The 72,089-nt window shown below is 29.0% G+C and overlaps 5 protein-coding genes across 6 annotated transcripts; 2 read left to right on the plus strand and 3 right to left on the minus strand.

Annotated features, from left to right (window-relative positions):
• Positions 1 to 27,579: 27,579 nt before the first annotated feature.
• Positions 27,580 to 34,962, plus strand: LOC113372831 (NPC intracellular cholesterol transporter 2 homolog a-like). Its single transcript, XM_026613169.1, has 4 exons — positions 27,580 to 27,788; positions 33,109 to 33,219; positions 34,548 to 34,723; positions 34,819 to 34,962. The coding sequence occupies exons 1-4, from the start codon at positions 27,713 to 27,715 to the stop codon at positions 34,900 to 34,902; spliced, it is 447 nt and encodes a 148-aa protein (XP_026468954.1). The 5' UTR covers positions 27,580 to 27,712; the 3' UTR covers positions 34,903 to 34,962.
• Positions 34,963 to 35,218: 256 nt separating this feature from the next.
• LOC113372830 (exocyst complex component 5) lies at positions 35,219 to 38,737 on the minus strand. The gene is made up of 12 exons (XM_026613168.1): positions 38,500 to 38,737; positions 38,209 to 38,442; positions 37,941 to 38,138; positions 37,621 to 37,869; positions 37,336 to 37,553; positions 37,006 to 37,212; positions 36,775 to 36,934; positions 36,410 to 36,642; positions 35,990 to 36,179; positions 35,763 to 35,919; positions 35,423 to 35,583; positions 35,219 to 35,344 (listed from the first exon to the last, which is right to left on the minus strand). Exons 1-12 carry the CDS (start codon positions 38,530 to 38,532, stop codon positions 35,246 to 35,248), a joined length of 2,139 nt encoding a protein of 712 aa, XP_026468953.1. The 5' UTR covers positions 38,533 to 38,737; the 3' UTR covers positions 35,219 to 35,245.
• Positions 38,738 to 39,012: 275 nt separating this feature from the next.
• Positions 39,013 to 45,111, plus strand: LOC113372828 (zinc finger matrin-type protein CG9776). Of its 2 annotated transcripts, none has more exons than XM_026613166.1 (11): positions 39,013 to 39,313; positions 39,372 to 39,549; positions 39,742 to 39,979; positions 40,064 to 40,292; positions 40,738 to 40,931; positions 41,786 to 41,961; positions 42,229 to 42,370; positions 42,445 to 42,657; positions 42,784 to 43,295; positions 43,465 to 43,731; positions 44,029 to 45,111. In XM_026613166.1, the coding sequence occupies exons 1-11, from the start codon at positions 39,247 to 39,249 to the stop codon at positions 45,011 to 45,013; spliced, it is 3,201 nt and encodes a 1,066-aa protein (XP_026468951.1). In that variant the 5' UTR covers positions 39,013 to 39,246; the 3' UTR covers positions 45,014 to 45,111. The 2 variants fall into 2 exon arrangements, with proteins under 2 accessions (XP_026468951.1, XP_026468952.1); XM_026613167.1 differs by having other exon boundaries at positions 40,741 to 40,931.
• A 2,810-nt stretch (positions 45,112 to 47,921) lies between these two features.
• On the minus strand, positions 47,922 to 58,603 carry LOC113373530. The gene is made up of 4 exons (XM_026613822.1): positions 58,594 to 58,603; positions 57,737 to 57,936; positions 50,407 to 50,695; positions 47,922 to 48,118 (listed from the first exon to the last, which is right to left on the minus strand). The coding sequence occupies exons 1-3, from the start codon at positions 58,601 to 58,603 to the stop codon at positions 50,414 to 50,416; spliced, it is 492 nt and encodes a 163-aa protein (XP_026469607.1). The 3' UTR covers positions 47,922 to 48,118; positions 50,407 to 50,413.
• Positions 58,604 to 59,158: 555 nt separating this feature from the next.
• LOC113373531 (ATP synthase subunit beta, mitochondrial-like) lies at positions 59,159 to 60,796 on the minus strand. The gene has a single exon (XM_026613823.1). The coding sequence runs from the start codon at positions 60,794 to 60,796 to the stop codon at positions 59,159 to 59,161; it is 1,638 nt and encodes a 545-aa protein (XP_026469608.1).
• Positions 60,797 to 72,089: the final 11,293 nt, after the last annotated feature.

Raw genomic sequence — 72,089 nt, forward strand, 5'->3', positions numbered from 1 at the left:
ATCATTATACGAATTAAGCTAAAATAATATTTAAAAAATCGCAATATTATTATAATTTTATTACTCAATTTAAGTTTTTAAATGTGAATTGAGTTTTTCATTACTATTCGTGTCCGTTATGATCCTACTACTTCAAATTTATCAAGTTATTCTTTAACAATTACATAGAAAAATTTTGGCATTTGAAGAAAAATATTCCAATAATCCAATGCTAACAGTTCATGAAGTTTCAGGCGATCAACAATTAGCTAAATTAATAATATGTTTAGTCTCTGCATATTGAAATCGTTGCTCGTCTTAATTATAGAATGTATTAACCTCATTAAGTTCACATCACATGCATCAGTTCGTAAAATAATATTTTGAAAATGAAGTTTCATGGTCATAAACAACCATTAACAATAATAATGGATGTGTTCTTTAGAAGTTCTCGATCTGCACAGCTGTATAAACAAATTGCGATGTAGGCGTATTAACAATTATTAATGATCATAATATAATTATAATTATAATAATATTGGAGAATATTATTATGATACCTTATAATGATATGCACCGACATCGTGTATTCATTTTCAAACGAAATATGTAGGTGATTATATGATGTAGGTACGTTAAACTATATAGTGTACCTGAGATCCCAATGTAAATCAAATAAATGCATGGTGCTTCATCTTAGCCATGTGTATAATATTATACCATATATAATACATCACGAAACTCACAAATTTGTCAAATTTAATATTTAATAGCTTTGATATAATAAGGCAAGGGATTCAAAAAAGGTTTATTATAATGCAAGAGTTCATCGTTTATTTCAATCTTAGCCTTTTTATATATTATCTACTCTTAAATTCTTTTGTGATCCGAATCTCTTTTAAATCTGAAATACATTTTTTCATCATATATAATAAAGACTCATAGAATTGATAAAAATATAAGGAATTTTCACTAGTACAAAGATGCCATTAATGTTATCAATACTTCTACTAAATGATATTTTAGGATATCAATCCATTTTAATATGGTATTTAACCACGTCAAGTATACTTGACGGCTGCAGAATGTCCCACACACTAGGGCGTCACGTTTAGTTGACGTTGCATGCCTGCTGTGATTAATTTTTTTTCGCTCATGAATTAATTTAACTTCATGTCATTGTTTATCTATTTTATTATTCTATAATTGTAGTTATAAAAACTAATGAAAATCATTTTTTTATTATTTTAAATTTATTTTCTGAAAAATTTTAATTTGAGAAAATGCGAGTATGTCATATTCACATGCATAGGATTTAGTACAAGTACGATTTTTTATTATGGCATGTGTCATAATAAACATGAATAATTAAATGGAGATCGCTTAAGTACTTTTTTAATATCTTTATTTACTTTTTCTTGTCTCATATAAACTTCTCCCTATCATACGTGCATTACACCACATATTTTTTTTTGGCTTCGCTTACAAGCATTTCTACAATTCTACTACATTCTTCAGTTTTTTCATACTATCCTCTTATTAACACAACGCCTATTGGTCTTATACTACATACTTCTTGAACTTATATTCCTCATCTAAATCCTATTATTCTTCAAAGTTTTTTTTTTTAACTTAACTTCATCTTCTTACTTCTTCTACAATTTATGTTCTTTTCAGTTCTAATTCATTTTCTATACATTGTGATAACTTACACATACCAATCATTTTTTTAACATTCTGATATTTTTCATATTCCTCATCACATTTGGAAACGCCAGGAACTATTACATGCTCATCTCAGTTCTAATTCATTTTCTACATATTCTGATATCTTATACATACCAATCTTTTTTTTTACATTCTGATATTTTTCATATCTCTTATTACATTTGGAAACGCCAGGATCTCCGGCATGTGAGTTCGACATGCTAACTCTGAGATAAGTATATAAAATTAACTATTACAGTTGATACTATTTTAAATATTATGAAGATAGTTAATAGGCTTTATTATTTTTTGAAAAATCTTCATCAATCAATCCTTAATACAATGTACCAACATGATATGGAATTTCCCGGAGCATTTTCTATTCTGAATTTCCCACGATCTGCGAGTTTAACACGCGGGACTCAATCTGCGCATGTCCCCGAGCTGTCTGCCTGTCACAACGAACGATAGGAGAAATCCCGCTTTTGATGGTTCGGTTTATCAAAATATTTACCCGGACAATTTAAATATCAAAGAAGGAAGATAACACAACATTTTTATATGTTCGAGTTGAAAATGAATGGACAGGGCATCTACCAGCTTTCATTTTATTTTTATATCGGTTTTAAAAATTTACACAATTTTATGGACTACCAATGAATGATATGTTAATAAATTTCACGTTTTCTTTTGATCTCTTTACCTAAATTAATTATCAAAATTTCGTATATATAATATAATGTAATTTATTGTTATTTTAAAAAATAGAATTATTGCAACATTTGTAAATTATAGGAAACTGGGTACGGTTGTGCCAGGGTACGTTAGTGAGAGTCGCCATAGCTAAACTATACCGGTCCAAAGGTTGAAAAATGAAGTATGTTTGTTTGAACAAGTTTCCCAAATGCATTGAGTCAGCACTCTACGTTACCACTGTCGATAGACCGCATTTCTTTTAAAGAGTCAAAATTTCTTTCTATGCCAAATATTACTTACTAGATATATACTGCTACTTATATAGATCATTTTGTTTGTTATTGTGCTGTAAGTTGAACATAAGTAGTTAATTAACAAAAATTAGTTTTGTTTTATGTGACATGTATATATGTTGTGACATGTATTTCTTATCCTTTTCGAACGAAGATCAAATAGGTAAAGAAAAATCCAACTTAACTAAGACAAAATACGAAAGAGAACGGAAAAGGAAAATTTAATGCGAGAGTTTAAATTAAATAAGATTCCTTGTTTAATCGTTTAAAGTAGTTTGGATTTTGTAAGTAATACGAGATTTTCTTTAAATCATTCTTATCGTTGTTGTTATTACTATTATTGAAATTTATTTATCATTGTAATTATTAATATGCATATGCATATGTTTATCATTATTTCGAAAATCCTCAAAATATTTTATAAATTTATTGATTTTTTTTGAGTATTTTAAAAAATTCGTGAAATGTCAAACAAAATTGGTTAAAGAATGTTCAAACAAATAAAGTTTAAAAATCCTTTGATAAACTTTTACGACGTACTTTAATATCAAATACCGATGCTAAAGAATGTGAATGAAAATTTTTAGTCATATTTAAATTGAATCCTTAAAATTAATAAACTTTGGAAGCCGTAAATATTTCCAAAAGTGCCTTTGGAAAATGGAAAAGTACGCTAATTAATTCGAGACCTGGCTAGACGAATGGTGCATAGAATATCTAATCAAATCCGCTTGCATGCATATAAATATTTATATTGATGAAAATCCAAATGGGAGTAAACTAATTATAGATTCTAACTTGGAATTATATATTGTTTTGAACAGATGTGCAGTCGAAGCAACTAAACAGGATTGCAGTCTGAGGTTTCATCAATATTAATAATAGCTTACAAAATTATAAACGAATTTTCCAATAAATTCCCTGAATCGGAACAACGCATGATTATCATAAATATAAAAATAGACTAAACTATATAGTTTTATGTGCAAAGTTAATCAGCATCATTATATGGATGATAGTGGAAGACTGAACAGAAAGAAAACCCATGAACCATCAGTTTTATATCAATTTTACGAGTGAAGCTTTAAAATGTAATCATTTGCTGCTTTGTGCGCAATATTTCAAATATATTCTTTGAGATCTCTTTGAGATTTTGTATAAATTCTGTATTATTCTTCTAAAAGCTTAAGTTAATATTCAATAATAAAATATGTAAAACCTTTCCAATAGCACTCTCACAGGACCAGTAGCATTATATAGCAATATACGTATAAAACATGGTAATAATGTTTTCATATATTTATCTAAGAAATGTGGGCATATAATAGCTCATTTTTCAATACTTTTTAACCTCTTAAACTTTTTATCAATTTTTATAATTTTATTATAATGGCAACTGAAAGAATACTTATTTCCAAATAATCTTCACAATTATTATAAGGTTTAATATAAACTTTTATGTTCACTCTTTGTTTATATTTGTTTCGTGAAGTTATAAATATATTTATTTAGGGTTTTTTGTAATCCTTTCGATTAACGATTTGATTATTATCTAAAATTATGTAGATCATTTCAAGATAAAAAATCACCACCAAACGTAGATTTGTTTCCTGAAGTAAATGATCATTTAATTACAAAGTATCACGAATACAGTAATTGGAATAAATTGCCATCCATTTCCGTTGACACGATGACATGATAATTCTCATTGAAGTCTAATGGTAATCTTTTAATTTGATAGATTCTTATTCAATGAGGCTTATCCAGATTAAAAACGTTCCATCTGAGGTATTAATTATATATTAATACCTCAGATGGTAAAATTTAAATAAATTATAAATTTAATTATTATTTTTGACATCGATCTGATTTTATTCTATTTTTGTAGATAGTGAGTGTATTTTATGAGTATAATCTTATTACATTTTACGTTGTTATTAATTATCTTTAATGCATACTCTCGTTTAAATTAATAATAATTTACATTCTAAATTTTCTTGCCTTATTTATTCGGAGCTTATTACTTATCACTGATTAAATAAAATGTTAATTCAAAGGTATATCGGTTAACTATTGAGTTTTCGTTTTAAAAATTATTGTTAAATATCAAACTAATTACTCGATGTCCTTCGAGAAAAAGGTTGTAATTTATATGGAAATTAAAAAAAAACATTTATATGAATTTAATTTTTTGATAAAGTATTTTTTATAATGCTATACATTTTATTCCTCATTAGTTCCTCAAATTGACATTAATTTAATTTCACACTATCCTTCTATACTATATTAATAATTTTATTCATATATTACCTTTGGTGTGTTTCTATGATAATTTGATGCTAAGGATATGGAGCAAATTCATATGTCCGTTTATTCAATCAGTATCTAATCAATCAATCAATCAATTTAAGAATACCAATGTATATTGTTACTTTATGATTTTATTGAAATTTTTCATTTTTACAATCATCACGTACTAATAATTTATTTAGATTAAATGGTTTTCGGTGAATTAGAAATTATATAAGGCTAAGGGACGCAAAGCCTAAAATTGAAATTTCTAAGCAATAATAATTTTGGATATTTCGCGTGATATCCATCATTACTATATGGCAAAAATAACCTGTACCTATTGCATTTAAATACAAATTACATGAATATCTCGATTACATTTTCTAATACTCTCTTTGAAGATCATATTTCACAATACATAAGTAGGGTATGGAATCCCGCATCTCAGAATACAATACTCGGGATCAAATTCAAAAAACCTTTTATCAACCCTCGGATTACACCCTCCTCGTCCTTTCATGTGCAACTTTCGAGACACATTCACTCTCGTGTAATCGAAAATTCTCTAAACTCACTTATTGAATATCACGACGAAGAAACATATAAGAAGAAATCAATTTATGATTTAGTGACTTCAAATTTTTACACAAAAACAAGAGATGCTGGCCATTATCTTAGAAGCATGATAAATAGATAATGAGATGCGATTTATCGTATTGCGTCTTAAGGGATTTAAGTAAGGTATATTAGTGCCATTTGTACGTATATGAAGTTCGAACAACTTGTGTCCGATCATATGTTGAATTTCATTTCAAGTTACTTGATTAAAAACAACAATTTTACTGATCAATCACTCTTCTGCATTTGCTCCATATATATTTTTGCTATTTCAACTTAGTTGGTAAATTGCATTTGATCATGAACGAAAACATTTTTTGGAAATAGAAGTCATTAAAAGGCAAATCAAATACTTGTCAACGGGTGCTTTGGCAATTATTTGCTCTATATTTATAATTGAATGCATTCAAATATTTCATTAAAACTTCTCGGTAAGTCGTTAGCAAAATCACACGTTTCCTCCTTTTCATAATATCGATAGAAACGGTTGCTTCTTTGAAGAATTTGGCATAATATTTAATTTAATTAAGCCGTCAGGAGCAAACCGCATGAAAAATATAATCATTAACAAACAGAAGAGAAGTATTCCAAGCCTTCATTAAAATTATGAGCTCGGTAAGAAATCTGATAATAAGTCTTCTTAGATACGAACAAAGAACGACGACTAAATAAATATTTACATTTCTGACCCTTTTGATAAATAAGAGATAAATATATATATATATATATATATATATATATATATATATGCTTCTCAATTTTAGCATTTTTTTAATATTTTCACATGATTTTCTGTATAAACAAACAACACAACCAAATAAATGAAGGTAAGTCTTTTTCTATATTTATAATTTTGAACTCGTGATTCATCAACTACCAACATAAGAGATGTTTGTTTTCACCAGAAAATCTTGCTAATTTTCTCGACATTTCAAGACAATCTACATCTCTGGAGACAAAGTTTGGAAAATTATGGGTGTGTATGTGAGTTTATTCTATCTCTTCCAAATTCTATCTTCACAATTTTTGAAGTTGGTAAAATTTCTTGGTTATGTCGAAATTCTACGCTAATTATAAATATTTTGCAAATTTCCACTTTTCCAACTTCCCAGAAAATGCCACGTCATGAGTCCAATACGATAACTTTAATTTCATAAATATATATTACATGTTAGGAATATTTGGTCATAAATTTATCAAATTATACTAAGGCTTTGTAAAATAAAATTGTACTATAAACATTGCCCTAAATATTTTAGAAATTAAAGATTATTTAATCGATAGAAGATATCGGGACAAAAGAACAACGATATGATACTAGTGTGTCTAAAAGATTCATAAGAAGAGTACCTTATTTACAAAGAGATTATGTAGCAATAAGTTTGAGCTGTTCACAAGATTGTAGAAAATGATCAAATCAAGAAAAGTTGATGATATTTATGAACACCGATAACATAAAATTACAGAACCTATAAATTTGCACCATCTGAACTTCTAATTGTTCCTATTCTTCACAAAATAATTTAAGTCTTTGTAATCCTTTGTAAATGTACTAGTTCAGTACTTGGAACATCAGGAGTCACGAGACCGGAGCAAATCTAATGTATCGTTAATACCGTTTGCATAATTGAACATTGAAACGCGCTTAAGTGGTAAAGTTTGATAAATAACATATGCAAATTTTAGATTACTGCAAATCGAATCAAGATCGACTGTTTAATGTTATTCCATGGTAATAGAGAAGATATACGTTAGATGATTTAAGTGAATCGTGTTATTCAAGTGGTAGTTAGTAATGCGCTAATCTATTAATATGGCAACTGATCAATTGCTGTTAAAATAATAAACTCATTTGAATGAGGCCAATTATGATCAGCAACTATAAATTTCTGTTATTCAAATCTTATTTTATACAAACTCATTTGAATGAGGCCAATTACGATCAGCCACTATAAATTTCTGTTATTCAAATCTATTGTTATAGCAAAATTGATAGATAATGGATAATTAATAATGCCTAACGGAGAGAAAGCAAAAGGTTGGTATTATTACTAATAGAACTAATCAAATAATCTTAGTTTCTAGGCACTACTGCAAAGATTACGATTATTAAAGATAATGATGCGATTGTTTGATTATAAAATCAAACATGTATGAATATGAAATATTTTCGGTAATAATCATCAAAAATATCGTATAGAACGTATTTAAATCATTTGCTTGATGGAAGTTATTTGCTCTTCAAAGATCTGTGTATGGCTACACAGATTATACAGAATTGCATTAGCTGAATTTTGAATTGGCAAATAGTACTTACTATTATTAAGTTATTATAGTATAGATGTTTTCTTTAAAGTACTTACAATTTCAGTTGAGCTTACACTATCTAATAATTTTTGCTTTAATTATTTGTTAAAGATGATCTACCTTGTACAAAAACCTTATCGTAATTTACTTCTATTGTTTTAGTGTTTTAATAGGTATTCAGTATTATATATCTTTAATAACATCTAATTTTTTTATTTATTTCAGTCATGCAAATTAGTACACTTCAACCGTTTTTCTCAAAAAAAATCTCTGAATTGCAGTGTTAATTCTTCTGAACCCTTATCCGACGAGCTGAAAACTCGCTGAATATCATTTCCTTCACACTTGACGTCATGTTTATATGCTCAATCTTCTTCAAATCCAACAAACGTTCAAATTCAATCACATTAATACATCAACTTCCAATGCGAATGCCTTCTTTTCGGCAGAGTACACATTTCTCGTCTCAATTCAATAATGGCGTTTTTCTTCCAGACGAGGGGTTGCGACTACAAAGAGTCTACTCGCCATCAAGTGCTAAGGGGTTTGCAATATATCTGAATTTAATAGCCTTCCATCAACCCAAACAAATATAAAAATGAGGTTAATGTCTATGTATAATACTACATTGACCTTTTTGTTTTTGCACATGTCGTACGAAAATTCTGGCATGCGTTGAGCAAAAAACCGACTGGACTATGTGGTTTTTGGAGGAAATTATCTAGCTTTTTTATAAAAGATTATTGTTTTGCATAAACTTTGTTTCTGGTCAAGTTTGTGTATTTGAAAATGAATGTTTATTTTATTATTAAATTTGAGAAAAAATATCAACAGCTATTCACATTAATCTTCATTGATTATTTTGAGATCACATGATTAATTTCAACAAACAAAAATGTTTCTCTCAATTAATAAGTATAGTGCTTTGTGAAGGCAAGTTGTAGAAGCAAAAATTTAATCTAGATATTGTCGGAGATAAATATTATTTACCTACAATTTTTAATTAAACCACAAAGAATGTTCATATTGCCTCTCATATGCATGAATATTGTATTATTTTTCATGGTATGTTATTTCTAGTATTTGCAAACATAAAGTTTCATAAGCAAGTTTCATAAAACTTTAATATACATGTCAATATTCAGAAAAGGGTAACTAATTAACGTTTGGTCGCCTAAGGTCTTTCGAACTTTAAAGGGAAAATTATGCTAAACTTTCATGTATACGTGAACATGGGTTTACTCGTATATATAAGGAATCTTCATGAAAATTTTAGTAATTTTGTGTATCTGGAATTGACGCCTCAATAAAGCACCGAAGTTCATTTTCTTGATGTTTGTTTTCTTATATATTTTCTCAAGTAGAGCAAATACACAAAGAGTGGCAAAACAATTTTTCTTAAGAATATTTAATAATAATATATGCATTTTTCTTTGTCCTTGGCCTTTTAGCATTTGACGTTGAATCCTTGTACTCTATTTGCAATATAAGGAGTTGCACAGTCGCAGCCAGTAATTTTCTTGTTTTTGCGACTTTACACAGTATTTCATCTGTGACTCTTATTATGATATTTGAACTTTTTTTTCTCAAACAAAATTTTTTAAAATAATATTTATTATATATAGTGCTCATGGCTTCAATAAAACGTCGGTTCATGCTCGATTCTTATTAATATACCCCATCATTTTTCTTCAACATCCAATTTGATAATAATTCTAGTCGCGTACGTGCCTAGATTATTCTCCAATTATATTAAAGTGATTCAAAAAATTTCCATAATTACTGGTGCTTCGCATTCGTATCCATCCAGTTCGAGTTTTGTTCTGCGCAATATGTTCGGTACTGAATATATATGCGGATTTGGGTCGTTGTTATCCTCCGTTTATTAAATCCTAATCCTACGGCCGAGTATGTCATATACGTGATCTGTTTTACTGCTTTCCAATATAATAATATAACATAAGAGGCCATATTCGGATTTATTAAGGATACTTTATTAAATTAGGGAGAGAAAGAGATATTTGATGGTTTCTTATAGAGACGATATAGATTTACTAGCATTATAGCGCCTACGACATCTTATAAGAATTTGCACTATTTTTCTATACCTAGGGATAGAATGAAATGTTGTCGATTCGTTGTCCGACATCGTTACATTTATTACTGCTATTTTTCTTTTAAACTAGACAATGTTCGTAAATAAACCTATAGTTGCATTGTAATAAATAACTCGTAATTTAAACACAGGAATTAGCAATGAATTTAATATTATACTAAAAATGCCATTTGTTTCTCAAAATTAAGCTAAACTGGGTACAGAAATTAATATGCAAACTACCAAATTCTATTGCATTGTGCCAAATACATCAGACGAAATTTTGATATTTTAGGTAATTCAATTCTTGTCATTGCATAGATTAATTTTATTATTATTTTAGTCGTTTTTCTGAAGATTTGAAATAATTCAATATGCAATGCATATTTAACGTATCTAAACTAGAACAGAGGCAGAGTTAAATGTCAAGGAAATCGACCCAATAAATAGCTTCTCAAACAAAGTAGTATAAAATTAGTATATACACTATGATGTCTGCCAAAAAAAAACTTACTTAAGCTGCTTAACTAATGCTGAATATTATCGATCTAAAAACAACTAATATAATCATAGATAGCTACTGTAAATTGTTGAAAAACTATTTTGAATTATTTAGAGCATCTAGTACTAATGCGTGATGTGCTTTTTGTTTATTTAAGAATTGAACAAATTATTTTTGGTTATACTGGTACTAATTATATTAATTATTTATAATACTATTTACTTACAAAATGTTTAATTTTTTTTCAATAATTTTTTGAACAAAACCTGCCTTTTTAAATACTCATATCTATGAAATGTGCATTAGAAACTTTTGAGCAATTATTTAAATTTCGAAAGTAACGCTTTGGTCATAACTAGTCATACCTATAAAGAAACAAGTATATGGTCAAAACTTACTAATGTTATATATTGTTGATGCCTTATTAGGTTTTGATAGATTCTTTAGCATTTAACACAGAAACAACTTGAGTACCATTTGTGTTTCTGAATTTTCAATATCAATAAAGACACAGAATCCATAAATTGCAAAAAACTTACAAGATAGTTACTTAACCACAAGATTTTTTTTATTATTTCATCATATCAGTGATTATGAACAACATGTTTTGATTGCTCTTCAATAATGTAAAAAAATCAAATTCAAGTTTCAATGTACACTCTTTTGACAAAGAAACTTCTTGGGCATCATTCTTAAATCAATTTTGATTTTTAAAGAACACATAGGATATACGAATTTCAAATAGTTTACGAGTTGCATAGTTGATAATATAGAAATTCAAATTGTTTTATTATAAATATCATTTATAGATATTATTATTTTACTAATATATTTATAATATATTTATCAATATATTATATTTATTATAAATTAGGTAATTGGGGTATGGCTAAGCATAAAGTCCAGTTTGACTTTAAGCAATTATATTGCAAAAACCAAATCAATTATATCATCAAAAACACATACCAAGCAAACAACTATCTGACTATGTTTAGTTAAACTTATAAATAATTCATCATTGCTGAAATATTTTTTGCATTTGGACCATTTTTTCTTCTTTTTTACCCCATAAGCTGTGTAAAAAGGGACAGCCATCGGGCAAACAGATACAATGTCTTATTTTTAATTTTAAAATGACAGAATAATAACTACATTATGCAACCAATATAAATAACATGGGTGCATTTTTTACAGAGAACGCTGTATACAACCTTGATCTAGTATTTTGTCAGAAATAATCATCAGCATAGTTGGAATAAGTATTTATTTAGCTTATTTCTTGTAAATTTTCTTTTGTTAACTTAATTTACCCGTTTTATTTACTGGCACAGTTGAAAGTGAAATACTTTTCTTACACACAGGCAGATAGCCAAAACAAGAGCGAGATTACTTTTAGATCATTTATGTACAGAAGTCAAAATATATAAGATATTCATAAATATCTTACCTTATGTGAATTATCTTTTGTTTATCTTTAGCTCACAGTTTCACTTTTGTTGCACCGAACTTTATTTTTTAACTCACAATTAGCAGTTAAGTAAAAAAACGTTCACGCAATTCTCAACATCAATATACGCAATATAAGACAAAATTTTATCGATCTAACTATTGAATCTGGCGAAGACGAAATGTTCACATTGCTTTTTGGTTCTTTGGTCAAATCTTTAATGTATATTTACAAGTGGTCCGCGAAAATAGCACAGAATCTAATGCTTTGCTGATGGCCTCACTTCACTGACTGGCACGCTTTGCTCAACGTCCATATTGCACGGCGTACCCCTACCAGCGCACTCGATTTTCCCGTAGCGGTGTGAGGAAATGTGTTGTTATTCGGCACACGTAATGAATATCTTTATTATGAAGTGCTTTTACATTTTTCAGTATTTTTTATTCAAAGAACTGGAAGGGTTGTATACATAATTTATTTTTGAGTTTAATTCCCTGTTAACTGTTTCATTAACTTATTAAACGCTTTCCGGAACCTTCCTCAGGCACTGGCACGCGATTCTTGTGTATCTTTTTATTAACCGATTTACGAAAAAGTTTACATATTTGGATTTCTAATTAATTTGTTTATTTGTTGTTTATTGGTGTATTTGTTTAACTAGTAGAAATAGAAAATTTGATATTTTAGTTATTTTGATGCCCTAGGGTAGAGCGGGACTTAAAGGTCATTATGTAAAAAAGTCTACCACCATTGTCTCAAAAACAAGTAAAGTTAAAAATTCCTTGAATACAATATTTGAAAGTAGAAGGCAAAGGGTGTGTAACCAGCCATTGCCTCAAATCGGACAACTTTACTACCATAAACGGCCACATTGTCAATTTTATAACAAAAGTTTTTTGTTGCTGTTACTCTTTTTGTTTTTATGCATGGTCGTTTAGTTTAGCATACCTAAGTATAATTTTTACGTAAACACTTAAATGTATTCTTATTTTTAATTTAGTAGTATAGCTTACATGTGGTTGGGGCAAAAAGGACCACCTAAATCCTTACACTGGCAAGGTGTAAACTGTAAGAAACTTGTAAATAAAAATGAAAAATATATTAAAAATGCAATTTTATAAAACATCATTTGCATCGTCATAATCTTAATATTCATTTGTGATCATTTGTGACGACATGTCCACATAGAAAGTTTGTTATGTATTACTATTTTCTTAATATAAAAATATATTAAAAATGCAATTTCATAAAACCTAATTTTAATACATAGTTATTCCAACTTTGATGATGAATTCTTCAGACTAAGCTCTTTATGAGGGTTGTATCCAGTGCAATATTTATCAAAAATTGTATTCAATTTATTTCTAATAAGTGTATTTTAATGTACAAATGGTCTGATTATGATGAATTAAACAGAAATATCAACCATAGTTAGATTACCTAAAAACTAAACTGCATGGCATTGGATCAAATAAATCAGCTATTATTCTATAAAACTATTTCTAGATTAGAAGTATTAGGTTTTTTTCTGTCCACTGACTGACTCTTTTCACCTCGCGAATAGAATAAAAAGAGCCAAGTGATAAATTTCTGAAAAATAGTAAAATATTCAAACAACATAGTTCTACAATGATGAATTATCTGGGAATTATATTGAACATAGCAAGATGATTGTTTGTTTGATTTGTGTAATTTGTTTTGATGTAGTTGATTTGGTTCTCATTATATAATTGCTAAAAGTCCAGTTGAACCTTTGTGCCCGTCCTGCCCTATATCAATAATTCCAATTTGAGAGATTATATAATACTGCAATGCATCTACTGGATGCCCGAAAGCTCATGTTACGTTGAAATTTTTACTAGATAATTGCTAAAAGCCCAGCTTTTGTGCCCCGCCCTAATATTAATAATTCCAATTCGAAAAATTATATAATACTGCAATGCATCTACTGGATGCTCCGAAAGCTCACGTTACTTTGAAATTTTTTACTGGATAATTGCTAAAAGTCCAGTTGGACCTTCGTGCCCCGCCCTACTCTATATCAATATTTCCAATTTGAGACATTATATAATACTGCAATGCATCCACTGGATGCTCCAAAAGCTCATGTTACGATGAAATTATATCTCGTTGTAAACCAATTACATGTTTCGTTTAGGGAATTTCAACCAAGATTATTAACGCGTTCTCGAAATTTCTTGCCGGAACATGTTAAAATCACATCATCGTTATGGAGCCAAGAAATAAGTAGTAAATAATGTTTGAAAATTATTAATCAATCATTTTATTCACAATTTTTAGTGAATAATATCGAAACTGAATTCATTACCTTTATGTTACCTGGTTTACTCTATTTATTTATTCAGCAAGACTAGTTTCTAGATTTGTCAGAGAGAACTCATGATTTCAATCTCTGACATAGTGTTATGTTGCATTTCAAGTATATGTCAGCTTGAGAAAGGCAAGCTGAACGGCACGAGGATTTGAAGTTTACACATTTACACTCGATATTTGAAATGCATGTAAGATGCAAAGCTCAGCAAATACTTTTGCTGATTATAATTTACAACTAGCATACGTTTGGTTTTACACTATAAGATATTTTAACTATCTTTGACCCTAAATTAAATGAGAATTTGAGTTATGTATTGAACAACATATGTATCTATGTATAAAAAAGCCCGTTGAGGACACAACTTTGGAAGTGGTCAAAAAAAATGAATATCAAGAAGGGTGCCACGTTTGCTAATAGTCGACAAAGTTTTCTTTAAAATGCAATATACGAGTATACTGATAATTTGGCGCTATATAGGCATAATCTATACTTGAGTAAATAAAACCACTACATTCCTGAGAAGAAACAACAGTATAAATAGTGGGTTGAACAAGGTGAATCATCTCCAAAGGAAAATCAGGTTTATAGGCAAACATAATATGATAGAATAATTATATAAAATTGTCACAGGTCAGTACTATGCAGTAGAAGTTGTAAATCAACTGACTTAATTTGGCAAGTAAAAAAAAATATCATAATGATGTATGCATTTATTGAGTATTACGATTCAGAGCAAATTTAGATTCACTCAGGGACTATTAACTATTTCCTAATTTTAGAAAACTGTGATGCAATAAAAGATTTGTTAGCGAAGCAATGGAGAACTGTTTGAAGCTGTAAATTGGAAATTTGTGGAGATTGAACTTTTGTTTAAAATTAGTATAACATTATTGTGAGAAATGTATCACTCTCAATGGCGACTGGAGAAATTGAGTAAAAAATATTCTTGGTCAGACCGGAAACTTTTCATCCCCCGCCCTCGAATATATCATTTCATAGAAGTATATCTTATATACACTTCGAAAAATTTTTGAATTTTTTAAGCATACTTAATAATATAAGGTTACCGCGTTGTTCCCATATGCGCATGCAATTACACTCATTTGCATCGTCATAATCTTAATATTCATTTGTGATCATTTGTGACCACGTGGAAAGTTTGTTATGTATTACTATTTTCTTAAGAAATATTTTTGTACGTAGTTCTTTTAATTGCAAAGTTCTCATAATAAGGTCAGCAATTTTAAGTTCTATTAATGCCGGACAATTTACATGCATCTTTGTAGCACCTTTAACTCTTGCATCAAATTTCTCTTCTTCGTGTATTACATTGCGTGTTTATAATATGTTCCTTTAGTAAATTGATCATGTTTAAAATATTTAAGTATACAATCTACTGATGTATTATCAAATTCTTTATTATATATTTCAAAAATAAACAACTCATTTTAAAATTTTGCGGATTATGATAATTTCGGATAATTTCATTCTATATGAATTTTTTACATTTTTCAAAACCGTTGTTAGCTCTTCAGAATAGCTTTTCAATTCTCTTTTATGCTCAATATAAATGATATATTCGTTCGTACCGCAAACATAACATTGTTTGTCGTACCAACAGCCAAGAAGTACTAACGACGATCATTGTTTGTTCTTCTTGATACAATTTTCTTACTTATTGCACGCGTCGAACGAAGTTTGAAAAGTTTGAATTTAATATGGATATTATACACATTCTGTATTTTCTTTAATGCTATTAAAAAAAAATGCGAAAAAATTATAGATAAACTATGGTTTATGTCTACATGAACACGAGATTCCTTTCCTTTAGATTCCTTTTTATTAGGCATTAGTTTTTCTCAAAACTGGACACTTTCTTCAATATCTTAAAAAAAGATTAATTTCATTTTATTTAAAATGTAAAGATTTCATGGTAAAAAACAACATTCATATCATTAACTATTTTCAAAATGCATGCAATTATTTTATTCATTTGATAGTTTATTACTATTAAAATATAAATGAATTAGAACACAATGTATAAATATTTTTGGAAAAATCAAATATAGTTTCATATTATTTTTAATCATCTGTTATTAGGTCATGTAAATCATGACATTAAATTAAAACTACTAGTGATTGGCATCGTGCTTTAAGGCAATTTTCTGGAACCGTAACAAATCTGTATATATATCTATATAATATATATATATGTAGAAAAGCGAATAAATAAAACAAAATCAATCGAATTTAAAATAAAGGGCTATGTCTAATATTTATAAGTAAAAATTTTCAGTTTCGATTTTTAGACGATTACAATCAGTTACCACTTACTATGGTAAGTGATATTTTATTATTTAAGGATCTAAGGATTATAGGATTATATAATATCTGTTATAATAGATTCATTAAAAAACTAAATAGTGAATAAACAAATGCCAAAGCTTTTTACCTGCTATAAATGCTTATTTTTGTCACTTTTCTAGATAAATTTTTAACACCATATTCAATATTATCACATAAAATCAAGTAAAATCAAAGAGCTTTCATTAAGGTACATTTAATATTAAATATGCCTAATTTACATTCAATACAAAAATTTGTATTGTTACCTTATTCATATCATACCTAATGTTTATTTTATAAACAATTAAAATAATTTCATATATGTATAAAAAATTTAATTTTGTGTAGTGGTGTTTAATATAAAGTGTTAAATATATTTAATATTGGTCATTATTATTAATTATAGAGAATATTTATATTCATTTTATTGCGTTGGCCCTGATGTAATTTTTTGCATCGTTTCGCAATATGAATAAACATTAAAAATATTTAAAATTTAATCACTCAATTATGATGTAATAGTGAAATTCACATATAAGGAAGATATTAAAGTAAAAGATATATTTTATGAATTTTCGAATACTAAATGGTGCGCTTTCTGTGTTTCTCATAGTAAAACGGAATGGTTTGATTCTTATATATAGAGAACATTTTAGTTTTGCTTGTAAATCAGGCATATATATTATACATTCAGTACGAACCTCAGTCTTCCTAGGTATGTTAGCCAATTTAAAATAATTTAAATTTTTATGTTTGTTTATTTATTTGTAAAAATCAGTATAAGTCTGTTGGCGTACAAAGATAATATTAATTATTCCAGACTGTTTTAAATTAGCAATAAGCAAAAATATTATTCTTATGAAAATATTTAGAGCAAATCACTAGCTGGAAATAACAACTTTATTTCATGGCAAATATTCAAGAAAGAAATAAAATGAAAATTGCTGGGCTATTATCGAAAATCTCGATCTCTCATAAATAGAGTAATTTAAATGATGATGGTTCCGGTCAATCGCTCTTAAATTAGATCAAACATTTCAATTATCATTATTATTTTTATTCTATGACTCTATGATTATAGTTTTGCAAATTACAAGATCAATATTGCATTTAAACAACTAGTTATAACATTGCGTCAAATGAATGTGCAACTTTCGCTTTTTTGCTTCATGAACCGGTCAGACTACATACACTATAAGCTTTATCAGTGTCATTTTTTTCAATGTTTTCAATTTTTTCATCGTCTTGCAAATGATATATTTGTTTACATAAATTGATGACACAGTGATACAATATCTATTAAAAAAAATGGTACAATATTTTTTAGTATCTAACATATAGTAGGTTTTGGCTTTTTTCAGTAATGGATACATAATTAGGACTCAGAAATTAATAAATAATTTAAGATTTAAATTTGATTTTCATAAATTTGAACGTTTATACATTCACAGCAATGATGGAAGAAGATAATTACATTATGAATTCATTTATTTTAAAGAGATGCAATAAAAGTAGTGGGTATTATTTTATGAAATAACATTATTTCGATTATACGTGTCGGTAATAATATTCTATAGTACTAAAACTACTTCAAAGATTTTCCTGCATTTTTCTAGTTCCTCATATCTTCTTGAGATATTTGCAAATTATAATTACTAAAATAATGAATATTAAAAATATTGTTTATGTACATTATTGTTGTTTCAGCAATTGTTTGACATTAATGTGCAGATTTTCATATGCATCGAATGCACAAGTAATTAACCAATGAAAATTCTTAGACATCATGTTACACATTCAATAACAATTTTATTAGCGCGTGCGTGCTCGGTCGAATAGATTATATAATTGCGATTCATCAAATAGATAACTTTGCAATTGTAAATCGTGGTGCTTTAGAGAATTTTACATGATCACCGTAATAAAAAATAATTGTAATTTTATGCTTGATCGTCATGCTTGATGCTTTATCCTGTACTTGGTGTCTATAAACTTTAATAAGTGTTTCAAAATTATCTGTAAAAAAACTCTTCGTAAAACCTCAAAATGATCTTTAAAAATATATTTTATTATAAATTTAATATATATAAATATTTTAAAATTATCTGTAAAAAAGTCTTCGTAAAACTTCAAAATGATCTTTAAAAATGTATTTAATTATTATGATCGTATTATTATCTAAAATCTGTAATATATTCAATATATATATATATATATATATATATATATATATATATATATTCAATATGTAGAAACGTACATACCTTTTCATTCATATTGGCATGATCTTGGATTTGCAAAAAATACACTGAACTCAAACGTTAAAAGTTAAACCTTAAAACGTTATGATAATAAATATCGAAGATCATTCTGCTATTTCCTGTTCACTTCGCGCTGCCCGATAGTATACAGATAGTTTTCTTTGATTTATTAAGTGTAACCTTCATCTTTATTTTTCCATTGATATGTCCATATGGATATGGGTAAAAGGTTATTTAAAAAGTTTCAGCAACTGTCTTTGATAAATATAGAGTAGTGCCTAGAATTCTTAAAAAGTTAAAAGTACAACCAAACATGATAATAGTTTGAACAAAAGAACATTAAAATTCTATATACATCTAATATCTAAGATTTATTTAGAATAAGTTGCCAAATCTTTACACAAGTTACAAAATGATGTATAATAATAATAATGAGTAGTACTACCCTAATTGTAAGATAGGTCTGTGTGTTGAGTTAAACTCCAACTCGATTCAGGGAAAAAGGAAGTGTGATAGTTTTTCCTATTTCCTGTTCACTTCGCGCTGCCCGATAGTATACAGATAGTTTTCTTTGATTTATTAAGTGTAACCTTCATCTTTATTTTGCCATTGATATGTCCATATGGATATGGGTAAAAGGTTATTTAAAAAGTTTCAGCAATTGTCTTTGAAAAATATAGAGTAGTGCCTAGAATTCTTAAAAAGTTGCCAAACAAATATGATACCAATCTGAATATTCAGAAAAGAACATTAAAATTCTATTTACATCTAAAGTGCTCATTTGCTATTTTGCTTATTCGAATACACGCGTTAAATCGCCTAAATTGATTTGTTTATATAAAGTTTCATATATTTGATAGAACAATGTCATCACAAATTTGCCTAATGCTTTTTTGCATGTGTGGCGCGTCATTCTAGCGCGTCATTCTAGCGCGTTCTAAAACTTGTGTCGACTCTTCAATATGAAATACTACATCCACGTGTTCTTGGCGAATCGACAATTGTATTTGAAGAGGCGGAAATAGCTGATTTACAATTGAACATAAGAAAGAATTGGAGTTCCTCTTCAAATGACACCCATTGTTAGGGCGATAGAGGCGGCCGAGCGGGCAACGAACGCGGATCGCGGATCGCGGATCCTCGAGTCAATCAGACGCGCGCTTCTCCGCTTCCTCTTTGATGTTTTGACATTGCACGGAATCGTTCGTGCTACGAATGAAAATTATCTTCAGAGAACAAATATTGAATCGCAATTTAATTACGGGTTTGTCTTATGCAAATTATTTGAAATATGCGTTTTAGTTGATTAGTCGACAATTTGACGATTCATCTGTATGTTAATATAATTAATCACACTGATTTCATTACAATTAAATTACATAATTTTAACAGTTAATATAATTTATTTTATTAACTAGATTTTTCTAGTTTCTATACATACATACATATATAGATACATATTTGTTATTAACTTCCCGTAGGGTAAGTTATAGTAATCGCAAAAAAATCGAAAATGAAAATGTTTATATATCTTTACGTTTCAGAGGTTTCTGAACATTTTGGCATACCTTAGAAAAAATGGATGTATGTGTGTGTGTGTGTGTGTGTGTGTGTGTGTGTATGTATGTATGTATGTATGTATGTATGTATGTATGTATGTATGTGCGTGTGTGTATGTATGTGCGGATACAAATTTTCGTCGACGATTTCGGGAACACGGATCAACCGATTTGAATAATTCAAAAAACATTCGATTCGTATTAATAAGGAGACGTGCTGATTAGTTTTTGGCGAAAGCAGGTCTAGCCGTTCCAAAGATACGGGGCAAAAAGTGCCGAAAACGGTAACTCAGTTTTTAAGAGAACGGAGCGTCCGATTTGAATAATTCAAAAAACATTTTACTTGTATTGACAAGATAAAGAATTGATCAAATTTTCATGAAGGCAGGTCTAACGGTTTCGGAGATCTGATGAAAAAAGTAAAAAAAAATGCCATTTGGCGGTCAAAAATGATCATTAGACATATGCACATCAAATTATCAAATATTTTATAGAGATTTTAACAATAAGTATAAATTTTTTTTACATTCCTATGGGTTCCGTACCAATGTTTACGCGTTAGACGGCGACGCGGCGCTTACGGGCTTTGATATTTCGTCTTTATGCAGTTAAAGCAGTACGATTGCTCTGAAAAAAAGTTTAGATCTTCCAAAATATGTCAAAATAAAATAAAACATTTTTTTTTTTTTAAAAAAAAATAAAAAAAAATTTTTTTTTTTCAAAAAAAAGTAATTTTTGTCCAATATATAGTTTCTCAAAAATCTTATTTTTTCAAAGTAAATTTTTTTCAAAAATCTTAATCGTTTTTAAAAAAAAAATTTTGGTACGGGAAGTTCCAGCAATTTGCCTTAAGGCACGATGCCTTAATTGCCTTAAGACAGAATTCCACTTACAGCTAGTTTTTTTTATATTCATTAGGGGACGTCCATTAATCACATGAGCCTTAACTCCCGAATTTCGTAGTTAAAGGAGGTCTATCAAAATATTTACGAGATATCAGATGGGGGAAGGAGGGTCTTCTAAGATATCACGTGTATTTATTTTTTACCACAATTTAAGAAAAAACTAAAACTTTTCATTTTTTTAAAAAAAAACACGATTTGTTCTAGGTAGTAAAAATGCACGTGAAAGTATGGTATAATTTTAAATATCACCAGGTTTCACCAAGGGTAAGGGAGATCCAAAAATCCTCAAAAATGATTAATGGACGATCCCCTTAGGCATTTTACCTGCATTTTAACCATCAATTTCTTGTATTAAAAATTCAATTAAATATTATATTATATTATATAGTATTCCATAGTGTAATGGTTAAGCTCACGGATTTGTTCCCAGCTTTGGACAACCTGACATCGCGCAGCAGCATTTTCACTTAAAAATATAGAAAAAAATATGTGTCCAGTTGAAACTAAGTCTAAGGGATATCTCTCAAACTATAATATTATTCTCTGAATCGAGTTAAAGCTTAACTCAGCTCATGGACCTGTCCTGCATTCTCATTATTCATTCACTATAACTTACCATACGATTTGTATTTTCAATAAATAAACGTTTTCAATTACATCGCCAACATATTGCAGATTCTATAATCTATCAAATGAAAATATTAATATTATGTTCGTTATATTGATTTTGATTTTGATTTTTTCATGAGATCTTGTATAAGTAAACTAGTAGTAGGCATTTTGCTTGAAAGCAAGCTGCATGAACATTCCAATACGTGTAAAAAATCGATATAATCACAAAATTTGGCTAAATTAAAAATATATAGATAGATATTAAAAATATATTTTGCACAAAATATTTTGTTCTGTTTTCTTTATTACCATTTATATGGTCTTAATTGGATATTTGCAGTTGCGGGTAAATGTTGGCGAAATAGTTGATAAAATTTGAATCTAAGATTGCTCTGATTTATTTAAATTTATATTAATTTTACGATTATTTGATTAAGAATTACTTCTAAAATATTGGATACCATTATAACTAATACAATCAAGTTTATTCAGAATTGAATTAGTTATTGCATTTCCTGCATAATAAAATGTATACGTGATTCAATGTTTGTAATATGCATGCATAATTATTAGATTTAAATACATTTTTATTGAGAATAATGATCAAGCATTTTATTTTATTTTCCAGTTTTATTATCGCTAATTTGTAGCATCTGAAATTATAACTTTTTTGTTATAAAAAATACATAACAAATTTTCCATGAGACTGAATATATTTATATTTATTTTAACTTTGAATTACAAGTTAACACATTAACAATATGCATATTTTATGTTATTATATTGATACTAATGATCATTTTGATTGAATTATTTATATTATTAAGCGTAGTGAAATTATTTCCTTGTTTGATCTTATAAAATAATTCCATGAACTTGGAATTTTTAATCTGCATATCAACAACAGATAACTTCAACAATTATCAACTTTTTGCTTTATATAAATTTGGTCACTAGGTAAGACCTTTGGATATAAATGCGATATATATTTTTTGTCTTATTCACATTTTAATTATGTAAGCAAGTTTTTTTCAACTAAACATGGAAACAGCAATTAAGAGGACTAGTTTTATTAGCCTTATATTCGTGTTCGAGCGACCTTGATAACTACTCTGTGATATAAAACTGTTTATATAATACATAATAAAATGTGGTAATACAGTAATACTGTCAAAATAAACACCTTATACGCAAAGTATAATTACAGTAAAATGACTGTCCGATTCTTAAGCTTTTTTATATTTCCAGCAGCATCAATTATCTGCATGTACTGTTTCCTAAATATTAGGATTCCTTAGCTTCCACCACTTATCACTCTCTAAACTTTAGATGAATTTGGAAGTTATTCTAATATAAAGAATGGACGAAAAAGCTAAAGAGCAGAACAGCAAATACTAAATTTTACGACTAATCCTTTAGATTTTAGATATCTGAAAAATGGATAAAACCTAACTTTTTTGTCATAGAATTTGGTATTTGCTGTTTTGTTTTTCCAGTTTTTTCGGCCTGTCTTTATATTGGTGGATAAGAAAAAATCAACAAATTAACATGCGAAATGCTTAATATATCGGTGTCATGTTACGAAAATAACGATTTCAAAGCAAAATTTTGCATATGAAACAAATAATATTGAATATTCGCGACTTCGCGTGTCTGCTTTGCGAAAGTGAAAGTACTCAGCACGTTTTTATTGCTGGTAGAGATTTTCTTCTATACTTTCCCGCTTAGAGACATTGATTTTTCTTTTCGTCCTTCTTTAGATATTTTGGCATTGAATTTTTTAGTAATATTATTAAACTATTATCTTAACCATCAAATCATGTATTATGTAACAATGTGACTTTAGATAAATTATTTCCAAATTATCTAAAATCATATTTTTTCCATGACTATGTTAAAACATCTATTAAACAGAAAATATCTAAAGTTAACTGGCAAACCAAGAAACTGTTATATTTATATCAAAGTTATTGGACCAATTCTCGACTAAAATAGCTATATTATGTTACCTGTCTCTTTTGTGGAGTAGTCGAAATAATCATGGGGTTGCAACAAAAATGCTTCACCCTCTTCTACTGTTTTCCGTGAAACAGATGATCTACTGTTTCTTTAATTTTTTTTTTATTATATATTTTTGTGAATGCATATTTGTGATTTAATTGAATTTATGCCATTTGGAAGTTACGTTTTAGCGTGGAAAAAAACATAGCTTTTTGTAAGTTTTGGGTCTACCAACTCATGCGACTATACTCAACATAATAAACCGGTAGCATAACTTTTCAATTTTATCCGAGAATTGGCATATATATGATGATGGCCAATCTATTAGGTCTTGAGACAGGAATTAATAGAACAATTCCTAATATTCGGATAGTTGCATAATTATGCCAATAAATTTAATGTATATATTTAATAAATAACGTTTTGAAATTTATTTTAAGGTGATTTTAGTCACCTGTAACTATTTAAAACTAATTATTGTTTACTCTATATAAGCTAATGAATAGAGTCAAATATTACATGTCCCCATAAAAACATTTACTTACATACGCAATATTTATAACATCAAACCACACCTCAACATTGCCGAACAAAGAATTTATATGGAATCGCGAAATCAGTCGTTTTTACACTTACGTACACAAATATTTGCAGTGGCGAATGTAACAATATTTCTTTATCTATTCACGTTTTTTATTGTTTTTAACAAGCGCTAAACGATTTCGTGTGAGTGTGACATGAAATATGTTAATAAGCAATTTTATACAAAAAGTGTTGTTGTTTGATAACACAAAAAATACTTAATTTTTTTTACCGACCCATGTATTATTATGACGCAAAATAAATCAAGCGTCTGTATTCAAATTAAGTTAGAATTTTAACGCTTATCCTTTCTAGCGTTCATGATTCGGTTGTAAGAGATTCAATACATTTTTTATAGAAATCTAATTTTAATATCAAGTTTCGCTTATTATTTTTGTGAATGGGTTATTTAATGCACATAATCCAGTACCCATTAATAATATTTTTAATTAATTTAAATGACTCTACGAAATTCAAGTTAATATGAATGAATTACACGTGGTTAATCACGATCTAAGATCAGAACTGTTGAATTCTCATGCATGCTAATTAATTTCATCTGCAATATGGCTAATGGGTCTCCTTGCGTGTGTCAATAATATTCTGTTGACTTTTCCAGTAAATTTAACAAAAGTTGTGTATATGATCTGCCTTGACTCAATTGGCCTCGTCTTCAAAATATGTTTATCGATATTGTTGTGGCCTTGATCTCTGAAAAAAACGATTATTTATTTTTGTAAATCCACATTTGATCGGGCAGTTACAACTGCGAAGTTTTGACCTTGATTTTTAATTCATTTTTTGGTATTAGGCTTTTACTATTTGTCTCTATCAGTTATTTTCCTAAACTGAAAAAAAGCAGTTCACGCATTTTCAGATATACGAGTATTTAGATGAATGAAACCCTATCTACAACTGAATTGAAAAATAGGTAGAATATTTAATTTCCCGTAGGGTGAGTTTTAGTAACAGTATAATGATTGAATATAATTTTTTTGCATATCTTTACGTTCCGAAGGTTTTTGAACATATTGGCTTTAGAAAAAAAAAACTGGATGTGTGTAAGTATGTGTGTACTATTTATGTATTTTCGAGAGCATAGATTCGACTTCTACAGATAGGAAGACGTTTTGATTTGTTTTTGGGGAAGCTTTTATAAATTTTAAATTACGATACGGGAAGTTCAAGCATTTTGTATTAAGGTACGTTGCCATGCACTACTAGTTAACTTCCCGCAGGGTAAGTTATAGTAATCGCAAAAAAATAGAAAATCAAAACTTTTATATATCTTTACGTTTCAAAGGTTTCTGAATATTTTGGCATACCTTAGAAAAAAATGCATGTGTTTGTGTGTGTGTGCGGATACATAATTTCGTCGACGATTTCGGGAATACCGATCGACCGATTTGAATAATTCAAAAAACATTCGATTCGTATTGATCAGGAAACGTGCTCATTAGTTTTTGGCGGAGACAGGTTTAACCGTTCCGAAGATACGGGGCAAAAAGTGCCAAAAACGGTAACTCGGTTTTTAAGAGAACGGAGTAAGTCAAAAAAGATTTTATTTGTACTGATTAAAGAACTGATTGAATTTTTGGGAAGGCTGGGCCAGCGGTTATAGACTCTCAATAAAAATAAGTTAAACTAGTGGGGTGTATGGCATCGTGCCTTAAGGCAAATTGCTGGAACTTCCCGTACCGTAACGAAATGTTCGAGGAATATAGAATGTTTTCAAATAGATTATTATAAATATTGTAATATTGTCTAATATTTATAAGAATTATATAAACTGAATTGCAAATTTAAAATTATTTGTTTAAAGTATATTAGAACTTTAGTCAAAATTATTTTCGATATACAAAAAAAATGATACAATTTTTTTCCAAAATTAATTATTTTGTTAAAGCAAGCTGAAAGTTCTTTGAATCATTTGGTACGTTTAGTTCTCTCAAAAACTGCCATTTTTTGCACATTTAGCTCTGTATCTTCGAAATGGCTGGGCCTACCATTGCTAAAAACTAATAATCAATTTTCCCAATCGTTACTAATTGAATGTTTTTTAGATCATTCAAATCGGATGCTCCGTTCACTCAAAAACTCGATTTCTAATTTCTGCACTCTTTGCTCCGTATCGCCGAAACGACTGGACCTGCCTTTGCCAAAAACTAATCAGCTCTTCTCCCTATCAATAGAAATTGAATGTTTTCTGAACCATTCAAATCGGTTGATCCGTGCGCCCGAAAACGTGACTGGAAATTTGTATCCATACATACATACATACACACACACACATTCATTTTTTCTGAGGTATGCCAAAATGTTCAGAATCTTTCAAAAAGTCGAGAAATATAAAAAAATTTAATTTAGATTTTGGGCCATTACAATAACTTACCCTACGGGAAGTTAAAAAATGACTGTTTATTGGACATATGTACATCAAATTGCCAGATATTGTATAGAGATTTTAATAATGTGTACACATTCTATATAATTTTTTTTGGGTTCAGTGCCAAGATTTTTAATTACGGTACGGGAAGTACCAGCAATTTGCTTTAAGGCATGATGCCATAGTTACGGAACGTATCCACCGCGAAGGAGGAGGTTTTACTGTATATCCATTAAAATTACAGTTTTGGAAATATTCATAGTTAACATATGCAAAATGAAGACGAATTAAATATGCATATGAATAATTCAGTATCAAATAAAAGGTAATAAAATGCAAATGAGTCACACCGTCGAACTTTGTTATCAAACAATGAAAGCTCTGTTTCGTTGTGCATGTTATCGATAATCTTCAACTGTTGTTTATTCATCGAATAACCAAATGGTGAATGCAGGCATGACACATCTAGTCTCTTGTCTTGTCACACAAAAGAATAACAACTTGATGAATATGTGTCAGTTGGAAGCACAAACGATGACGTCACCGTTGGTCGGACGTCGGACGTCGTCTGTCCGGCCGTTCGCTCTGTTCGTCCGTAGTCCGTAGTATATTTTGCAGAATCGACCGCTCTTGGGCGATCAGTCTGAGCCTGGACTTCGCCAGTGAGAGTAACACGCGAGTGCCGAGCAGACCTCGTGATTCTTATTTCTCTCAAACTTGTCACGCTATCAGTGCTGACCTAAAATCTGTTCTAGTTTTGTAAATATCAAACTAAATTCGTTCGGAAATATGTGGTCGACGACAGCCACCGTTTTGGCAGTGTGCCTCGTCGCTGGTCTAGCCAGTGCAGCGATTGAAGATTGTGGTGAGTTGTTTTTTATAGACTATCCTTTGTTTTTTGTGTCGAGTCATTGAGGTATTTAATTTGCTCTTGTTTTGAATTTTAGACTAAAATAATTATGATACGACTATTTTAAATACGTCTAATTTGTGTAATTTAAATAATGTAATGAATTTTTTTAACTTCCCGTAAGGTAAGTTATAGTAATCGCAAAAAATTCGAAAATGAAAATTTTTATATATCTTTACGTTTCAGAGGTTTCTGAATATTTTGGCATACCTTAGAAAAAATGGATGTATGTGTGTGTGTGTGTGTGCGTGTATGTATGTGTGTGCGGATACAAATTTTCGTCGACGATTTCGGGAACACGGATGAAGCAATTTAAATAATTTAAAAAGCATTCGATTCGTATTGATAACGAGACCTGCTGATTAGTTTTTGGCGGAGGCAGGTCTAGCCGTTCCGAAGATATGGGGCAAAAAGTGCCAACAACGGTACCTCAGTTTTTAAGAGAACGGAGCGTCCGATTTTAATAATTCAAAAAACATTTTACTTATATTGACAAGATGAAGAATTGATCATAAGGGCAGGTCTAACGGTTTCGGGGATCCAACGAATAAAGTAAATAAAAATGCCATTTGGCGGTCAAAAATGATCATTAGACATATGCACATCAAATTATCAGATATTTTATAGAGTATAAATTTAGCAATGAGTATAAATTTAGTTTACATTCCAATGGGTTCCGTACCAATGTTTATTCGTTAAACAGCGACGCGGCGCTTAGTCGATTTATATTTTTAATTATAAAATTTATTTAATTTTTTTTTTCAAAAAAATGTAATTTTTTGTCCAATTTATAGTTTCTCAAAAATCTTATTTTTTCGAAGTAAATTTTTTTCAAAAATGTTAATCGTTTTTTAAAAAATAATAATTTTTGGTACGGGAAGTTCCAGCAATTTGCCTTAAGGCACGATGCCTTAATTGCCTTAAGACAGAATTCCACTTACAGCTAGTTTTATTTGTTGTTCAATTCTACCATTTTCAGTTAATAAACTGACTCATTTTAACATGAACTTTATTGAAATAAAATCGGTTGAATATTTGATAATAGCGGTAAATATCTCAATCGTTATCACCAAAAACATGTTGTACTTATATCTCTGACAATGAGTTACAAATCAGGAAGTTCTTGGGAATCGTTTCTACAGGATAACTTTCATCTTATCATTGCCATTTTTATCTGCTTCTCCACATAAGTTTGTTATTTAAAGAAGATCGTTACAAAACCTTGACCTATCGAATATTTAAAAAAATTGATAACAGAAACTGTATACTTTTTATCAAAAATTTCGAATATGTAATGTATAATATAAGGAAAATACATAAAAATTGAGCTAATGAAAAAAAAAACAATCGCGCATTAATTAGATTAATTTTTTTTCAATTGCGTTTTTAGACAATCTTTAATCATTCTAGTTGATTTTTTTATTCTTCGGTGTAAAACAGGCATATCTCTAATACTTACAATAGTGAGCAATGTTTACAACAAATAATTTTTAGGTAAAAAAACATGTGGTAACGATGTCGCGTTTGCTTCACAATATAGCGATTTTTAACCTTCTAAGGGCCTACGTAACTTTCAGGTCACATTCCAAATTTTCCAAATTTTTTTTCAAATAATGGCTTTCTTCGAATAATATAAATATTCATGACCATTGCTTCTCTCAGAATCTCCAACCAATTTATGCACAGAAGAACATTATAGTCCTCTGTGCCTTGAAAGTCACATAATTCATTAATACCAAAAAAGAGTGTTTAAAGAGATTTTTTATGTAAAATAAAACTTCGGTTCATATAGGGTTTACATATTAGACTTCAATTTGGAAAAAATAAAAATCTTCAAATTTAATTTGACCATCAATTTTTTTTAATAAAAAGCAAACTCGCGCCCCATGAATAACATATAGAATGAATAAATTTCTCGAGATCGAGAAATCTAATGTTAAAGCTAAATACATTTCATTGTACCATTAAAAAATGATTATGCACAATTGAAATTTCTACTATTAATTACTATTACGTACGTTATTGCTTTGTGATTCAAATTTTTAAGCAATTATAAATTTAAGTTTCTAATCAATTTGTCTTTCTCAAGACGTTACACGTTACTAATAATAATGATAATAGAATTCCAACAATGTGCCATTATATAAATTGCTCTTTCAAATTTCCATTTTTCAAAATATAATAATTTTGTTCAATATTTTCAATTCAAGTGTTGTTACTATGCAACTGCACGCACTTCATCATGATCATTAATATAAATTGCATTCTCATACCATGCACAACCAATATTAATTTGTTACACATGATAGATAAAAACAAATTAGGAATAATTTCATATAATAAATTTGCTTTCAAATTATATAAATACACTCAAAAGAACCAGTCCAGCTTCAGTAGTGTCATACGGTTTCTCTTGATTACCACATTCAAGGTCTAAATAATTAAAGAAATTATTACTTGAACGGTCTTCCTTGACAAAAACTGCTTGGAATTATTTAGATTTTTTCTCACATATCTAATGATTTATATTACATTGATGTCAATATTGATAAAGTTTTAGCTTTTACACTTGAAAATCGAGAATTTCAAGTTCAACTGGACTTCTCGTGTAGAAAAGACAAATATTTATGGTAAATGCGAAGTGTATTTATTTATTCTAAAATAGACCCTTATATTTACTGAAGATGGTTCTCAGATTTTATACTAGCTTATATTACATCAGTAGCAAAGAATCATAAAAAATATATCACAATTAGATGTGAATTACTATGACGCTAACGAGGCAGAATACTAGTCTCAGTATTCATACATATATTTCGAGCTTAAAATTTTATATTTTCGTATTTCGTTGAGAACGAATTGCTCACATTGTCACTACCACTTTTGCAAAAAAAGGTTATACTCGACATGTTGAAAACAGACCCTTTTTACCTGTTTCTTCTTTCACTTCAAAGCGAAGGGTCAGTTTACAAAAAATAAGAAAATATTTAGAGTCTAGTGACAACTTAGTATTCACTAATATAGGGTCTGGTGTGCTATTTCTTCATATCATATAACCAATTTGTTAGTTTTTTTTATGAAGATTTGCAAGGGAAAAGGCATAGATATAAATCAAGAAATATAATATTTATCGTTCCTTTGATATAAATTAATACATAAATTAAAATTTTATAAGTTAGTTGTCTTCCTTAATGATAAAGACGTTTCTAATTAATCGTTGGCTTTAAGATTTAATTTTTACTCATTTGGCCCAAGTAGTTTAAATCTTTAAAGAACACAACAATCACAAATACTAAAATGCATTTGTTGTTTAACTGGTGTCATTTATAGAATTTTATTTTGAAATTGGCAAGTGAACATCTAGTTTTAGTAATTTATAACTTGAAACAGCGTTTTGTTTTAGTTAATAAATATTAATAAAATAGACTCTTTGCGTATATCCTGGCCTTGCGACCATCGTCAATTGTAGATGAAAAATAATATTAAATTTGAATATGTTTGATTTTTCGTGGTAACTATTGATTACTTATTTCAACATTTTTAATTTTTATCATTTTTTTAATATAAATGTTAACTTACAACTTAAATTTAACACAACTATTTTTTATCATATTTTTATAATATGATGTTAAAAAATATATTAGACAAGTAAACTTAAATATTTTCGATATCGTATTCATTTAATTATCCTCATTTTAGAAAAAAAAAGAAATTGGCAAAAAATGTACAACAATTCTTACTTATTGTTGGTTATTAATACATGCTTTGTTTGGATTTGCTTTGTTTGAATTTAGGTTACATTCAAACAAAGCAAATCCAAACAGACAATTGTCTGTATCTATTCTTGAAATTCTCGTTGATAATCGAAAATTACATTTTCACGATTTATGTTGTGAATTTTTTGACTGATTTTTTTTATTGAATTCTTATTATTATTAGTGCTTTACCTGTATGTGCCAATTTCTAACCTTAACGTTGGAACTAATAATTATTAGTTTATTGCAAAAAAATATCTATGCTTGTCCAAAAAAAGCTTTAAGATTATTTTAATATCAATGCCGCTAATAAAAAGAAACAATTAAGATGCATCGATTCTAGACGCTTGCTGCATATAAAAACATTAAATCATTCCATGCATTTCCTGATACGATGTTTATTTGTATGCATCATGCATATATATTGCTTATAAACAAATATATTTTCCACAATATTTAATACATCTTTTTTCAGCGGTTCCTTTTTTCTTCATCATTTTGATATTGTTTTTAAAAATTATCTAAACAATTTTCTGTTTTGTTCCTGGGTTTATTTCCGATTCTTTCAATATATTGTTCAACGAATTAGCTGAACTAACAATATAAATTTTAATATACATATTAATTAATTAGTAAATAATTAATGAATAATAGATAAATCAACGTTTATTACATCTTTCATTCTACATACTCATATGAATTACATTAAAATTAAATTGTAATGTAAACTATGTAGTTTCTAACTGTTACTTATTGTTCAAATAATGGAAAGCTTAAAAAGTATTATCTCTTCATCAATTATTTATCTGTTAATTTGTTCGCATTATACTAAGAACGTCAAACTTGAAGATAATTGGTTATCATAATTAATGTTTTGCACTATATTTCGAGTTTTTAATTATGGATACATATTTGGTACTATTTGCTACTAAAAATAGTATTTTGAAAGCACAGTTTATTAAATAAATTACATGCTAACAAAGCATTGTAATGCATTATGATGCATATTTTTAAAATAAGTAAAAAAATGTTTTGGTACGTTTTACATTTTGCCGATAACAAATTACATATTAAATCATTATGATGATTATGGGAATCGAGTAATAAGTACTTCTAAGCAAAATTAACATTTCGTACAACTACAAAACATATGTTTTTATAGAGAAAATTATAAATACAATTTTCTTATCTTCTAGAATTATCTAAAACCGTTATAGAAACTTTTAGATAACATTTTTATTATATCTTACATATTCATATTTTTTATATGTACCAGATCTTCAATATGATCATTTGGAAAAAAAACTCACTCAAACTCAAAATATTATTTCAAAATGTTCATGAAAAGCTAATCAATTTTAACTTCTTTTTGTAATTGTGTACATAAGTGTAATTTATATTAACATAGTTGCACAAAAATAATGTCATTCTAAATAAGTATGGTAAGTCATTTAAAGAGTCATTAAAATGTAAAAAATTCAATACTAAATATTTTCATGTATACCTTTTTATTTTTACAGGATCAACATTAGGTAGCTTTTCCGAAGTACGGGTGTCAGGATGTGAAGGAAAATCAACGTGCGTTCTCCGAAGAGGCAGAAATGTAACCATTGAAATTGATTTCAAGACTTGTAAGTAAAACAAAAGCTTGTGAAAAAAATAATATATGAAATTAATTGTATTTTATTATATACACATCACGGACACATTTATTTAGATTTAATATATTTCACTTTTTTTAAATAATTGTTCTAACAAAATAACTATTCTTATTCATAATCTAATAGGATTAAATTTATGGAGTTCTATTCCTACAAGTTTTTCTTATTTTTCTGGTTGAATCGAGATTCATTTTCAGTGCATAAACAAAACAAATAATTTTAAAGGCTCAATAATCACAAACGATGAACATAAAAATAGATTCTAGTATGCTTTAATTTAGCATGTAGTAATAAAGTAAGTTTCTGTAAAAGTACAGCAATGAAACTGAAATTTTTTCCAAGAACTCATATTTATCAATTTTCATTGTATAACTTGTTTAAGTCTATAACTGCTTGTAGTTTTTGATAAATCAACATAAGACAATAAAATTCATTAGAAATGAAGAATATTTACACTTGAATAAAAAATAAATCGAGCGTGCTAAATTTCACATGACACGTGAGACCTGATATAACATTTCATGGTCTGCTCATATCAAATAACACTTCTTTGAATTATATTCACATGCACCACGTAATTCTTAAATTTATTATACGATATACCACAAGACATAAATAACATTATTTCAGAAATGATAAATTTTATATCAAAATTCAACGATCCGGAATAAAAGTTATTACATTTTTTATTACGAATAGTTACGCGATTTCGAATTAACTATTGATTTCATTCATACTATATCAATTATCCGCATGCTTATAAATGATGTTTGTAATAAACGGTGCATTTTAGTATTTTCGAATTATGAATTCAAAATTTTATAAATTATTCAACAATTGATTGATTTTTTTCGGAGAAATTCTAACGATTGATTTAAAACAAGCTTGTTAGTTTTCTTTCTGATGCCTCTACGAGAATAATTTTCCTAATCCTTGCGTATTTTTTAACGACAATTGACTTATTAATTAATATTAATTATTTTTATTAAAATTATTATTTTAATTGTCTTCTACATTTTATTGTGGCTGATTTTATTACAAGAAATATTTTTAATCAAATAATTTTTATATATTTAAACAGTATGATTAAAGTAAAAATATTGAAGTTGAATGAAAACTGAAACTATTTTAATTTGCGTTTCAGTGCAACTTTTAGTCATAACTGCATATTTGAAATTTCTGCAAATTTGAACTTTATTAAGAATATAATAATAAATTTCTTGCATTTAATACATTTTAATATAAATTAAAACTCCATCCAAAATAATTTTAATATATGAATATCACTATATTTTTAGCGGCTGAAGTTAGAAAAGTGAACACAGTTGTGCATGGTGAGATTTTTGATGTGCCAATTCCTTTCCCATTATCTCATCCAAATGCATGTGATGGCACAGGCTTATCTTGTCCGTTAGAGCCAGAACAAACTCAAAAGTACACTGCTATCTTACCTGTTCTGAAGCAATATCCTAAAGTAAGTGAACTGTCCATAAAATCATTATAAAAATATTACATATTTATGAAATTTGATTAATTATTTATATTTAATATTTCTATTTTTAATTTTAGGTAACAGTTAAAGTAAGATGGGAATTGCAAAATGAAAATGGCGAAGACATTGTTTGCGTCTTGATACCATCAAAGATCCAATAATAGCACAATGTTATAACTATGAAAAATCTTTTTATACAATCATATTTTTGTAAGTTATATAAATATAAAACAGTTTTTGATATAACTTTGATATTTAATTAATGCACTATATAAATCAATACCTTTTAATACAATTTTAAATATAAAACAAATCATTGCTAATTAATTAAAAATAATTAGAACAAAATATTAGCTCTTAAACAAGTTGTATCTGAATTAGAGTATTAATTTATAACATATTATATAATTTCTTTTAAATCACATATGAGTAAATTATCAAATAATTTAGATCAATAATTTTTTAATTAAAGCATATTTTTTATTTTATTTAATAAATGCGGCCTTATGTTGCTAATCCTTTCAGATATGTAGCCAACTTATTACTTTTATAGTCGGTACGTAACTGTATAAAGTTCGATAAAATAGAATACTCCAGCTCTGCCTATAATAAAAGAAATACTATTCTTAATATCATATAGAATTAGTCAATTTGTACGCACACGTTATATAACAAACTTACAAGGGTTTCACCTTCACACACTTGCTGTAAGTTTTCTGGTTTCACCAGTAATAAATTACAAAGAGCATGAACTGTATCAAATAATTTGACAACAATTTCACAATCAAAATTCCGAACGCATTTCCGATATTCATTTACATCACAAATCACAATCATGGCCCCTGTGAATGAAAACACAGTCCATATAATAGTTTACCAGATAATACTATGTAATATCGACATTTGTAGAACAAGAAATTTAATTAACTATAAAAGCCAAACATATTTTAATATTCATAAAATATTATATATAATATATTCTATATAATATAACTGAATTTTTTTAAAAGTATATTCTTACCTGCAGAATTGTACTGAAATTGCAGTAAATGCTCATATATTACTCGATGAAATCTTACTCCTAGCTCATACATCAAGGAGTTTAGATTTTTACCATCCAAACATTCGCGTATTTTTTTAACTATAGACGTTACATATTGCACAACATTTTGACAGGGCTATAATATAAAACGATTTTCTTGATTTCTTATAGTAAAAAAACTGATTAAAAATGATAATTTTTTGTACCTGTGTAGGAAGTGTATCAACATCCGTTTCAGGTTTAAAATCAGTTTTTTTTTGCTCATTCTGTAAACAGTTTTTGACCCATGTAATAACAGCGTTCAAAGATCGATCTAAACCTGTATCCAATTTCACTTCAAGACTTTCCACTGCAAATCGTTTCTTTTGCAAAAAATCTGCATGTTTTGGAGTTGATCTAGAAACACAAAACATTGTATGATTTTTTAAAAAATATTCAGTATTTTGCTATTACAAATAAAAATATTATTTATTAAAAATAATTTAATTTATATAAAGTTTCAAGATGGTGTTTTTATTAATATTTTAAAAAAATCATGTTTTTTTGATATTATATATATATATATATATATATATATATATATATATATATATATATACAACAAAATACATGGAGTAATATCTTACACAATGCTTGGTAAAACACTATCAGTCAAAAGTTTTTCGAGCAAATGAACAATTGTATTACACTGTCTGATAATATCAAAAAAGTAAATCTGTGGAGGTGTCTTGTTCTCTCCTAATGGAACGCCTTGCAATCCTAATTCTAGAGCGTAGTCACAATGCTCAGTCAGCAAAAAGTGAAATAGAAGATCTGATAGTAATACCATATTTGTGGGAAGTTCAGATTCTTTTGATAACTAAAATTATAAATTTATGCTTGATTATCGACTCAACAAAACCAAATACTTTTAATACATTTGTTACTTTAGATATATCTAATTCAAAACAAATTTCAAAACCCAAATGTAATAAGAATTCTTAGATCCTACCATTAAACATCTATTCAAAGCTGTTTTTGATTCTTGCAGAATGTTGATAGCGAGCTCCTCCGATAAAAATGTTTCTCCTCCATAGTCTTCAATTTGTGCTATATTTAGATTAGTTCTTGCTGCTAGCTTAGCTTGAAGATCTCTTCGTAAATCTTGAAATCTTATAAAATTATAATATTATTTATAATCTTCAACATTAGTTTATTTCTAATGTAATAATTTATAACATACCCCCCACTTTGAAGTTGTTTCTTAACATGTTTTTTGCTATCATAAAATTTTTGTAATATTTGGGAGCACTTTTGTCTTAAACAACTCATTTCATTGTTTATATAAGAATCCAAATATTTTGAAAATATATTTGTTGTTAATTTGGACAAATAATCATCCTCTGATCCCAAATCAAAATTCGATAAATCAGTTGATAATTTAACAGTTCTAAAATGAATATTCATAAAGTGAGAGTATGCTTATTGTATATATATATATATATATATATATATATATATATATATATATAATTTGAATTTTGAACATTTGTAGTAAATTTAACATATTTACCTGGAATATAATTCACTTAAATTTTTAAGGTATTTTTCTGGGTCATGCTTATCTGACAATTTGCTTTCTGTAAATTGCTGAATTTTTAAATGAAAAATATTTAACACAAATTTACCCATAACTTGTTGTGGACTACTAAATACAGATTGAATAATTTTATTATTTCTTTCGCACATAGGAACAATTCCCGAGAAAATATCTTTTCCTCCATAAGTACTCTAAAAGTCGTAAACGTTTGGTTTAAAAATATTGTATTCAAATTGAATGTGTGAATTTTAGACTTACTATTTGACTTTGTTCTATGTATGCATCAACACATTGAGAGTAACCTTTGAAATGAGATAAAACACTAGCTAATTTTTTCATTTTATCTATATCTTCTACTTGTTGAGCTCGAACAAATTCCTCAATAAGGTTTCTTTCAATTTCATCATATTTTGCTTCAATTCTCTTTTTTGCTGAATCAAATTTTTCTACTGGCAAATCTTGTGCAATTGAGTGAAGTTTCTGGATGATATCTGCAGCTTCACTTAGCTTTAAAAAATATTCATTTTAATTATAAATAAGATTTATCAATTCAATCACTGATGATGGACAATATCTACCTTGCTTTTATCAATAAATATTGGTGCAAGAACTGGCCCAGGACTTAAAAATTCGCCTAAGTAGTGCATAAGTTTTTGAGCTTCAGCAACTCTAGAGCGAGGTGCATCTACACTTTCCAATTGTTCGCCAAGATGAAGAACTTTGGTTGAAACTGAGTTAATTTTTTCATCTAATTCATGAAACATTCGTACAGAGTTCTAAAAAATAAAAGTTAACAGGTACATTTTAAAATTAATAATTATATTGATTGTAAAAAAATATTCAAACCTGATGTTTATCCAATAATGTAACCAGCTTTTGAGCATGGCTCTGTTCTTCTTCTATGACCTGTGCCTCGAGTTTTTCACATTTTTTTTGTTGCCGTTCTTGTAATATTTTAAGGTCCTTTATAGCTTGTCTAAAAGCATCATGTAACAAATCTGGATCAAATTTCTGTGAACCACTTTCACTCAACGTTCGCCAGGTTAATCGATCGATAAACTCTTCAGTATTAAAAGGCTCCTTTAAAATATTGGGTATGAAATTTACAATGTGAAAATATAAAATCATAAATAATACCTGCTCCAGTTCTTTCATATGTTGCATCATCATCTTGAAATACTTTATATTTTTACTATCATAAATATTATCAATAAAATAATTGGCAAAAGTGCTAAAAAATTATAATGCATATGATAAAAGGATTTTTTTTAAATGTGCATGTAGGTTAATTCAATTCAACTTCTTGATTATGTTTTAAACTTTATAAAGCTATAAATAACCACAAACATAATATACTTGAAACGATATGATAATAAAAATTCTTTGTCATCTCTAATATGAGATTTTTTATTCATATTTTAATTTCTGCATCGTAAAGTGTCAAGTTAAACGTCAAATTTTATGAAGAGACAGTTAAGACCATAGATCATCATGCTTATTTATCTATGGCTGCAGTCATAGATAAACAAGTAGTCTCTTTCTTAACGGATATACTTTAACGGATTTTTGGGATTTTTCGAAGATGGCAACGCGGGACTAACCGACTAACCCCTGTTTCCTTACTGCATATGCATAACCCTAGATAAAAATGTCTACATAACCGGCCGTACGCAGCCATGTTTTTGTTTCATTAATCTATGACGCTAACGTTATTTTATTATTAACTTAAAATGTTAATTTTATAAATCTTAATTAGTCAATTCATAATATTAATCGATTATAATAATAAAAATCTTGAGTGGCAACGCGTATGTAAGAAGTGTGAGGATTTTGACATCCAATGTGTACGCTCGAGTTTTTGTGTTAGATTGTTGAATACAAACAATGGATAATTTGTCACTATTTCCACCCGGTGTTGGACCGCAGGATGATTTTGATTTTCCCAATACAGGTATGTAAATTTTTATATATCTACTCGAAGCAAATTTTATTCAAATTTATATTTATAGGAAAATCAAAACTTTACAAAGATTCTGGTTTTGGGAATACATCTGATAAAGAAAAATCAAAACGATCAATATCCTCTCCTTCAAGATCAAAGCGTTCTGAAGATAGATATGACAAACATGATCGCGATAGGAGTTCAGACAGGTCTCCTAAACGATCGAGGGACAGATATAGTGAACGGTAATATTAATGAACTGTAACTTACTTGATACATATTGCTTTATTTCTATTGATATCATAGTATCAATAACTTGTTAATTTTTTAAGTAAATGTCAGGTATAACACCATATTTCATTCAACATTGGTTATGAAATTAAGACATTTAGTTTGTCTTTAGTTGCTAAATGAATCTAAATGCTTATGTATCATAGTTATGAGCGGGAGGATTCTTATGAAAGGAGGTCATCCCACAGAAGTCGTAGATCTCCCTCTTCGCCTTCTCCGCCACAATCTAAACGGTCTCGTCAATCTCGTGATTCCCAACAATATGACAGAAGATCCTATAGAGATCAATCTGATAATCAATTTATGGATCGTCCTCAAGTTTATAATAGTAATAATTATCAACCACAACAATATACGCAGGCGCCTCCAGCTTATGGAAATCAAGTAAGTCATATATTGAAAGTTATTATACACATAATCTGAATTATAATTATTCAGCAGAAGCATTAAAAAAATTTTATTCAACAGCCTCCTCAATTTCCTGCGTATATACCTGCTCCTGGAAATGAAGCGTTTATTACAAATTCTTATATGGGTGCAAATTATATAGCACCGAATACAGCTCATCCTCCTCCAATGATTGGAACCATGATTACTGCACCGCCTCAGCCAGAAACTGCAGAAGGACAATGGGTCTCAATACCAGCTCAGCAATCTGCACAAATTCAGCCAACTGCTGATACAATTAAACGTGAAGGTACTTATTATTTCTGAAGGTTTTTATATTTGATTTTGAGTATAATAGAGCAATAAGAGCAGAATAGATTGTGATTTATGTGAATTACAACTTGAAATGACAATCTATTCTATATTTTTATTTTGAATTTAAGTAAGACAGGCCTGTGAAATGAAAATCAGCAGGGAAGAGATATTAAATGGAAAAAAACTTTCCTACTATACCAAATACAAATATTATTTATATTTTATTAGTTTTACAAAAATATTTAATTGACAAATTTGTTTGTTCTGTGATAGACTACATATAAAGCAGAGTAAGTTTTACTTCATGTGGCTAATTATATTCAAACTATAGTAAAATTATTAATTCTGAATTAAAGGAAATATTTGGTAAGTAATAAGTTTGAAACGTATTACTTATTTTGATTTATATTTGTAACTGAATTTTATGGTTTTTCTTATAGCAGCAATTGCTTCTGAGAAACGACAGCAAAGAGTGACACTGCTCAAGCAACGTGATGAGTATCTGCGCAAAGTGAACAACTTAAAACGTGAGTTGAAAGTGCTGAAAGATCAAAGAAGTGAATTGAAAGCATCAACGAGAACTCCACCTAGTCCCGATACTTACAGATTTCTGAAAGAAAATTCTAAACTTCAGGTATAGTAATTTACGCAGAGTTTTTTTTATTTGAAATAATTATTTTACAGTTGATATCACAGAGAAAGAAAATTTTGCAGACTGTTCATCCAAAGCAGGAAACTATTTCAATCATGTTTTTATGTTTTTGTGAAAATATTTTGAAGTGATTCAAGCTAAAAGTGATGAATGATAATTATAAGTGAAAATAGTGTTGTGCTTAGCTATGGGTGCAAATATCAAATATATTATATATTAATTTATCAATATGAATTTAATTGTACTGTATTTTGTAATATAGATTGTAGAAGATAGCTTCTGTAAAGTAAAACAAATTAAATATTTTATTTTAATAATTTGAGAGCAAAAAGAAATTCAATGGTTTTATTTAATTTGTATTACTTGTGGTTATACTCTATTTATTGTAATGTTAAGTGAAAGAAATATGAAGATTGAGAGGAAATGTGCAATGATCACCAAAGAAGTTCAGTGCCAGAAAAGAAGAAATATAAAATGAAATAAAATCAGTATTCATTATCAATGTATTGTTGGTGCATAATTTCACTTTTGAATATTAGTTATGCAAAAAAGTGTTATGTAGCAAAATTTTGTAAATTATAATTTTAATTATGTATCTATGTTCTTATTTGTATCATTTTGATTATATATATATATATATATATAATATAGATATTAGATTATGTATATATATATATATATATATATATATATTTATAATTTTCTGCTATTTCTTGAAGCCTTTTTGATCACCATTATGTATAGTTATTTAAAGAATAGTATGTATATTACATATGCAAATTTATTCAGTAACTTCTTTGTTTTTTTTAATTACTTCAAATTAAATATATTTTTAGGTGGAGATCAGCAACAAACTGAAGACAATGAACAATGTCATTGATATGCTCTCAGGAATTATTGGTGAAGATATAAAGGAGAATGAAAATGAAAAGAGAAAATCTGATGCCAGATCTGACAGCAGCCCTGAGAGATCTACTAAGAATGGGGAGAGATCATTTTCTTCTGACAAGAGGTGATTATGTGATGATAGTAATTAGATGAACTGTCTAGAACCATCATGCGGAGTTAACATTTTCTCCTTCTTAAAGAAACTTGATGTGTAACTTTTTTTTCATCATTATGAAAACGTTACAGATGAAATTATTACAAATATTAAATGCCGTATTTTTTGTTATATATAAAATATGCTTTTCCCTTGATTGAGTTTACAAAGTTAAGATAATCAAAAAATATTTTGATAATATAGACAATTGTTTTAAAATTTCATTTATCGTTCAAGCTCAAAGCAAAACTATAACTACATACATTATGATCCTGAGATGCATTGGTGTCAAACTTGCAATGTATTTCCTAAGACAGCTAAGGAATATTTGCAACATTTACATGATCCAGAACATTTGCTGAACATGGAAACTGGCCCTGTTAGTATATCAATCTGTGAAATGTGCCTTAAACATTATTCCATATTTTAAAATGTTATTTATTGAATATTTAGGGTTTGGAAGCACCTTGGCATCAAATTTTAAATGAAGATGACGAGGAACCTGCACCAGTTTCTGGCGCTGCAACCAAGCGTTTGCCTATTCGAGGATTACAACATTTTATTGCTTCTTCGGCATGGTTTTGCAAACTCTGCAATAAATGGATTGGAGATTTACATTGTGCTTCTGCACATCTTAAAAGTAAAGGTCATGCAAAATCTTACATGGTAAATATATTTCAAAAAACTGTTAAAATATACTGCTGGAAAATAATAATAATAAAATAAGAAATAGAATAAGAAGCTTAATCGAAACATTTATGCTGCTGTTAAATTCACTCTTTTTTTTGACAGAGATTTACGGAACAAAATCCTCATTGGGAAACTGATTGGATGGCTGATCGACAGAAAGCTTATGAGCGATCATGTAATTCTAATCCAGATAAAATCAAGAAAGATCCACCATTCTTGCAAAATTCTGCTTCTGTAGAAGTAAGTGAACCCAAATCTAAAAAGAAACATTCCAAGAAGGAAAAGAGGAGTAAGAAGAAGTCAAAGAAGCACAAGAAGTCGAAATCTTCAACATCAGAAAGTTCTTCTGATAGTGAAACTGATAGTTCAGATAAAATGAGTGAAGATAAAGGGAGTTCTATTCGTGTTGCTATGAGAAATAAGTTAAAGCAACAAGAACTTGAGAAAGAGTCAATACAAAGTAAATGGCAGACAAGTAAAAATGAAGAATCCTTGAAGAAAACTAGTAGCCCACAAAAGCCAGAACGGGATGATAAAATGTTGATGCAATGGATGGCTAATAAAGGCGTTTTGACTGAAAGTGACAAAAAGATGTTTGAAGCTCTACGAATGAGGTAGGTTTATGATAAAGATTAATTTTTCTTTATGGTAGACGCTCAAATTTAATTTGACAAGATCCTGGCATAATATTTATTTTTTATTTATTATAGCTTGCTCATAAGTAAATAGTTAATTAAATTAAAACATGATTGAATTGACTATACTGTTAACTATATTTTCCAGATTGAAAATGCGTCAAGAAGCAGAAGCAGAAGCTAATAAAGAAGCAGAGTTTCAGAAAGTGACACCTCAACCCTCTGTTATACCTTTAATAAGAGAACAAGCTGAAGCAGCAGCAAAAAAACAGCGCGAAGCTGAAGAAGAAGCTGAGGCTCGCAAAGACAGAGAAAAATATGAAGCTGAAAGAGAAAATGAGAGAAGAGAAAGGGAAAGGCGAGACAGAGAAAAGGAAAGAGATAGAGATTATTACAAAGATCGATCATATTACCGGTAAGTGTTCATTATATATCATTCAGTTTCAAAAAGCAACTCATCCTTATTTATTTTTGTACTTGATTTAATTTTGATAATATTTTAGTGTTTTGTTTATTTAAAAAGCACCTTAAAATATTAAGTTTTGTTTCAAACTTTATTGAAAACCACCAACAGAAGCTACAAATGGTATCTTTTTGAGTTTTATTTTATGTACTACAGCAATAAAATAATCAATTAATAATTCAACCACGCACAACTTTGCTTATCACAAGAACAAGTTTTTATTATCTTACCAATTAAATCTGATTTTAGAGACCGTAGAAGGTCTCCAGGGGATTACAGAAATCGCTATTATGATAAAAGATATTCTAGAAGCCCAGATAGAAGGCATTATAGAAGTAGATCTCCTGAACATCGATCAAGAGTAGAAGCAGGAATTATCACAAATCCTCCACCAGTTCCAAAACCAACAAAATATGAGAAAAAGAAATATAAAAATCCAGATGCAGATTCTTCAGATGAGAAAGAAAAGTCTAAGTTCAAACGATCCAACTCAGCACAAGCTTCAAACAAAAAACTTCCATTCATTGGTCGTATGCCTGTGTTTAAATCGAAACCAAAAGATGACAGTCCCAAAAATGATGATGATGGTGATAAAAAAACTGGATTAGAGAAGGCTCTTCAGAAGCGGGATGAGATAAATGCTCAAATTCAGAAAGCCATGGAAGCAGGTACCATCAAATGTTCAATGGAGCCTCCACCTGCTCCATTCATTTCAGGTCATTCGGATCAAATGTTTGTTGATATGGCTCCACCACCACCAAATATTTCATATGAAGATCCTCCTATTGGTTTTGTTACTCAGCAAGAACTCCCTCCTGGTATTGAATCTCCGTCTGCCTTAGATGAAATTAAGATTCCTATTAATGCTGCACCTCCCAATAAAGAATTACCTAAAGACTTTGCAGATGCATTAGACATAATTTTTCCCGGAGAACGCAAAGAAGGTGATGATAAGAATGATGAAAATCCTGTGGCTCCACCTCCACCAATGCCGATGATGGTTCCTGCTTATCAAATGGAAACTCAAAGTTATACAGATTATACATTTGCATTACCAACTGGAGCCTATGAAACGTCAGTTTCAGCAGTGCCTCCGCCTATGCCAGTAGATGAAGTTCAAGAAAGTGCAGAAGCCAAAGATGAAGCGATTTCTGATAAAAAAGATCATCCCGAAATGGATGATCTTGCAATGCTCGGTATTGATGAGAGTGACATCACAGCACAGCATTTTTAGGATTTGTTCAATGATGAAAAATTTCTTTATATGTTACTTTCAAATTTTATGATTAGTTTCTTTAAGTTTTCTTAAAAATAATCGCATTCTCAACTAAATGGGAGAAATAAACTATATTGCTTAATACTTAGTGTTTTAATAATAATAACTCAGTTTCTTCAACTCAGTTATATGAAAGTTCTTGAAAAGACATAAATAATCTTGCTTCTGTTTGGAATGTACCATAACATGCTTTGATGCATAAGCATATTCCACAATTTATGGTTGTAAGGCTATGACTTTTCATATATTTTGAAGTGAAAAACTGTTCTAAATGCATATTATTTATTTACTATAATAAAAGAAATTACAACTATATTACTCAAAAAAGTCACTCATTGATTTTAATGAAAATTAGCAAACAGAATTTTGATTATATATAACATTTGTATATTATGTTATGAAAAAGAATTATTTAAATGGTTTGAAGCATACTTTGTTGAAGTTACATTGAATGGAAGAATTATGCTCATTCAAAACTAATATTTATTTTGTCACTCATTGCCATTAAAATGAAATTTTAAATCTAAACTACCTCTGACTCTATTTGCATTGATAGATAAGTCTGGCTATGGTTTTGACAATTGAGATGACGCCACATCTGTGCAATTTCGTTCAATAAAGTCAATAATTTTATTCTGCTCAAGAACAAAACGCAGAAAGTCGATCTCTCTACAGCAAAGAAATTGTTTAATTTTTTCCATTATTAATCATAGTAATGCAATACTTATATTTACATTTTAACAACGAATTGCAACATGCATATAAATTATATAAATAACAATAACGTTTTATATAGTTCAATTGGTCCCAAGATAATTATATGCGTAGAATATCATTGTTTGAAGCAGAATGTCAACGTAATCCTTCAGAAAAAGGATTCAACAATTGATAACAAAAAAACGGCTCAGCCAATATTTATTAACAAATTTAGAACGGTTTTCAAATTTTCAAAACCAGTATAACATTTTTAGCGAAAACGTGAACGAAAAAGCTCTCATACTAATTGCAATGGATCGAAACGTTAGGAGGACTTCTCAAGTAAATCAAATGGATTTAAATTTTGGAAATAGGTGCAGCCATTTATAGCAAAACGTCGATGAGATATCAAAATTGGCTTTACACAAACATACTGTTTCTAACTTTGGTATCAAGCAATACAGGATGATTTGATAGGCCAAGAGAACATAATATACAAATCTGAAACATCATCTCTTGTTAGAAAATACTGTCAACAATCAAGGGTTTATCATACTCACTACCAATTACCTTCTCAGAATTCTTACTGATCTAGAGTAAGTACATAAATAAAATTCAATTTTATAAAAAGCCTCAAAAGCTTCAGCTAGTTTTCATGAATTTATGGCACAGAATTTTTTTTTTACATACATTATGTTTACATTACATATGTTCTCTATCTCTTGCAACAGCGAGTTTGTCTGCATGCAAATAATTTTCTTTGAGCAGAGGTAGTTGCTATTCTGTGAGCTAATAATATATTACAATATAGTTTATTACAATATATAGTAGGACGGTCAGATGACTTTATTTATGAATTTTCTATAATTATTATATCATTATTTTTCTAATAACAGTAATGGTTGTAATAATAATATCCTGGACCTTTATTTTATCAATTATCATCAAATTAATGTTTACCAAAAACTACCCTCCGAAGTTCTTGCGGAAAATTGAATGTATAAAATAACTGTTGAAACAAGCTTAATCCTGATTTGTTTTTTTTTTTTCAAAATAAAAATGAGCAATACAAATCACAATTATACCTTCTTATTAAAAACTCATTTTTCCAAAGCTTTTAATGTTTTATTCAGGATTTCAATTATTTGAATCGCCTCTAGAATAAATAGCTATACTTATGAACAAAGAATTTAGAAATATTATTTTAATCCAATATAAATAATAACATATACGTGTTCAGTAAGCTACAAAAAAATTCATTTATTAGTACACTTCGGAAGTCTAGCTTTTCATATTTATTATGCGAGCATATAAATATACACTACGTAATTATTAGATCGATAAATTGATTTGCCATAATTAGTTAGGCAAAAACTATTGTTTTCTAACATAATAAAGTTGTATTTTGAAGGCTGTTTTCGTTAATGATCATAATGAATTACCTACGTACTACAAGTAATGTCTAATCATAAAGTTTCTAATCTAATACAGTTTACATAATTTATGAGTGTGTTTATACAATTAATATGAACTACATTATCCATATTTTATTATTATTATGTAATTCTATTTTATTTTCATTATTATTAGTTTTTGGCATATTTATTATCTCTACCACATTATTCATATTACATGATATGAACGAATAAATGATCCCATAAAATTTCATTAGTTGCGGCACTGAATTGATATGATTTCTATATTATAATCAGAAATCGAGGACTTTGTTGCGTTGATAACGCATAATTTCGAGTAATATTCCTACACAACTGAAATTATAGGTAAAAATATTTTTTTTTAATATAGATTGAGCAAATATGTAACAGTAATGGTCCGCAAAATTTGGCAATATAGTATTCACGACAGCGATCAAACTTATTATTTACCTTGTCGAATAATATAAGTTAGAACTATGAACAACTTCAGAAAATAACTGAATCTGTAACGAATTTTCTTCAATAATAGAACTGGGTTTTCATAAGTAATTTAATTTTAAATGCGTATTTGAAACTTCATTGAAACCTTGTATTTATAAACATCCTTCTAAACGAATTTTCAGCTATTTATATGAGTGTATGAAAAGCCGGCTCGTTTATCTTAAGAAAATATCATACAGATTAATTGATTTATAGTTAATTAGAATCAATCAAATGCCTAGTGAATTTAACAACTCCTCGTGGTTTTTTCTGCATATTAATTGCGTCTTGAAGATTTTAATAGTTTTTAACATATCTCACCTTTACAGTCAAAAACATTTATTGTTTAGACGGAAGAGCTATGGAACTGTATATTACCTGTCACCATTTGTTCCTCACGATGTTACTTTTCCATTTGAAAACCACTGGGGCGACGTGTCCGTCGGAGTTTCTGAAAAAACAATGATATACTATTTCGTTATTCGATCAATGAAACACAATAGTCTTTGTAAAGCTTTCAGTGATAAATTGCCCGCCGAGAAATCTAGCTTAATTTGAATTCCAATGTCTGCAGGCATAGTCTGTCCAAATACTCGTTAAAAATTTCGGGATGTTATATAGGTACTTTACCTGCCAAAAACAGTTGCGAGGTGGTGAAAGTATTTTGTTTTAATTCATAAGAACAAGATCAATTAATGAAGCAAATTAAGAAATGTTGTATCCATATTGTGACGTATTTTTTATTATATATCGACAAATTATTTTAAAGGGTAAAATCATTTTCTTTAACATATCTCAATCACCAACGTGTCTCAATCGCACATTCACACAAGTACTTATAATCATATATAACAGCAGTATGCCTAAACGTTGAAATATGTATTATTCGCTTAGTAAAACGAACGCTTTCTATTGATTTTATCGCCGGTTACTTATACTTGATTAATTATTCATAATCTCACGTTCACTGAAATGAAATACAAAAAGTTTCGTTAAAAAATATGAATTTTTAAGAAGTCTGAACCTTATTTTTTTCTCTCAACTCGATCAACATTTTCATAGGCGCATAATTAATTTCTTTCAATGTTTCAACACGCTCTTAATGTTAATTTTTTGCATATTGAGTAATTAAGACTATCAGACTTTTTGCTTTCTTAAATATTTAAGAAATGTAACAACACGTGTATAATGAGATGTTTATTTTTAATTTTACGTATTAAAACTGTACATACATTTGGTTTGCATACGTATTTCAAATTAATCTTCCAGTATTCATTTATTTAAAAACCAATCAGTAATTATCATAAATTCGTTTATTATGTTTTGCGGTTTGATTTTTTTTTCACCAGTTTTTGTTGAAAATTTGTGCTTCTCAAATTTTAATTGATTGATGTGCCCCATAAACATTATCAGCATTATTACATAAAATCGATTAAATTAGTCAAATTTAGGATTCTGAAGGTACTCATATATTATTATTACTTTTATTCATATGTTATCTTTCATATGATAAACTTCGAATTCATATACAGTAGAACTCCAATTATCCGAATTAATGGGGACCGGGACCCATTCGGATAATCAAATATTCGGATAATCAGAGTTTTTTTTTTAAATTGCAATTGGAGAGAAAAAAAATTACGTTTTGATATTGCACTATTTTTTTTATTGAATTAAATGAAAGAAACATGATATTTTCACATGTTTTAAATATAAATAAAATGTACCTATGTACAAGGTTAGAAATAAAAATCATTGTTTTTTACATCTCCGTCAATGTAAGCTGTTTTAACTGTAACTTAGACTTTTTTTGGACATTTTTTTTCTGAAAGTGATTCGGATAATCGGCGATTCGGATAGTCGGAGTTCGGATAATTGGAGTTCTACTGTATAGTATAGTTATCATTCAACATTAAAATTTTTAAGAAAAATATATTAGTTTAAAATATATTTTAAACAAATAATACTAAACAAATTTAGTATTCAGACACATTGTTTTATTTAATATTATAATTTATAGTTCTATGCTATTGAATTTACCTTTATACCATTGATGCATTTGCATTGTTTTTGATCATTTATTAAATTATCGAATATCATATTTTATCAAATGAATTTGAAAGAGAATGAATAATAGCAAACATCAATCTATATATTTTGGCTTTATATATTACATTGATGGTCAGTTTATTTTTTTCGAAAAAATACTTGCTAATTTTATGTTGTCACGATATTTATAACTCATTCTTAATCGTTTGAAACCAAATTTGGAAAAGTGTATATGTGAGCCGAATTGACCTTTTATCAATGTTTCCTCAAAAACTGCTAAATCGATTTCAAAAGTGACGTATTAATTATTTTTATAGAAAAGTTCAATTTATAATCACATCCAAAGTGCATAAAAATAACTCCGATTTAGTAACGACCCCGGAAACGGAAAGTATTAAATTCATGTGTCAATGTACCACTGTATATATAGATAATAAAGAAATGACTAGTATATTATAGAAATGTATTTACTCAAAACAAGTTTTCTTACTTCGTAAATAAATTTTTGGTTGTTCCCGAAACTATACACGCTATACTGGTAACAATTCAGTTTTGGTTCTTTTGACTTTATATAAAGGGTCCCAAAAAGGAATCATATCATTCTGTATTTGCAGCGCGTGGTGACGACATCGCAGTGGTAAGTGTTTATTACATAATAAATTTATATAATTTTTTATGTGATATTCTTACCGTGGTGCTAAACATGCGTGGCGTACGATGAACCAAGTTGCCTCATGACGGGAAGCGAAGATTCCTGCAGGACGAGACTGTGTATGTCCACCGCGGACCTCGTCTTCCGGGGCGGATGTGCCTGCCCGACGTCGTAGAGTGCGGTTGCAGGTCCCCCGAAACCAACGAATACAGAATTCTGCCGGGGCCGAGGGATGAAGGACGGCGGAACCACCGACGACTCCGGGCAACTGTACGCCCCGCATTTAGAGAACGAAGGACGCGACAGACCCGGATGACACATTTGAAACTGCATGGCAAAAATAATGGTGGTAATAAATAATATTATCAGAATGCTAATATATACAAAATTATTTATATATATATATATATATATATATGTATATATATGTATATCTATATATATGTATATATATATATATATATATATATATAAATATATATATGTATGATAATCGTGGATACTTCAAGTAGTGAATATTACATTTTTTTGGTCAATGCTCTGATGACGCGGATTCTATGAAATCTGTAATTAGTTATATATAATAACTGCAATATGTTAGTGATAATCAGGGCCGGATTTAGAAATTTGGCGTCCTGGGGCACTGATAAAAATGCCGCCCCATCCCTGAAATTTTACGAACTTTCAAACTATTTTAAAGCAATCGCGCTGCTTTAGCTGCGTAGAGACAAAATAAAGACGCGCGTAAGCGCCGCGTCGCAGTATAACGGATAAAGAATGTTACTTAAGGCATATATATGTAAACAAAATTTATACTTATTATTAAAATATCTATAAAATATATGATAATTTGATGTGCATATGTCTAATGATCACTTTTGTCCGCCAAATGTTTCTTTTTCAAATTTTTTTATTGGCTCATCGAAACTTACCTCCCACAAATTTAAGCAGTTATTTATTCTGTCAATACAAGTAAATTTTTTTGAATGATATTGAACGCTTCTTTTCTCAAAAACTGAATTATCATTTTTGGCATTTTGGCCCGTATCTTCAAAACAGTTCGACCTGCCTTGGCCAATAACTAATCAGCACGTCTCCTTATCAATAGGAATTGAATCATTTAAATCGGTTGATCCGTGTTCTCGAAATCGACTTGAATAATTTAAAAAATATTAGATTTGTATTGATTGCAAGCACAGGCAGTTTCAGAAAATGGTAATTGAGTTTCGATATTTCTTCTCTGAAACAGCTACGCAGCTCGATTGCTTTGCAATTGCAATTTCAAAATATAAAAAATGTGATTTACAAGTCTTTTTTTTTTCATTTTTCAAAAAATTTTAAAGCTCTTTATAAAATGTAATTTTCAATACGTGAAGTTTCAGTAATTTGTCTTAAGGCACAATGCTATGCGTCACTAGTGCACAAATTCGTCATTTTAAGAGCACTCGAGAACTGAAGAACATATTTTTCTTAAACTTACAGCTTGTTTACGGATTTTTATATTAGCCAAATTTCCAAATTTGATAACTTATTAACCAAATTGATAATTTACGTTTAGAGTGGCAGACAAGGCAAAATAATAAATTTTATTAATCGGTTATTTCAACCCAAATTTCGCATTTCTATCGTATTATGTTTTGTTAATTATATTTCTTAAATTAAAAATGTTGTTAATAAAAAGTTAATTATATTGTATAGATTTTTTTTCACATTATTCCAATTTTGCCGCCCCCAAAAATTTGCCGCCCTGGGCAGTAGCCCCGATTGCCCCTACTGTAAATCCAGCACTGATGATAATGCCTATTTATTTTATAGCTATGACATTGGTTTTAGAAATTTCAGAAATATTTGCTGCTTGAAAAACTTGTTGGAAAATGGTGTTCCAGTTCAGCTCTTCTTTCATTTTTTATTATGTTTTTATATAAACTCTTCTATTCAATAAATTTATGTTTTTTGAATTTAGTGGTCTACAATGCAGTACAATTACTGTGATATATGCCATAATACCATGCTATACAACGCGATAGCTGTTTCCATAAAATGCATTACGAATATTACATGGTACGCTCTCATCGCGTCATCGGAGAGTTGGCTGTTATTATATAACATTCAGATAACATATATCTAGTTTTACAATAATTATTTTCTTAATTAATAAACCAAACAGATTGTTTTTGTATTTATGAAATACCAGAATATACAATTCAATTTTAAGTGTCCCCTCTGAGGCGACATTGGATCGTCGAAAAGATAGATCAAGAATGCGCCATCGCCGGCCCTCGAGCTTCATTAGGCCTTTTAAATATATTTTCTGTGGCCTGCCAAGCATTCCTATATTAGAATTTTATTTCTTTTCAACTTTATAATAATCATAACTAAACTAGAATCAGCCATGTATTGCCTTATTCGTTTTATTATTATAATAAGCAGTGTCAAATGTTTGGCCAACATATTTGCAACCGATTTTGAAAACAAAGAAATTTTCAAACGATTGTGAGTTGAGTCATGCATTATTTTTTGTTAAAAATTAGTCAGGTCGTTTATTTGTAAATGACATATTACAAAAATTTCTTTGACTATTTTAATGAAACGTTACATAGCGACGGAGTACATGATCCTAACGATTATTCTAAAATTTGAAATGGTTTATTTTTCAAACCTGTATCTGAATAGTTAAGGTTCGCGTAAGTTTAGTTCTTGTCTTCTTGACTAATTAGCTTGTATCCAGTTTAGTCATGTAATTTTGAAATCGCCGAACAATATGCTCGGCGATGAAATACATGGCATGGGATAAAATCGATGACCGGCTTGGAGTTAGATAATAAAATAGAAAGTGGAAATCCAATAGGAGAAAATCGTGAAAATAAAACCGCAAGTCATAGAAATCGGGTATAACGTACCGTATCCTCAATCGCATAAAGTTATCGTAAATTCTGAAATTCATCCCTGATCTAGATTTTGATCATATTTTTTTGCAACCGCAACGAGAATGAATCGTCTATGCGAACCCGATTACAGAAACGAAAATATATTGAGTATAGGGGTAGTAACTACAAGCGAAGCGAATTAAATATACGTCATGGAATCAGAAATATATATATATATATATATATATATATATATATATTATAATATGTATTTATGAATTATTGTTTTTTATTTATTTTTTGATCGGTAAATTACAACATTGTGATTTAAAATATTGTTTGAGCCGTGAATCACAGATTTGTATAGGCAGTGTAGTAAGACGTTATTATTTACTCATTGATAGCTTAATTAAAAATTAATGCAGGTGTAACCCGATATCTCTTGTATCGTAATGTAAGAACCGCCTAAATCAATTGAGTTAGAAAGTTTTAAATTTGAAACGAAATAGACCTAAATTATTCCAAACTATATTTAAAACTATTTTCGTGGGCCTACAACATTTTAGGATGTTCAAAGTTTTTAATCACTCTATTACTATGCATTCAAATCGTGATTTTTTTGTCGACAATTAATTACGGAGAAGCGTTCTGAATTTTTATCAAGAACTAGTTAGAACGAATTCTCAAATTCGGTTCAGGGTCTTTGATGAGAACGTTGACAATTTTTTTTACCTACTTTAAAGCTAGCAAATCGGATTTCTAGAAAAAACATGAACTTTTTCTTTAGGAAGTTAATAGTTGTAATCTACACTACAATAAACTGTTTACTACACACTTATATTAAAAAATTAATTGCTTCATAAAAGAGATGAATAAAAGTTTCAAAATTCCTTTGCTTGCTACTATATCATTTATTTATTTAACCCAAGCGATAAAATTTTTATTACCGAAATCGTTAACCTGAATTTTACAAGATAAGTTATATTCCATTATTAAAGAAGGATATCTATAATAACACACAATTAGAAAAAAAGTGAATATACCGGTTGTTTTATGTGGATACGAAACCTTAAAAGGGATGAATCTTCAAAGATAAAGTTGCTTGCTGTGAATTCTGAAGTGAGTACAGCACACATTTGCGCTGTGTAACTTTTTGTTAACCAATTCTTGTTGTCATTTCCAGAGGCGATCCTTTCTAATACTCCCGTCAACGTTAAGTCCCATGGAAATTGTCAAATATATAAATGTCCAAAAGTGGCTCAGCGGTGCGAACTCAATTTGTTCGCAATACAATATCGCCCCTGAGAGCGACTGCGAACCAAAATGCAAATCGTAGCGACTACGTGCGCATAAAAGTGTCCGTGTTTTATTCCCCGCACACTTGCGAACCGGAAGGGACATTCTCAACCATCGTGGATGGGAATGCAAACCATATACGTATTACATTTATGGCCAACATTACATGTTTTCCATATAAAGTAATTCCAAGATCATATATACTAGGCATGCGCACGTACGTCTCGAGAGAATTGCATTCTAAACACTTTTTATTGTGACAAATTATGGAAGACGAAATAGAAATAACTCGAATTTGTAATGCCTCTTTTATCAAAATACAGACATTACATAAAATAATATTTGAATTCATTACTGTCAATATAATTAGTAATAGTAGGTTACTAACTTCCTGAAGGTAAAGTTTGGTCGCAAAGAATTCCAATTTGCCAATTTTATATTTTTGATATCGCTTCAAAACGAATTGAGAAATACGTAGGTATATGCTTGTGTATAAGTATATGTGTACCAAAATTTGATCTTTCGTCGACACTAATTTTAACAATTTAAAAGCCTTGATTTCAATAATCTAATTTTAATTTGATGAAACTTCATAAGCGCGGCTAACATTGATTCGTTTTGCAAGACTTAGAATTGGCAGGAAAGTGCACAAACATTTGTTAACGTTTTTATTGAAATTCTGAACCGATTTTGAACATTTAAACATGTGCTGACTTAACTTTCATCATTTGATCATTTGAGATTTTGGACTATTTTTTGTATTTTCGGACGGGCCGTTTCTTCGTGATTAACTGTTGAATTAATTTTTTATTAAATTTGGTAGCCCATATAAAAACTCCTATATAAACGTCTTCATATAGTCATACTTAAATGTTATCTGATAATGAATATCTTAAAATGTTACTGGTTGTAATTTAATTAAAAAAATCGTCAAAACTTGTACAATTTTAAAATTACAAAAGCTCAATTTTTATTGTTTAAGTCACTATACTGAATTTCAAGCAATTACCTTAAGTGAAATTGACAGACCTAACTTAATATAATTTAAAAGAAAGTTTTTGTTTAGTTAAATCAATAATCAAACAATTCAATTTATTTAAATTCATCGTTCGAATTGTAATTACTGAGCGATATAATATTGTTCAATTTGAAAACTCTAATTAAACCATTTTTGAATAAACAATACATAAATAAAATATTTCACAACCCTTCACAATTTGGTTTGTTATTGTTTGCCAGTGACTTCAACGCCAACATTACATTAAAACAGCATGACCTAATTTCTGGATTCTTTTGAATAATATAAAAATTTTATTGAAAATATTTATTATGTTCAGCAAACTGTTTCACTCTGATTGAAATAATATTGCATTATTTATTAAGAATGCTTTTTTACTATTGCAAAAGGCAATTTATTTTCCTATCATTGGTCCAAAATTCAAAGATCCGATGACTTTCAACATCATCAATCTTATAGAAACTTGACCTAAAAACTGGGTTGTGTTCAGGGACTTTTACTAAAGATTGTAGAAGCTCAGGTCAGGCGCAAAATCATTTGAAATATTACCGGATTACACGATTAATTTGCGAAATATTAACTACGTTATAGTAAGTGAAAATAAATAAAGAGGAGAAAAATAACAAAAATATTGAAATTCTATTCTATACTTTTATATAGAAATTAGTAAAAAAAATCATTTAATACTAAACTAAATAGTGTTATTCCATTACTTTTGAGTATATTTCGAAGGATTATTCTAAATTATGTATTGCCAATAAATTCTGTGTAATAGATCAGAATACAAAATCCATAAAACATTGATAATGTAACTAAAACTTAAACATTTTTTTTGCAGATTAAAATACATGTTCAAGATCAAAATGGTTTATAGAAGATTTATCCGCCAAGGAAGTGGAGGGGAAGGCGAAAAAGTCGTTTTTTGCAATAATGGTTTACAAGTAATAATAATATGGTGTAATAACGAAGGAATTTGGTAAGTACTTTAAATTGGTCGATTTCAATATATATATATATATATATATATATATATATATATATATATATATATATATATATATATATATATATATATATTTGATACTGATTGGTCATTGTATAATTTACTGCATCGAATTCAATTTCGACAGAAGTCACGTCTGTTTGTTTGTGAAACAATTTATCTATGATATTTGTGTTTCTGAAATAGCTCCGCTTATCAAACTATTTCATGGCCCGCTCCCGAATGTTTATACCGGTATTATGCGCAGATTGCATTCACTCGACTCTCGTATAAAACGGGGGCAATTTAAAATGATTATGGATATTTCCGTGCAGGGACAATATACGTTCGATGGATGTTTGGGATGCTATAAAGTCTGTTTTGAACCCATTTAATTAATTAATATTTCCCGGGTTTACGACCATAGAATTACGGGGATTCATAAAATTCCATTCGATATTACCATAAAAACGACATTAAAACATTACAAAAACAATTTACATTTATTTATATTTCAATAAAATATGTCACGTTTATATTATTATGTTTCTCTGTGTTGGGGATCGAAGCGCTTGCATTTGCAGCAACGAATAACGGGTTCAACCCCGCGTTTCGTACAGCCTGATATCAAGCAAAAGTTTTTACTTGAAACTATACAATTGCGATGCGATATCGCAATTCGAAAGAACGGTTAAAATGCCTTCTAAAATTGTCGAAATGTTATTAATTATATACATTTCAGTAAGGACAGTCATTGAATCGTCTCTAATTGTGTTCTCAAAAATAATAAACCTATATAGTCGCAATAACTTACCATTATTCAGTCGCAATAACTGTTATAGTTTGAAAATGATTTTACTACAGAACTCACGTTCAGCTGAACGATACGTTCAACAAAGTCAAACATTCCTTGCAAAATTACATCTCAATGCAATAGCTTCATCCTTAGTTCTGCAATTCTATATAGTTCACTCAACTATTTTGTTGTAGTTACTCAATAATATATTAATATAATACAATTGTTAACATTAATAGTATGGCATCATACATAATTATTTATTAATTTCAAAAACGACTATCATAGAGTGAATTCTAATAGTTTCAAATACAATTGTAAATGATTTGTGCAGAGTTCTTTAATATTATTTCTATGAATCACTCTGACATTGATTTTAAATGGTTTTTGCATTATATTCCTTACTGACCTGAGGCCCATTTTGTATTTGTGAATCGACCAAAGGGCAACTGGATCGATGTTGTTGTTGAAATTTCGGCTGATAAGGTTCCAACATACGAATCTTACCCCATCGATTGAAGAAAAGAGCTATGGCAGCAACCCATAATATTAAAACTAATAAGACTATTAAAATTTCTTCAGCTCGCACTACTATCACTGGAGCGGTATCTGGAAATAGAGAAAATAATTCTGAGATATTATATACGGTTTTTTGTCAAAAGGCAAAGTTGGTTAACACACTAACGTAATTATTTATTTTTGATGTACGATAACTGTAAAAACATTATTAACCATTTCAAATCATTTTTTATCTGATTCGATTTACTCCTTCTCCCATCGCCATGTTCAAAGCCTTTAATCACATTGCCTTTATTTAGTAATTTTGAATTTTTATTGCAACATCTCTATTTAACCTTTAGGGACTAAATCTTGATAGTTAAACTCCCGATAAAGAAATATGACCTATTAGAATCGTGAATCAATCTGGAAACACTGGTACATGTTATAACGAAAACTACTTTAATTCATTTTCATTTGACATTCATCCTAAATCAAGCTCGTTTTTTACACAGCGAATAAAATAAATAAACTACTCTTGTGAATTGTGCAATCTGTTCTATACCCTCTTAAGTACATCCACTTGAAAAAGAATTCGACTATATATTCGCCAGAATGCGAAAATCTCGTATCTCCGCATTATGTATATACGACCTCGGCTGCAATTGTTTGCGGTCCGTGGCTCACGTGGACCAAATGTACTTCATTTTCAGACTGAAGCGCATGCAACCGACTCGCAATAATTTTGTGGTCGCAATAGTATATAACTCTCCAACATTTTGACGTGCACGAATCAGAAAACAGAAAAGATACTTATTTTCAAGTTTCTATTTGTTTTTTTTTTCATTGTATTTTTTCGAATTCTATAAAACGTAAATTTTTTTAGCAATACATAAAAAATATTTAACTTTTAAGAAAACATTCGATGTACCGCCATAAACAATTTTCTTTCAGAATAAAGACAACCATATCATTTCATTTCTCAATATTTCAACAGTATATTTATTCCAGTTTGAGCAAAAATTTCCATTTTAAAAACAATTTTCAAACTCAAAGTATTTGCTCAAAGCTCAAAACATCCAGTGTTTGTAAAATATATATATATATATAATATTGAAACATATTTATTTGCATACATAGGTAGTACGACTCATGTGCGCTATTTTAAGAACAATTTTAAAACTCAAAAAAATTATTCTGCTGAAAAAAGTGTTTATATATACATTTATTATTGAAACTATATTTATTTCTATATAGATATTATATTTTCTTGAATTAAGAATACAACTACATGTTGCTCGACAATTTTCTATATTAATTCAACTCAAACATGTTAAATCACTACGCCAAGTTCTTTCGCCATAATTTTCACTTTTTCAGTCACCTCACTTATTGTGCCCACCATGTAGAAAGCCATCTCTGGATAGTGATCAAATTCGCCAGATAAAATTCTCTTGAAACCCTCCACCGTGTCCTTTACCGCTACTAGTCTACCTGGGTGGCCAGTAAATACTTCAGCTACTGTAAAAGGTTGAGAAAGAAATCGTTGAATTTTTCGTGCTCTTGCTACAATTAGTTTATCTTCCTCTGATAATTCATCCATTCCCAGTATTGCTATTATATCTTGTAATGATTTGTAATTCTGTAGTACCCTTTGTACTTCTCTGGCAACGTTATAATGAGCTTCGCCAAGGATAGCGATGTCCATTATTCGAGAACTAGAGTCCAATGGATCTACAGCAGGATATATTCCTAATTCAGCAATACCGCGCGACAATACGGTTGTAGCATCGAGATGAGCAAATGTAGTTGCAGGCGCGGGATCTGTTAGGTCATCTGCCGGAACGTAAATAGCTTGTACAGATGTAATGGATCCTTTGGTAGTTGTCGTAATTCTTTCCTGCATACTACCCATATCTGTGGCTAGAGTAGGTTGATATCCAACAGCAGAAGGAATACGGCCAAGTAAAGCAGACACTTCAGACCCAGCTTGAGTAAATCTAAATATATTATCAATAAATAATAAAACATTCTGTCCTTCTATATCTCTAAAGTATTCTGCTATAGTCAGAGCAGTAAGTGCAATTCGTGCCCTTGCGCCGGGAGGTTCATTCATTTGTCCGTAGACTAAGGAAACCTTAGAACTTTTATCTTTCAGAGATATTACACCACTTGTTATCATTTCATTATATAAATCATTTCCTTCACGCGTTCTTTCGCCGACTCCGGCAAAAACTGAATAACCTCCGTGAGCCCTTGCCACATTATTTATAAGCTCCATTATCAAGACGGTCTTGCCTACACCAGCTCCACCAAATAAACCGATTTTTCCACCTTTTGAATAAGGGGCTAACAGATCTACAACTTTAATACCTGTTACGAGCATTTCTTGATTTACACTCATTTCAACATACGGCGGGGCTTCGTTATGTATTGGATATCTTAAGGGGGTATTAAATGGACCTCGTTCATCTATGGGCTCACCAATTACGTTCATAATACGTCCGAGAGTCTCAACGCCAACGGGAACTTTTATCGGCGCTCCGGTATCGGTTACAGGCAGCCCGCGCACCAATCCGTCTGTTCCATCCATTGCTATAGTTCGAACCATACCTTCTCCTAAATGTTGGGCCACTTCTAAAACTAGACGTGGCTTACGATCCTTGACTTCTAAGGCAGTCAAAATTTCGGGCAGATATACTGGAAACTGCACGTCCACTACCGCCCCTATGATGGATACTATCTTCCCGTCATCTAATTTGATTCCTGCTTTGTTCTGAGATGAAGAATCAGTAACTGTATTTGTTGTGTTATGTCGCTTTATTTTTTCTAAAGATTTTTGCGTTCGACCGTGATCGTTATTACATTTATCATTGACTCCACATAATGTGCGTTTAAACTTAACTTTCCAAAGATAAGAAGCATAAGAATTTACATAATTCTGCTTTATATGTATTTTATGAAAATTCATATTGTTTTTTAACTTTGACACATTAAATATACTCTTCGTTTTTTTGTAAAATTACTAATTCAAAACAAAAGCCTCGCGATATTTTCAGTGCACTATATAAAGTATTAGACAGTCCGTTAATATGCCGTTAATCATTATATCATTGACATTAAAATATCTACAACAATTGCCCCAATTAAAGCATTAACATAATTATTTTTTAATAATATTATTATTAAAGGCAAATTATTCATACATTTTTAATTATTTTTGTTATTAAATTATTAATTAAATAATTAAACTCTAATCAAGTTGCTTCGAACTTGATATTAATGTAATTTTGTAATATCTGACATAAGAAAAAGGCAAGGTAAATACATCATGCATTTCTTAATGATCTTAAGATTAAAGCTATGCATATATAATCGTCATTTAATAAATACTGTGGTACTATACAGTATTTTTGGATTGAAGATCTTATTTGCCCTTCAGAGCAATTAATTCTCATTACTCACATTAGTGCGTCAGACATTTTACCATTGTTATTTATCATTAACGTGTGCTCGTGAATCTCAATTAAGTGCAGGTTGAACATAAATAGAAGTAATTTATTCAAAATTATATTAAAATTAAAGACTGGTTATATATTATATACGTTTAGCTAATAATGATGCGATCAATAATTAATAATTAGTCAATGAATAATTGAAAGAAAACAGATCTAATTTCAAAACAACACAGGTCCACAAAATAAAAAGTTGTCTGTATTGCGAATACAATATCGCTGAATACGAATTTAAGTCAAAATTGGCGATTAAACTACACAAAACTAAGAAAATAATGAAAACTAAAAATTTACGATCCAATTTTTTTTGGTATTCGGTATTTTTTTCTTTAAATGATATGTGCAACGGATTTCTTCAACATTTTTTTTTATATTCTAGATTTTTTTATAGATGATAGAAATTGGAATTTAGGAAATCGGCGTGATCGTAGTTCATACTGAAGACAAGTCTATAAAGAAGTTTCTGAACAATTTTTAAGTAAATCAGACCAGTAAAAGTTGAAATATGATATGAATACTTGAAAATATAAAAAAACGATATTTCAAAATTTCTATACTAAAATATACCTGTTTACTAAATTGACCATTCAGTTCGAATGGATCAAAAAGTATGTTGTTAAGATAGATTAAAAGTGTTTAAGAAGTCCGTGATCCGGCGAGATGCTACCGAACTCTATTGAAACACTTGCACTTTGTCGAAGGACCAGATATATTTAGTTATTGGCTATATCAGACCGATTGAATATTAAAAATAAAAGATGATAAATAAATGTTTAATTATTGTATATTTGAAAGAATATTAAGACTGATAGATGATATGTTAGATAGTTGAAGTTTTAATTAGATGTTATAGCTTTGAGTGTTAATTTACGACTGACTGATGTTATATAAAATTTTAGTTGACACTAAATTATATAGATTTTACAATTTTATACATTTTTCTGATTGGTCCATTTTGTAGAATTAGTGACATCCCCTTACAATTTTGGATCCAATCAGTAGCTGTTACATTTGTCAACCAATCAGGTATTGGTCGGTGATAGCATGATTCGTAGAATTAAAACTGGGTACACGTAATGCGAGTTTCTTGGAAATATATTAATTGCAGGATGATATAGTTAGGGACAGGTGATTAAAATTCTTGGAAAAATGGATTACTGATATGATGACCGATTTTGAGACAGAATGCGTAACAATGAAAGGGATTATTTTATCGTTTTAAATTATATAAAAAGGGATGAGGGTTTATTATCGCTATCCTTCATGAAGATAATAAAATATAATAATTAGACCAGGGTTGGGAATGAGGCGTTAACAAAACCCTTGAAATAAAATGCCACGTGCGACTAATTTATTATATTTATTTAAAGAAAATCTGTTTATGTAGTTTGATAAAAGTTTACAAAACTAATGGCAGGACAAACATGTATAAATTCTAATAATGTACATGCGCGACTCTGACGTTAGAGCAAAGTGCACACAGGGGCCGTACCGCAGTTTTCGATTCTGTGCCTGCGACACAGTACAATACAGTAAAGGGGCGCGCTATAACTACGTCGATGCCGCCGGCGTTGTATATCTTATGCGGAGCGATGTCCCATTAGACAATTCTTCCTTTCTACGGCAAAGAATAGCGATTTCTACAGCTTCTCCTGATAGCGGTCTATCCATTTCAGCAGATTTATCACCCCCAGCGGAGGTGTAACGTTCTTCATAGTTAAGCTTTATGATATATATATATATATATATATATATATATATATATATATACACAACACAAAAATTTTCTCAGAAATGACTGCACCGATTTCAAAAATTTAGAAGCCGTCTGATGGATATCGATATTTGCTCCAATTGATTAGCTCTATATGTCACAATCAATCGATGTATTTTTTAGAATAAGTAGAAAAGTGTAAAAGTTTTCGTTAACAATAGCAAAAAATCCTTTGAAATTAAACCGTTCGAAATTCATCCTTTGGAAGTCGTTCTGATTAGTGTTTGGTGAAGATTGGCCGTCCCGTTTCTTTGTAATTATTGACATTTTTTTTATGTAAGTTTGTATGATGATAGAGATCATAGTGTAAACGTATTTACTAAAATATTATAGCCATATCAAAAGTGGTTGAATTATAACAGAACTTTCATAGATTTAAATAATAAGTAGCGAGTTTGGAATATACGTGGTGTGTATTAGATCAATTTAATTAATACTATTACAGATATTACAAGATTATATGTGGAAGACATCCTTTGAAAATCGCATTGAATAACATTTAGTTCGGATGTTTCTATGTTCGAAATCAACAGTTGGTAATTTTATTTATTATTAATGAAGTCGATTATTTACAAGTACTGGGAAGTTTTCATGCATTTTCCTTAAGGCAAAATGCCACTTTCAACTAACATGATTTATTCTTTTATTGAAATTTCCCATTTATTTATTACATTTCACATTTGAATATCTGACTAACTTACTAAAATATAAAATTTAGATGTTTTAACAATTTGAGAAAACATATTTTGGAGCTAGAGATATTCTCATGGCATAAATTTTACTATTAAAAAGTACATCACATAATTGTATCTGTATTAAATATAATTATAAAGAAATTATTATATTTCATTGTTTATTGTTAATGGGGCCGTTCAAGTATTATAGTAAGCACTATAGGGGGCGGGGGGGTTATTGATTTGCTTATTTTGCTTATTTTGGGTAAGAACTTTGCTTACTTTTGCTGACAAAGGGGAGTGGGGGGTAAAAAATTGTAATAAATCTGTTTACGTAATACTTGAACGATCCCAATAATATATTGAAAACTTCTAAATACGTCTCTTGAATTCAAGTGTAATGAATATTTATGTACAAATATATATATTTGGCTTTTGCATTTGGTAAAGATCTATTAATCATACTGAATTTATTGAAAATACATTCGCGAATATATTAGACAATCAAGCAATCCAAACTTTGTGTACAAAAAAATACATATAAACTTATTTATTTACTCGAAATAAATACACATATTCACAGTACAGATATACAACTATATATATACATGTACATTTATATGTACATACCTACCCAGACCTTATTATATCATCCTAAGTTAATATTTGTTTGTACATAAAATTTCGTCGCGCAGAGGACGTCAAGAAATATGATTATAGTTTTTCTCCTATAACTTATGAGTATTTGTGGAATTCTGGCGTTTTATACTCTAGTAAAATTTAAGTATTAATTTAAAAAAGCTTTCAAAGTTAAGAGTCGGGTCCGGAACATGCAATCCAATCAACCACTAATTTTGTTCTCGCGGCACGGTTGATTTTCCATCACATGTTTTTTTTCTTGCCATCTACTATACTAGTGTGTTAGTTCTATTATTACGTGACAGATAATTGATGTGGTGTGAATAGCAGTTCTTTGCTATCTCAATTATTGAGTTGTTTTGTCGTGTTTTACTCTGTTATTCATAATTATTCCGATTTACAAGTTATACCATTTTCGTGGCCAAAACATATCTCACTTTTACATTCATTGATCCTTTTGTTATTCGTCATGTGTTCGAATCAGAACATTTATGTGTTTTATATTGCTATAATGTCTATGATGCGGAAAACGTCTAAAATAGTATTGACTTATTTTATTTTCTATTCATTTTTCAATATTATTGATATTGCTATACTTGCACATACGTGCATATTTTTTAATTATTGAATAATCAATGTTATTCAACATATATGAATCAACGGGAGAACAAATTTTGTTTATTTAATAACTAAATAAAAAGCAAGTATCAGATTTTTAATAGAATATTTTCAGCATGTTTTAAACATTTTACAGTAATATAATCTAAAATACTCGTAAATAATATGTCATAATCTATTATTGAACAAACTGATCAACTAAACTATTTTTGTCAAATAAAACACTTAAATAAAATAATTATAGTATCTTACATCTCTATTTAGATAAATTTTTTTATCGCTATAATACTTAATATCTTAATTAATTAAACCAAATTTAGTTTCCATATAATAGTGTCTCTCATATGGAATATGAATGTGAAAGCATTTGAAGTTCAGTAATAATTTCAAAGTAATTAACTTCATAATGTCTGAAAGCTTTAATGAGCCGAGACACTACCTTCATATTTTGGTGCAAAGATTATGGGATAAGCATAATGCGTGCTATATACTTAATACATTAATATATATATATATATATATATATATATATATATATATATATATATATATATATATATATATAGACATAGAAAATTTTAAAATACATATGAATGCCAAATAAAAAAAAATAAGCACGAGCATATAATTTACTTGACTAATTGTCTAAATTATGAGTTTTCAAGATTCGTAAGGATTAAGTATCTTGAATATATATTGCTTCTTATTTAGAAACTTTGGTACCTATTATATTAAAACCTTAATATATACAAATCATGATTGAAAAAGTTATGAAGTGGTTAGGAGTGAATTTATTCCCACGTAAATTACTTCGGTAATGCCTGACATTAGATTTTGCTGTTTCTCCATGAAAATGCTCAAACGTTTAGTGAAAACAATTCATAATTAATTTTCTCTAAAAATTCGTATCCTTATTAATGAGAACACATAAATGTTACGTGGGCCATATTATGCTTCACTACGTATACTATAATTAAACTCTGTTTATGTAAATTTCATGGTCATGAAAAGGATCGACTTAATTGGGCAATTCCATTTAATGATCTCTTCATTTACGAGCATCAAATGTGCCATGAAAAATGTAATTCCCTTAATTATCCGAAATAGCGATGCAGCGAACATCGGCTTATGTAAATAAATAACCCCATTTGATGCTGGCCCATACGCTTTCAGTACAATATAGAGCAGTAATTCCCAACGTGGGGCACACGCCAGTGGTTAAGGCGCTTTTGAAAATATGTCTAAGAAATGTCAAAAAGCGCCCAGAAATCATAAAACTAGCAGGTCCTATTTTCTGAACTCTTTTTCGAAAAGTTAGGAAAAAAATGGAGTTGATTGAATGTGGAATAATCAGGAATAAAATTAATTTTAGTTTCAATTTTTATAACATGTTTCACTTATGAAGTCTTCATCACAATTTAATGGTAGTTTGCAAGGGTCTATCTTTTATATTTAGAAACAAAATCATTCCCAAAAACCAGATATTTTATTATATTAGTGGCAACAGCGTTTTTAGAAACATTAATATCTAAAAATTAAGTAATTAATTTATATGGGTCGTGATACGTAAAGGGCTGGAAAACACTGATATAGAGTATAGAGGTTGAGTAAGTACAATGACTCGATATCGGACGCTTTTAGTATTTTTATTATGTCGTACATTCAGTTCATATTCGCGCCAGCATAAAATAAGGATTTAAAAATATCATGAATTCTTATTACTATAGTTATACTTAATACTAAATTCATAAACATACTCGTATTACCTTTATTCAATCTTAATATGCATAATTCGAATTTGAACGTAACTTAACTGATTATTCTGATGAAATTAAAAAATAAAACATAATTATGAGTAAATTCTTACAAGATCCATTAATTGTATCAGTATTATTATATTATTTGAATTTAATATTGTGCAGGTTAACAGACAGAAAAATAAAAATATTAATCTGATTTGCTAAAAAGTAACATCTTCAACGATTTTAAAGTACAGGCGACTCCACCGGATTATTTCAGACATTTAACAAAAATTCATAAAATACTGAAGATATTGAAACTTGTTTATTGATTATTGAAATGTTTTATACGATAATGATAAGCTTTGATTTCTTCAATTATTTATTGTTAATCATTGGACTTAATAATTTTTTTATGTTAGAAAAAGCTTCAGTTACAATAATTATAATATAACTTTGTAAAGTATATAATTATGTATAATTTTTATCAGTTTAGTAAGAGAGGTTGCTTTTAATGGGTCTATTTCATGTCGTGTATATTGTTGAGTACCAAATTTTCGGTACAAGTTTTTTAAAAATAAATATCCAGAATAAAAACTTTGTGGAGAAAATCCGGAATAATCTGAGAAATTTCAGACCATTTGATAAAACTATTGATTACAAAATATTTTAGAAAAATCCGAGAAGCGAGGCAGAAATCCGAAACCGTTCCAGAAAATCCGGGGCGTATGGTCACCTTACATATGACGCATTATCTAAATGTATACTCGTATTTTCATTTTTTTATGTAATAAATGTATGTGTGCAGCGGGAATGTATATAATATATATTATATATATATATACATTTTAATTATTTATGTGTAAGTGTATGTGTGTACCTGAAATATACATAAGTACTCGTATTTTCATTATTTAAGTAGTGAATGTATGTGTGCATCTGAAATGTACATTTCCTCAAAAGTGTATTCGCTCACAGAGTAATCCGAACACTGGTTTTGCAGGAACTTTTTTGCAAACTAAGTTTATTATATTCTCAAAGCTTTAGTGCGTTGTTTTCAAGTCTATTAACCGATCTCAAAAAACAGAATTTATGTTCGTATGCTACAGCGCCGCCGGTAGCACATGTACTATATGAGATTATGGGATAAACTCGCTTCTCTAGAGGGAAAAAGTTTCACAAAATATGATTTATAAAATAGTACTGCATGAATTTAAATTATTAACTTTCCGAAAAATAGACTTGCTAATTACCTTCTCTCGACACTGCAAGTCATACTGAATTGTTTCGGGAACAACTTTGTAATAATATGTATGTATATTATTTTGATATTGCATTTTAACGAACATCCTAAAATATTATAGGCCTGCCGTAACTGGTTTAATTATAAAAATAACTGTAATTTGAAATAATGAGTCTTTGAAAATACGCCCTACGTATATTTTTACTTAGGATAATCTAACGCCTTTTACACATTGTATTTTTATCTTATTATCTATATGTTGTCTATTATCTCTAAAGCATATTGAATTCGGGACCTTCCAGTTCTAATAGAATTTTATGGTGTCGCGATTGTTTAGGTCATCGCCTGCCACGCGAAGGACCCGGTTCCAATTCTTTGGCAGTAATACTTCACCGGTTAATGATTTCATTAAATAACAATAATTTCCAAACAAAAGCTATTTGGTGATTTCTAATGGTCATGGAGATAAATAGTTTAATATAATATGATTATCAATACAAAGAATATATGTTTGCGTATTCAGATAGGTGTGTATACAAGTCACGATTGTAAGAACTATCCATATATTTTTATAGAATAGCGTCAAAATATATTAAATGTGTATGTTGATGGAACATGAATATGGTCGCTCTATTCACTATGGATACAGCTGACATATACAACAATGCGCCGAACCTATATAAAAACGCGAAATCCACAGGACAGTCTGGGATCTCACGCGTGATAGAAATTGATCGAAAATGAATTCACCGTATCAAAACGCGTCCCTTTTCCTCATATTTGGGTAAACTGAAAAAAACCCTAAAATGAATCTATTGATAAATAAACATGTTCCGCAACGCAGAAACGTTTTTCCTATTCTTTTTTCAAAAATAAACAGCATGAAATCTAATTCACCGGATCATCATCGTAAAAAGATACGCGCATCTCGGTTAGAAATAGCGTAAAGCCCGAAGCTTAGTGTCAGCCCTTAGCGCAAGCCATGGCAATTGTTTTTACGAGTGAACCCGCGTTGGATCTAGATATCGCTTTACAGAATAGACGATACGATATCGTTCAGAGAACCAGCGCAAAATCTAGGCCAAACCATTTTCTGTGCTTTGCATTGAACTTATTCTACGGACAATGACATATTCGTTTTTGTTCTCAAATAAAGGAAAAATCTTATTATCGATGCTTATAAAAGATAGAAAAATAACTTCTTGTTCCACGTTCCAAAGAATCAATAAGAAGAGCTCCAAAATATCTAATAATGTATAATTATATACCATGCTATAGGGAAACTTTCCCCCACAGTAGGTTATACTTAATATTTTGTATAACATTGTTGTTTTTGTTTAATACAAGTAGTTATTCATATATTTCAAATTTGTATAATTTCTATACCAAACGTAATCGTGGACTCATTTCCTTTTGTACAAAGTCGTTGGTCAGCTATTCATATTTTTATTTATCACAATTTAAAGAAGTAACGGCGCCGCATATTACAGTACGAGCTATAAAGGCGTGTTACAATGTTGCTGCTAAGTAGATTTTATTTTACCTTGCCTGTATATCCTTTTCGAAAATGAAAAATTTAAAGCAAACTTTTATCTTCTAAAAATTATTGATAGACTACATTTTTTTCATTACTCCAAAATATTTGGAGCCTCAATGTTTATGAATATATAAAGTTACTACGTGCCATTTTGCCTTAAAGCAAATTGCATGAACTTCTGAACATGTATAAATATTCAACATACGTAATCAATATATTAATTTGTGAGTAATTTAAAAGTGTACCGAGTTGCTGTAGAGCATCATAATGCGAAAAACTGTTGCAATTCATTTAATTTGGTACGAAAAAATTTGAGCTTTTCTACGGATTCTATGGAATCGACTAAGCGGAACGTGTCGAAAACCTACTTTTATTGTTGTTACCATCAAGTGCATATTGAGTTTTATCAATAGGAAAAATATTTAAATATATATGTGTATATATAAAGATATATATATATATATATATATATATATATATATATAGGTGTGTATGTGTTTGTGTATAACAAACATGCATCAAATATATTCGCCGGTGGAAATAGTAATTTATTTCATCCTATTTCAATAGGCCTCTCCCTCGTGTATGTCGCTGTACGCGTTTTTCGTAGTTTACAACGAATTTATTGAATATTTATTTTGTAGTTGCGGCCTTGACACGTGTCTTCAAATGCAGACGCTGACAGTTTTATATATACATTATGTAGGTTACAATAATAGACAAAAACATATGTTTTATTTAGAGTAATGCTAATGATATTTTTTATTATTAACAGTATTTTATGGAAAAATAATTTTTAATTTGTTATTAAAAAAGTAGAACAGTGAATTGCAGTGAACTTAGCTTCGAAAAGCTTATAACCTCCGATATGTTAATTGAGAAATTTTGTTCCATATAAAAAAAAATTAAAACCAAACTTTTATTATAAATCATGTAAAATTTATCTTAATTTGGCATAAAGGTTATTTGTTAAAAGGTTATAATTTCATTACATTCACCATTAGTATGAATAGTACATACTATACTCCCCACTAGTTAGGCAAGTTACAAAAACTAATAGATTTCAAAATGCAATAAATAAAATTTAAATAAATTGAGTGATATACCTGAATATCTTTACGTAATTTTTATTTTCTTAAAAAATAGATAGAATAGTCTTTTGTTAATAACCTAATAATTATTATTAATTCTTCATAGAAAAACAGTATCCACATAAATAATTTTTCATTTTCAAATATCGAGATAAGAGTTCAATGCCATATTTCTATCACTACTATTTCAAACGAGATCTCCGCCGTTGCAAATACCCCAGCAGAACTTTAACAGAATTAATCTTAAAATCGCGTCTGCTGCGGCTTTCGTCGAATTGAATTTAAACTCAAAGAAAATAAAAAAAATAATTGTGCTTTGCTCTCGGAGATAAATTCAATGCTCGCGCTTATGGGCGAAATTAAATTTGGCGATGTGCAGGCGGTTCAGAGGTTTCAAAATATATTTTCATTTATTGTAGACATTTTGAATCTTTGACATTCTATGTTCATCATGATTTCAATGGATAAATTTTATTTAGCAAAGCTGTATTCAAATAAATACAAGTCGATATATATATAATATATATATATATATTGAAAATAATAAACTTACCAGTCGTATTTTCGGAATATGTGAGATTATTAGATAAAATAGTCGCTGCCGGCTCTATATCGTGAAGTTCAACCACCATTTGCGCTGGTTCTTACCACTCCGTGGTTTTTTAATCTGGAATTTTAAAATTAATTTTTCTTATCATATATAATATATTTATTTGTTTACAAATTATTGATTCTAAGTTAGAGTATCTAATCTTATCAAAAATATAATCTATGTGCAATGGTCTGCGATTACTGCTACATATTTAGTTAAAGGTTTTATTAGATATCTCGTTAATTGATTGAATAGCGTTTCTTGCTTCTACGCTGTGATCATAATTTTTAAGTATAATGTTCTATGTTTGAGTAATTTTTTTATGCGTGCGACAAAAATGTAATATTTCAAACATAAGCAGGCAAGACAGAAACGTGGGCCCGATCTTTGCTCCGATATCTTATCTAACATTTATTTGGGGATAATTTGTTCCTCCTCGTCTTTGTATCCTTGGAAAATCGTGACCTGCAATGGTGCCAGATTACGCGACTACAAAGCAGGAATTTCTGACAAAATCTGACAAGCGGCTTTGTTACTTTTCAGTTTCATTAAGTATGATATATAATATCGTTGAACATCTTAACAAGAATTATAATATATATACGAGTATATATATATATATACGAGTATATATATATATACTCGTATATATATATATATATATATATATATATATATATATATATAATATTAGGGTGGTCCTTAAAATGGTCATTTTCGAATTTCCTTGCTCCCAGGGGCTCAAATGGTTCCAAATTGATAAAAAACAGTTCTCTGAAAGTTTTAGCTCTTAATATTAACGTTTAGATAGAGCGCAATTCAATCAAAGTTTTGTATGGAAA

This window comes from Ctenocephalides felis, unplaced genomic scaffold (assembly GCF_003426905.1).
Source record: "Ctenocephalides felis isolate EL2017-DRISC unplaced genomic scaffold, ASM342690v1 CF-g0.4_SCAFFOLD_01604, whole genome shotgun sequence".
NCBI lineage: Eukaryota > Metazoa > Arthropoda > Insecta > Siphonaptera > Pulicidae > Ctenocephalides > Ctenocephalides felis.

What these genes read in the sequence shown, in the direction of transcription:
- LOC113372831 (XM_026613169.1), top strand. Translation starts at nt 27,713, where the DNA reads ATGTGGTCGACGACAGCCACCGTTTTGGCAGTGTGCCTCGTCGCTGGT. An exon ending in TGCAGCGATTGAAGATTGTG is followed by an intron (nt 27,789 to 33,108) that starts GTGAGTTGTTTT and finishes TTATTTTTACAG; the next exon opens with GATCAACATTAGGTAGCTTT. An exon ending in TGAAATTGATTTCAAGACTT is followed by an intron (nt 33,220 to 34,547) that starts GTAAGTAAAACA and finishes CTATATTTTTAG; the next exon opens with CGGCTGAAGTTAGAAAAGTG.
- LOC113372830 (XM_026613168.1), bottom strand. Translation starts at nt 38,532, where the DNA reads ATGATGATGCAACATATGAAAGAACTGGAGCAG. An exon ending in AAACAACTTCAAAGTGGGGG is followed by an intron (nt 36,935 to 37,005) that starts GTATGTTATAAA and finishes TAATTTTATAAG; the next exon opens with ATTTCAAGATTTACGAAGAG. An exon ending in TTGATACACTTCCTACACAG is followed by an intron (nt 35,920 to 35,989) that starts GTACAAAAAATT and finishes TTTATATTATAG; the next exon opens with CCCTGTCAAAATGTTGTGCA.
- LOC113372828 (XM_026613166.1), top strand. Translation starts at nt 39,247, where the DNA reads ATGGATAATTTGTCACTATTTCCACCCGGTGTTGGACCGCAGGATGAT. An exon ending in AGGGACAGATATAGTGAACG is followed by an intron (nt 39,550 to 39,741) that starts GTAATATTAATG and finishes TATGTATCATAG; the next exon opens with TTATGAGCGGGAGGATTCTT. An exon ending in AAAGATCGATCATATTACCG is followed by an intron (nt 43,732 to 44,028) that starts GTAAGTGTTCAT and finishes ATCTGATTTTAG; the next exon opens with AGACCGTAGAAGGTCTCCAG.
- LOC113373530 (XM_026613822.1), bottom strand. An exon ending in AAATACAAAATGGGCCTCAG is followed by an intron (nt 50,696 to 57,736) that starts GTCAGTAAGGAA and finishes TTTGCCATGCAG; the next exon opens with TTTCAAATGTGTCATCCGGG.
- LOC113373531 (XM_026613823.1), bottom strand. Translation starts at nt 60,796, where the DNA reads ATGAATTTTCATAAAATACATATAAAGCAGAATTATGTAAATTCTTAT.